Source organism: Balaenoptera acutorostrata, chromosome 1, assembly GCF_949987535.1.
Source record: "Balaenoptera acutorostrata chromosome 1, mBalAcu1.1, whole genome shotgun sequence".
Classification (NCBI taxonomy): domain Eukaryota; kingdom Metazoa; phylum Chordata; class Mammalia; order Artiodactyla; family Balaenopteridae; genus Balaenoptera; species Balaenoptera acutorostrata.
In genome coordinates, this window is record NC_080064.1 from 90,021,377 (window position 1) to 90,093,465 (window position 72,089).

Genomic DNA, 72,089 nt, shown 5'->3' on the forward strand with positions numbered 1-72,089 from the left:
TGGATATGCAGCAAAGGACCTCCTTAGGGATCTTCATTGAAGTAACTCAGTTTGAAACAGAATATTATATTTGACCCAAACAATACAATACTTCTCAATCATCAGCAACTAAGCCATTAACTAAGTGTATTGGGAAAAAAACACTGGCTTCAGTGGGTCTGGAAACTTGTATTTAAGTCCCAGATCAGGGATTATGAGTTGTGTCAATTTAATCAGGCACTTAATCTCTCTTGAGCCTGTTCTATTCTGAGTTAATATATGTGGTTGCTTATTCTCCGGATTTTCCCCCAGACACATTTCCCCCCCCCCCCCCCGCCTGCTTTCTCTGTGCCCTAAGGATTTGCTGTCTCCTACTAACTCCATTGCCAAGACCCCCTTGCCATCTGGCTTCTGGTTCAGTAGATCAGAAGGTGGGAAGAAGGAGCAAGATAATTCTGCCTTCTCTTACAGCTTCCATACTACATCTGTGGCATCAGCAGGGTGACCCCTCTTCCTTGGCTCTTAACTTTCCATGGGGCTCTGGTAATGCTGTTTTCATCTTTTAGACATTAGGCTCTAGAGGAAGTAACAGCTTTCTGCTCTCGCTAGTCTCTGGTGGCCTCAACATCCCTTGTTTGCTCTATAACCTCTCTACAACCTCTGTAAGTAGACCCTTCATTAAACTCTTTTCATTGAATCTTCTGAGCAAATTATGTTTTTTTCCTCAGAACCTCATGGGTACAGTATTCAAAAATATTTGAAAACTATAAAACGCTATCTATAAAAATATGTCATCAGGGACTTCCCTGGTGGTCCAGTGGGTCAGACTCTGCGCTCCCAATGAAGGGGGCCCGGGTTCGGGGAACTAGATCTCACAGCAACTAAGAAGTCCGCATGACGCAACTAAGAGCCCGCATGCCGCAACTAAGAGCCCGCATGCCACAATTAAGATCCTGCATGTTGCAGCTAAAAGATCCCACATGCCGCACCTAAGAGCCGGTGCAGCCAAAATTAGAAAGAAAAAAAAAAAGTCATCAAATTAGTGGTACTTTTTATTATTTGTCCACATTTTCACAATCAACACTATATTCTGAAGTTTGCAAAACTTACCTGATTCATCTAAACATTGTGCCAGCCAGAAATTAAAAAATGAGAAGCCAGTGAGCAAGGTTATGTTGATTAAGGTGCACCTGGATCTGATTTGCTTCCTCTTTATAAATTAGGAAATGGTGACAAAGCTGAGTAATTATCAGAATGGAAAGATTTCCAATCATAATTAAACTCTACATCCTCAAGGAATGGGTGCCTAAAAGTAGAATAAGTAGATATTGTTTTTGTACAGATGTAAATATATGTGTGTCTATACACACATATATACATATATGGCCTTTTTTAGTGAAGGGACTATGGCAGTAGCTCCCAAAGGCAGCTATTGCAGTGATTCATTTTATTTCTGCTCTAAGAATCTCATTTTGGAAGCTGGAGTTTACATGCATTGCAGAATTGATTTGAATATTAACAGTTTTACATTAAAAGGCCAGTATATTTATAATTCCTTTTTTAAAATAATGGGTTTTAAAAAATAAATAAATAAAATAATGTGTTTTTTTAAGAATACAGTTTTTCTCAATACATTAAGAAAATTTATGCTGTTTGAGTATATATTTAAACTGTGTTTTTGTGCCCTGGGGAGTGAACTTTTGGATGACTCAAGGAAAAACAAAATTAATTCTCATCTTTGTCAGTCTCAACAAATGCATTTTTAAAGGTCTGATAATTATTTATTACATTCTCCAATCTATTTATATGGGTAAGTATATTAGGATTCTTTGGGCACAAGCAACAGCAGTCAATGTAGGCATATTTAAGTAAAAGGGAATTTTACTGGAAGGATATATGGGGTAGTTCAGTTAAGCTTGGTGATCTAGATGGCAGGAAAGAAGGGATGATTTCTTCAGGGCTCCACCATCAGAAAGTCCTGGCTACAAATATTTTCTGACCTTGAGTCACCCTGCTCAAGATTCAAATCCCAGGAGAATCAGCCTGGCCTGGCTCAGGTCCCAGGCACACTGGTTGGCCAAAGGAGTTGGGTCGGTTGATTGGCAGTCCTGGCATGTGGAATGAAGTGGGTGGTTTGCCAGAGGAAAAGTGGGGTGCTAAGATCGGGAGAAGGGGGAAGCAAAAAGAACAGATTCTACCACAAAAATCTTTGGAGCATTTTATAGCATATTAAGATATTGGATATGGTACATTTTCTTCCTTAAAATAACTTCTCTAATTTGGACATTGGAACATTAAGATTGTGACATGAACCTAGGGTTGAAAGGAGGCCACAGAGGTGGTTCTTGAAATTCTCGTAGAAACTACAGTTTCTTCGCCCGGGTTGCCTGCCTGAGGAGTGTGCAGGAAGGAACAGCTTTCCCTGCACCTTCCTCAATGATTCAGTTAACACATCTTCCATAAAGGGTAGCAAAGGTTTCCTTGTCACAGTGAAAATGAAATAATATTGGCAGCAGTAAAGACTGTTACCTATATCCAGCCCTCCAGTTAGAAACAATGTTTTGGATTTCAGGAGCTTTTCAATTGACAAAACAAACAGGAGAGAAGTAGTTATTAACTTTAGGGTAAATGTGCTATGCAGACTCATGCTTTTGCAGATCCATGCCTTCTCCATGAAATTCTGGTATGAATATAAAATATTTGCCCATGAGGACAGGGATTGTGTCTATATTGTTGCTGCCATCTTCTGTACCAAATAAGCCCTTGATACATAATTTTGAAATAAATGGACCAATGACTGAATGAATATACCTGTTATTAATAAAAGACATCTTATTACTACATACATTTTTGCAGAAAATTTCTTTAAAAAGTGAATGGTTTTTGCTTTCATAGTATGCAGAAGCTTTGAAATTTTTGGAAGGAAAGAAAATATATTTCAGGACTTCCCTGGTGGCGCAGTGATTAACAATCCACCTGCCATTGCGGGGGACACGGGTTCGATCCTTTGTCGGGAAAGAGCCCGCATGCCGCGGAGCAAGTAAGCCCATGCGCCACAACTACCAAGCCTGTACTCTAGAGCCCGTGAGCCACAACTACTGAACCTGCATGCCACAACTACTGAAGCCTGCGCACCTAGAGCCCTTGCTCCACAGCAAGAGAAGCCACCGCAATGAGAAGCCCGTGCATTGAAACGAAGAGTATCACCCCACTCGCCACAACTAGCGAAAGCCCGTGTGCAGCAATGAAGACCCAATGCAGCCAAAAATAAATAAATAAAGTAAATAAATTTATTTTTAAAAAAAGAAAATATATTTCAACCATTTCCTCTGTTTTGGATTTAGATTTATTAGTTTTAACTATTTCTAATGTGCTATATAACTTACTTATTTATTATGTTTGCTGTCCATCTCCCCTTGTTAGAAAGTGGAACGCACAGGGATAGAGATCTTTGTCTGGTTTGTTTACTGCTAGGCTTCTAAATATTCAATAAATATTTTTAATGGATTAATACTACATAATTTACTTATTATATTGACGGTTAATTGGATGTCTCCCTTATTAGAATATAATCTCCACAAGGGCAAGAATCTTTTTCTGCTTTATTCGTGAGGTATATCCCAAGTACCTTGAACTGGATGTGGTGCTTTTTTTTTTTTTTTGGCCACATCACACGTCTTGTGGGATCTTAGTTCACCAACCAGGGATTGAACTCAGGCCCATAGCAGTGAAAGCACCACGTCCTAACCACTGGCCACCAGGGAATTCTCAGACATGGTTCATTTTTGGTTTTAAACAAATATTTGATGAATGGACTAAAGAATGAATACAATCTCTTAATAAAAGTCATTCTATCTCTAACCACGCCTCAATTATAGAAACATTTTTAGAAGTTATTTAAAATGCTGCTAAATTGAAGCTTTAACATAATATTTCCTTATTGAAGATAGCGTTTTTTTAAAAAAATAAGACATAATTGACATTTAACACTTTGTAAGTTTAAGGTGTACAGTGTGTTGGTTTCCTACATTTGTATATTGCAACATATATTGCTTACCACAGTAGAGTTAGCTAACACCTCTCTCACGTCACATAATTATCATTTCTTTTTTTTGTGGTGAGAACATTTAAGATCTAGTCTCTAAGCAACTCTGAGGTTTATAATACAGTATTGTTAACTATAATCACTACGCTGCGCATTAGATCTCCAGGACTTATTCATCTTCAGGTTGCCAGTTTGTATCCCTTAACAACATCTCCCCATTCCCCCAAGTTCTGGTAACCACAATTTTACTCTCCATGTCCATGAGTTCAGCTAAAGATAGCCTTTAAAAAGAACATATACTACAGGACCACATTCTCTGCTATTTGTAGAATTCGCACAAGATTTGAGCCCTACTGGAACCTATTCCCACCTCCATTTGAAGAACAATTCCAAGAGGCTGGCTGAGCCTCTCCTTTCTCAGTTCATAGTTCGAAAAGTCATTTACAATATTTAATAAAACTTAAAAGTTTCCTCTAAAACTTCTTTTTAATATAATACCTACTTAAGTTTAATCCTTATTAAAAATAAAAGTCAGTGGTGCCCACATTCCAAAGATCAGTTAACTTGTTGAGGATTATACGTTTATTTGTCTGAGGAAAATACAGAAGGTATTAAAGAGTCAGAACAAAGAAAATCATTCTCCACCAACTAGTTTCTTTTTCTGTCTCCATAGGCAAAAATATCACCTAAGTAGCAGCTGGAGTCCTGCTTCTTATATAATTAACAAAAGGCTTGCTGGTGGGCTCTTCATGAACTGTTTCCTAGGAGGCCCAAGAGGTCTAATGATAGCATGAGAATTGGGAATAATTTTCTTCTTTGCAGAATATCTACTTGAGAGAAAAAAGAAAGGAATATTATCATACTTTTTGTTATAGCTGTAGTCATTTTACACACAAGAAAGCCAGAATAAATTTTTTTATGTTACCTAATTACAAGAATATTATATATCCTTGTGAATGAATTCTAGTATTGAAAAGATTGACAGATCTCATCTGAAACATACTTGTATTGTTCCGATGTATATGTGATTATGTACATATGGGCTAGAGGTTTTACTCACTTGCACAACTAGCAGTTATTCACACCTTGCTGTGCACCAGGCATTGTGCCAGCGAGACCACAATAAACAGCATGACAAAATCCCTGGCCTCATAGAGATTACAATCTAATAAGAATATCCCCATTATGCAGACCAACTACACAAAGATTCAATCAATTGTGACTTAATATGTGCCAAAACTGAGAATACAAGTGAAATGCCAGCATGTAACATGGGGGCTTGACCCAGTTAAGAGGGTCAGGGAAGGCTTCCCTGAGAAGTGATGTTTAAATTGGCACACAAAGGACATGAAGAAGGAGTTAGCCTAGTGCAGAGAGGGTGGTGGGGCTGGTGTCAGGTTGGAAAGAATATTTCTTACAACAGATACAGCATGTGCGAAGGCCTTGAGGTGTTCAGGAGCAGGCATGTGTAGAGAAGCAAAGAAGTCCCCTATGACTGCAGAATAAAAAGCAAGGAGGGAGAAAAGATAGAAATGGAGAGGTTGGCAGAGGGTCTTGGAAGCCTTGTTAAATATCTGGACTTCATTCTAAGGACAAGAAGAAGCCTTTGTAGGATTTGTTTTTAAAACACAATAAAGTTTTTAAAAACTTCTTCTGTTGAAGGATTGACACTGCCCAACTTTAAGTCTTACTATAAAGCTATAGCAATCAAGATAGTGTGGTATTGGTGAAAGAATAGACAGAAAACAGGCCCACATAATTACATTCAACTGATATTTGACAAAGAAGTAAAGGCAACACAATGGAGCAAAGATAGTCTTTTTAGCAAATGGTGTTGAAACAACCAGACGTCAAACATGCAAAATAATGAATCTAGACACAGACCATACTCCCTTCACAACAATTAACTCAAAATGGATCATAGACCTAAGTGTAAAGTTCAAAACTATAAAACTCCTAGAAGATAACATAGAGGAAATCTAGGTGACCTTGGGTATAACAATGCCTTTTTAGATACAACACCAAAGGCAGGATCTACAAGAGAAAACATGGAGAAACTGGACTTCATTAAAATTAAAAACTTCTTGACACTGTCAAGGGAATGAGGAGATAAGCCACAGACTAAGAGAAAATATTTTCAAAAGACAAATCTGATAAAGCACTGTTATCCAAAATATACAAAAACACTTAGGCTGGGACGAAGTGAGGGAGTAGCGTGGACATATATACACTACCAAATGTAAAATAGATAGCTAGTGGGAAGCAACCGCATAGCACAGGGAGATCAGTTCGGTGCTTTGTGACCACCTAGAGGGCTGGGATAGGGAGGGTGGGAGGGAGGGAGACGCAAGAAGGAGGAGATATGGGGATATACGTATATGTATAGCTGATTCACTTTGTTATAAAGCAGAAACTAACACACCATTGTAAAGCAATTATACTCCAATAAAGATGTTAAAAAACAAAACAAAACAAAACTTAATGATAAGAAAATGAACAACTCAATTAAAAAATGGGCCAAAGCCCTGAACAGACACCTCACCAGAAAAGACATACAGATGGCAAATAAGCATGTGAAAATATATTTAACATCATATATCATTAGGGAATTACAAAACAACAGTGAGGTACCTCTGTACACTTATTAGAATGACCAAAATCCAAAACACTGACAACAAATGTTGATGAGGAAGTGAAGCAATAGGAACTCTCATTCATTGCTGGTGGGAATGCAAAAACGACACTTTGGAAAACAATTTGATAGTTTCTTACAAAACTAAACATGTGATCTAAAAATTGTGCTCCTTGGTACTTACCCAAATGAATTGTTATATCCACACGAAAGTCTGCACACAGATGTCTATAGCAGCTTTATTTATAATTGCCAAAACTTGAAAGCAACCTGGATGTCCTTTAGGTGGTGAATGGATAAATAACTGTGGTACATCCAAATTACGGAATATTATTCAGTGCTAAAAGTAACTGAGCTGTCAAGCCATTAAAAGACATGACAGAACCTAAAACTCATATTACTAAGTGAAAGAAGCCAATCTGAAATGGTTCTATACTGTATGATCCCAACTCTATGACATTCTGGAAAAGGCAAGCTATGGAGACAGTCAAAAGACTAGCAGTGGTTGTCAGAGGTTAGTAGGGAGGGGATGATGAATAGGAGGAACACAGAGGACTTTTAGGGCAGTGTAACTATCCTATATGATACTATCATGGTGGATATATCTTTATATAGTTGTCAAAACCAGAGAATGTACAACACCAAGAGTGAATCTTAATGTAAACTGTGGACTTGGGTGATTATGATGTGTCAATGTTGGTTCATCGATTGTAACAAATGTCCCATTCCGGTGGGAGATGTTGGCAGTGGGGGGGTTGTGTGTGTGCAGGTATAAGGGGTATATGGGGACTCCTTGTACCACCCATTCAACTTTGCTGCGAACTTAGAACTGCTCTAAAAAATAAAGTTCATTAATTTAAAAAAAATGGAATTACCTAGCAAAAGATGAAAAGAAGCTCCTTCTGGTTCCTGAGTGGAGAATAGACTGGAGATGAACATGAGTGGAAGCTGAAGAAGCTACTGCAGTAATACAGTGAGAGGTGATGGCAGGTTGGACACAAGGGGGACAGTGGAACAAGAAAGAAGTGGACAGATTCCAGATGTGTTTTGATGATTGGATGCCAGAACTTGCTGAGGGATTGGATCTGTTGGTAAAGGAAAGGAGCAACCAAGGGTGACCCTGGGTGAGAACTGGAAGATGGGAGGGAGCTGGGGGTGGCTGTGGAGCACAGGGGGTTTTGGGGAAGGAGAAACCAAGCGTTCCATTGTAGTTGTGCTGAGTCTGAGGTATTCAATTGGAGATACTAAGTAGGTTTTTTTTGTTTGTTCTTACTTTGTGGCAATAGAAGTTTCACTCTCTAATGGCGAAGTTTCTCAAAAGTGACCTTTCCTGATTTGGATTTTTAACTTTTCATTTACATAACTGTTGGGCCCATTTTGATGGTTTTTCAATAAAAGAAAAATCTGACTCAGATACATATTGAGTGTCAAATTCTCCAGAAAATTGCTTGCAGTTTTGAAATGAGTCTTTCCATCTCTCTTTCCATCCTTGCCGAGGTTTCAGTGACTCGAGGCCAAGTTTTAGACAGCTCAGGCCCTAGTAGTCTCTACAAGAAGGAAAACTCTCAGAGCCTGGGTGCATAGGAACACAAGCTCAGCTGGGGACGCAGAACCACACACTGATGACAAGACTTACGATGCTGGACGGTACATATTTTTTCTCAGTCATCCCTACTAGACTGTGAGCATACTAAGGCCACGGATTTTATATCCTTAGCATTAGCATATACGCAATATTGGATATTTGTGTATTGGATTAACATATAAGCCAACTCTGAGCCACTGGGTTTTTCATTTAGAGATTCAATGCTGTCTTACTTGAAGTCAGGTCAATGATTAAAAACTATAACCAAGCAACCTGTTGTTTTCTCTATGCAATGACAACCAGTTAAGACTGATTTCTTTCACTGGATTAACTAAATTTAGTAATTTAGTAGTAATTTAGCGGAAACTCCCTCTTGTAAAGTTGATACAATGTCAGTGCTAGGTGTGGTTTGAGGCTGTCCATAAACACTGTTATGAAAGCTCTGGATTTTAGTTTAAAGATTTAGACGTTCTGATTCTTTCTTTTTGGCCTTTCATGAGAACTGGTTTTTTTCAATCAGAGAATATTCACTTTCCAAAAAAAAAATCATTTGGTGTTTAAGGAGAAATATCACTAATTTTTTGTGATTTTTCATTCATTCACTCAACAAATATCTGAGTGACTGCTGTCTCAGAGACTTTTCTGGGCCACCAACAAAACAGTTCACTTCTAGAGTTTACGCTCTGGTGGGAGAAGACAAACAAATTACGAACAAATGATGCGTTGGGTGTTAATTTAAGTACTATAAAGAAAAATTAAGTAGGTATAAGAAGATGGAGTGTAGAGAAAATTGTGCATTTTTAGATAGGGGTCAGGGCCGACTTCTCTGAGGAGATGACATTTGATCTAAGATCTGAATGAAGTAAGGATGGGAGTTATTTGAGGATAATAAGAACATTCCAGAAAGAATAGCAAGTGCAAAAGCCTAGAGTTGAGGGATTTGCACACAATTTCTAGTGTATTTAAATAACAAGCTTTAATTATTTCCTTTTCATTACTTAAATTAGCTTATTTTTATATGTAATATAAGTATAAATATACACATACTTATGTATATATAATATAGACATATATATAATAACATATTAGTATTTATATTACTTAAAGTAGTACACTTTTATTTCGAATAAGCAGGACATCAGGGGAGTAATTATCATATAACCTTCCAAAATTCCTCAGTTTTCAGCAATTTGAATTTAACCATCGAGAGAAAACTCCAGTGGTTGAAAATCTTTGACTGAATTGTGGGAACATAGACAAGTCACTTTATCTGTTTATCCTTTTGTCTTTCTGTTCAATTATCAACTTCTCCCCTGACACAGAAAAGAGATTTTAAACGTTATAAACAATGCAACATATAAGAGTCAGGATGGACTGAGGGCAAAATAACCTGTGAAGACAAAGTTTACTAAGCTGTTTGAGTCTAAACAATACTTAAGGGCTCTGAGTAAACATGTTAAGATCCCTTAAGCCCTTGAGAGGCATTTGTTTATCTCACATATATGAGAGCTGGTTTTGACCCATTCTTTTCATTCAGTCAAAGCCACCTCCTGGGACTTCCCTGGTGGCGCAGTGGTTAAGAATCCACCTGCCAATGCAGGGCACACAGGTTCAAGCCCTGCTCCAGGAAGATCCCACATGCCGCGGAGCAACTAAGCCCGTGCACCACAACTACTGAGCCGGCACTCTAGAGCCCGCGAGCCACAACTACTGAGCCTGTATGCCACAACTGCTGAACCCCGTGCGCCTAGAGCCTGTGCTCCACAACAAGAGAAGCCACCGCAATGAGAAGCACACGTACGGCAATGAAGAGTAGCCCCTGCTCGTGGCAACTAGAGAAAGCCCACGTGCAGCAACAAAGACCCAATGCAGCCAAAAATAAATAAATAAAATTAAAAAAAAAAAGCCACCTCCTAAACAATACTTGGTTACCCTCATTCTTGTAATTCAGGGAATTTTAATGGAATTAGGCTGAATTTACTTTAAAAAAATTTTTTTTTTCTTTTCTGGCCACACAGCACAGCACGCGGGATCTTAGTTCCCAACCAGAGATCAAACCCACGCCCCCTGCAGTGGAAGCGTGGAGTCTTAACCACTGGACCGCCAGGGAAGTCCCAATACTTTCTATTTCGATGTCTCACTAATCTAATTCGGCCTTTTCTACGTAACAAGGATTAATGTGGTTTTGCCATGCTGATATTAACAAATTTGCAGGAACTGTATTATTTGTAAGTTATGTAAATAAAATTTACATCATCATGCAAAACTTGCTGGACAGACTTTTCTCAAAATGAGAGGGTGTAATTAAGATGGTTTGACTTAAAATATATAGATAAAAACTTGGAGTGTCGCAGGATACCCCAGAAAGACTGGGTTAACATTCTTCAGTGCAGTTGGAACAATGGAACAAAGAGAGATTAAAGTTATTGTCTCTAGGAACATGAACAGAGGCAACAAAATTATGAAATTCTTCAATTAAAAAAATTTTAATAAACTGTATTTTATTTTATTTTATTATTTTTTTAACATCTTTATTGGAGTATAATTGCTTTACAGTGGTGTGTTAGTTTCTGCTTTATAACAAAGTGAATCAGTTATACATATACATATGTCCCCATATGTCTTCCCTTTTGCATCTCCCTCCCTCCCACCCTCCCTATCCCAGCCCTCTAGGTGGTCGCAAAGCACCGAGCTGATCTCCCTGTGCTATACGGCTGCTTCCCACTAGCTATTTATTTTACGTTTGGTAGTGTATATAAGTCCATGCCACTGTCTCACTTTGTCCCAGCTTACCCTTCCCCCTCCCCGTATCCTCAAGTCCATTCTCTAGTAGGTCTGCGTCTTTATTCTTTTTTTTTTTAGATTCCATATATATGTGTTAGCATATGGTATTTGCTTTTCTCTTTCTGACTTACTTCACTCTGTATGACAGACTCTAACTCATCCACCTCACTACAAATAACTCAGTTTCATTCCTTTTTATGGCTGAGTAATATTCCATTGTATATATGTGCCACATCTTCTTTATCCATTCATCCTATGATGGACACTTAGGTTGATTCCATGTCCTGGCTATTGTAAATAGAGCTGCAATGAACATTGTGGTACATGACTCTTTTTGAATTATGGTTTTCTCAGGGTATATGCCCAGTAGTGGGATTGCTGGGTCACATGGTAATTCTATTTTTAGTTTTTTAAGGAACCTCCATACTGTTCTCCATAGTGGCTGTATCAATTTACATTCCCACCAACAGTGCAAGAGGGTACCCTTTTCTCCACACCCTCTCCAGCATTTATTGTTTGTAGATTTTTTGATGATGGCCATTCTGACTGGTGTGAGATGATATCTCATTGTAGAATAAACTGTATTTTAGATCAGAATTGAGTGGAAGGTACAGAGATCTCCCATACACCATCTACCTCCACATCACAGCCTCCCCCATTATCAGCATCCCCCACTAGAGTTTTGCTACAACTGCTGAACCTACACTGACACATCAGTGTCCCCCACAGTCCAGAGTTTACAGTAGGGTTCACTTTTGATGTTGCACATTCTGTGGGTTTGGACAATTGTACAATAAGTGACATGTATTCATCATTATAGTGTCATACAGAATAGTTTCACTGCCTTAAAAATCCTCTGTGGGGCTTCCCTGGTGGTGCAGTGGTTGAGAATCTGCCTGCCAATGCAGGGGACACGGGTTCGAGCCCGTGTCTGGGAAGATCCCACATGCTACGGAACAACTAGGCCCGTGAGCCACAACTACTGAGCCTGCACGTCTGGAGCCTGTGCCCTGCAACAAGAGAGGCCGTGATAGTGAGAGGCCCGTGCACCTCAATGAAGAGTGGCCCCCGCTTGCCGCAACTAGAGAAAGCCCTCACACAGAAACGAAGACCCAACACAGCCAAAAATAAAATAAAATCAATTAATTAATTTTAAAAAAAAATCCTCTGTGCCCTGCCTGTCCATCTCTCCCACCCCCCTAACCCTTGGTAACCACTGATCTTTTGACTGTCTCCATAACTTTCCAGAATGTCATGTAGCTGGAATGGTACAGTGATTCTATTCACTATTCTATTTACTATTCACTTAGTAATAGTGCATCTTAGCTCCCTCCACGTCTTTTCATGGATCAATAGCTCCATATCTCTGTAATTAGAAACTAAAATAAAAAATCAAAATAACACTCCGATTTATAATCTAGCTGCTTTCAAACAGTTCATCCCATTTGACATAATCCAGGATGAATCACAGACACTTTTAATTTATTCATTCACTCATCATCAATATTTATTGAGTATCTCTATGTGCCAGGCACTATGCTAGGTACTAATATATAATACACGGCAGTAAAAGACATAGACAAAATGTTGGTCTTTATGGAACTTACACTCCAATAGGAGAGTCAGACAATAAACAAATAAGTAAGCAATATAGAATAGCAAATACTAGTTGAGTATTTCTCTTTTTCCCTCCTTTCGTTTCTTTCTTATCTCCTTCATCCCTTCAACATTTTCATTTAACTCTTCTTCAAGCACTGTTAAGGAGCCAGGAGTCTATCATTTCTTATCTGGCTCTGCTACAGACTCTGTAAGACCTTGGGCAGCTCACTTTCCTTCCTAGGCATTTTCCTTGGCCTGTAAAATGAGGATGACAATCCCTGCTTACTACTTAGTAGGGAGGTACAAACAAATGAAAAGTTGTGAACTTGTTTTTTTTTTTTTTTTTTTAAATGTTTCCTCATATTGTCTTTTTTTTTTTTTTAATTTATTTATTTATTTATTTTTGGCTGTGTTGGGTCTTCGTTTCTGTGTGAGGGCTTTCTCTAGTTGTGGCAAGTGGGGGCCACGCTTCATCGCGGTGCGCGGGCCTCTCACTATCGCGGCCTCTCCCGTTGCGGAGCACAGGCTCCAGACGCGCAGGCTCAGCAGTTGTGGCTCACGGGCCCAGTTGCTCCGTGGCATGTGGGATCCTCCCAGACCAGGGCTCGAACCCGTGTCCCCTGCATTGGCAGGCAGATTCTTAACCACTGCGCCACCAGGGAAGCCCTGTGAACTTGTTTTAAAAGCATAATAATACCTTCAATTTGTGAGATTAAAATGCCTTTGGATTTCTTATGAATTTAAAATTCATATTTATGTACACACAATTCAGTTCAATCTCCTTAAACACACAAATGTGGCAGCAATCACTGTTTCTTCCTCCTCGTGGCCTGCTCTGCTGGGCAGTGCAGAGCAAGGTGTTCTCTTTAGGTTTTATCTCAACACTGCACAACTGGGAAAGAAAATTACAGCCCAGAGTGCCCTTAATTACCTCTGCAATTCATGTGAATAATAAGATTTTTTTGAGGCTTGTGAAAATGACATAATAAAAGAAAATACAAATGTAAAAGACAGCTAATTTCAAACCTATAAGGCACATTTGGAAACTTTAAAAACAGAGTTACATAATGTAAAATTTGTTGGAGAATCTGTCTTCATTTTGTTTCTAAAATAGTTGGAGAAATGATTCAAGAGAAAGATCATCTACTGAGTGGATTTTCAAAGCCGATGACTTCTTTATTTAGTTTATATGAAGCAAAATTCCTTCCAAAATTTTTATTCACTGTAAATTTATATATATTTATATAAATTTTTATATATAATATGAATTTATATATATAAATTACATATATAAATTTATGTGTGTAATTTATATATAAAAATATAAAAATATATGAGAGTCATTTTTATTGTTTTTCTTTATTTAATAAATTCATCTTGAATACGTAGATTATTTATTTATTTATTTATTGTTTATTTGGTTGCAGCAGGCAGGCTCCTTAGTTGCAGCTTGCTGGCTCCTTAGTTGTGGCATGCGAACTCTTAGTTGCGGCATGCTTGTGGGATCTAGTTTCCTTACCAGGGATGGAACCCGGGCCCCCTGCATTAGGAGTGTGGAGTCAACCACTGCACCACCAGGGAAGTCCCTTGAATACTTAGATTTTGCTAACATGTTACTTACAGATGTGTAATCCTTCAATTGGACAGAGATTACTTTCCCTCAGGAGAAAATTTTCCTCAGGAGAAGGTGATCTTTCTTTTCTTTTTTTTGGGGGGTGTGGCATGCTGCGTTGAGGCTTTGCTGCTGTGCAACAAAGGGCTTTCTCTAGTTGCCGCAAGCAGGGGCTTCTCATTGTGGTGGCTTCTCCTGTTGCGGAGCACTGGCTCTAGGCGCGTGGGCTTCAGTAGTTGTGGCACGCAGCCTCAGTAGTTGTGGCGCACGGGCTTAGTTGCTTCCCAGCATGCGGGATCTTCCCGGACCAGGGCTTTAACCCGTGTCCCCTGTATTGGCAGGCGAATTCTTAACCTCTGTACCATCAGGGAAGTCCTGAGAAGGTGGTCTTATTGAATGTTAGAGAGGATTTTCTGCGGTTCCGATGCTCCTCAAGACCCTCCAGCCTGGTAGAGTTAAGGGACCCACCAGTCACGTGTTTGCTGAGAGCTGCTCCCGGCATTTACCACCCTACGCTCTGGCTGCCTGATGCTCTCCTCACCACTGGCCAAGCAAGGTTCCATGGCAAATGGAGCAGAGGCCCAGCCAGGCCTTGCAGTTGAAGTCCTAAACTGGAGAAAAAGAGGTAGCAGTTGTAGAAGATTGTTTTGGGGGACCCAGGACCCTAGAAAGCAAGTAATGAAGAGCTGGGGGTAGAAAGGACCGTAGGGGTCCAGAGAGAGGTGGAGAGTTGTCTTAGGCCACTGAGTGAGTCCCCTGGGTTGGTCCCATGGCGCCCACTTCAGAGCTCCCCTCACTGGGCCTGCTGCTCTCAGGACAGAGTTCTTCTCAGGCCTTCCCGATGTCGTTCCAGGGAGCCCCGAGCCTGCCATGGTGCACTGGTATCCAATGCCAGCCACTCAGAGAGGCCAACCCTGGCCACCCAGAGCAGCAACTCAAGGCCACATCGTCCTGCCTTCATGCTCAGCATCGTTCTCATTACTTTCTGATATCTTCTTATTTACCTATTTCTTTAGTATTAGCCTTCAGTATAGGAATGTAAACTCCATGGTATCAGGGAGCTTATCTGTCTTTTTCAAGGCTGCAGTGCCGGTTCCTAGAAGAATGCCTGTTGGTTCACAGTAGGTGCTCAATGACAAATTATTGAATAAATAAATGAAGGTCCATTTTTATCTCTATGATTCCAGAATTGCTTTAGCTTAGTTTCTTTTTTTTTTTTATTAATTAATTTATTTATTTTTGGCTGTGTTGGGTCTTCGCTTCTGTGCGAGGGCTTTCTCCAGTTGTGGCAAGTGGGGGCCACTCTTCATCGTGGTGCGTGGGCCTCTCACTATCGCGGCCTCTCTTGTTGCGGAGCACAGGCTCCAGACGCGCAGGCTCAGTAGTTGTGGCTCACGGGCCCAGTTGCGCCGCGGCATGTGGGATCTTCCCAGACCAGGGCTCGAACCCGTGTCCCCTGCATTGGCAAACAGATTCTCAACCACTGCGCCACCAGGGAAGCCCTAGCTTAGTTTCTGATTAGTACTTAATCATCAATGGTTTGGAACATTACAGCTTTTAGTTTCTCTTGGTATGTGTCTATTGATCTGTAAAACACACACATGTGGTGTTTCTTGAAGGGATCTTGCTATCCTTTTGTTATGTAAGGAACCCTCCCTCCCATGGAGATTACCCGTCCTCCCTCAATAAGCAGAAAAAACAGATCTTAGGCATTTAGAAAAGCAACTCTGATGGTGGTCAGGCCAGTTAGGAGGAAGACGTTATAAACAGGGGGTAAGGACCTAACAATGACACTGGAAGGATGATGAGGAAATGAATTCAGAAGCCCCTTCAGAGGACAACAGTCTTGGCAGCAAATTTCACATAGAGGGTGAGACAGAAGGAGCAGTCAGAATGGACTCAATGTTCTAGCTCGTCTGATGAGGTGAATGGATGCCATTAACTGATATGTATGACACAGAGTAGGTTGAGTTGTTCTGAAAAGTGAATGGTGAAAATGACATGGCTAGGCCTTGGATATTTTTATCTTTAGGTGGGTGTGAGACACGCAAAAGGAGGCTTCCAATAAATATTTGGGAATTGAGTCTGTAGCTTAGGAGAAAGGGGGCCTAGAGATGTACAGTTCAGAGTTGTCTACATGTGATAGACAAAGTCCTAGAAGTAGATGAGAAAAGCCAAGAAAGGGTAAATGAATCAGAGGGTAGACCAAGGATACAGCATTTGAAGAGGCAATATTCACAGTGGGAAAAAGCTGGGAATTGGGACAAATTACTTAAGCTTTCTGTGCCTCAGTTTCTTCATCTGTAAAATGGGTTGTTTAATAGTATCTCGCTTGTAGAGTTGTTGAGGGGACAAACTTATTACAAAATGCTTATTTAGTACAGTGACTGGAACATAATACAGGTTATATAATTATTTCCTATTATTGGAGTAAGGATATTTAAGATAATATAGAAAAGGAGAAGGCAGTTAAGAGTTCTGGGAAAGAGCAATCTGAGTCAGAAGATAAAGAGAGAGAGCAGCGCTACAGAAGAGCCCAGTGGAGAGTTTCAACAAGGGGAAAGTCAATGGTGCTAAATGTTACAGTAAGTTCCCCTAAGTGAGGATTCACTAGAGGCCTTTGTCTCTGTCGATTAAAGAGTCATTTGTGTCCTTAGAAAGGGCAAGCTCAGGAGAACGGCTGCAGCAGAAGCCAGACTGCCAGGGTTTAAGAGAAAATGGAAATGACCTCTCTTTAGAGGTGGTAAATTGAACACTTTCACTTCCTTCTACTCCTACACTACACGGACATAATAGTAAAGGGCTTTTTTTTTTCTTTTTATTTGCATAAACAAACGAAGAGAAGGAAAAGACAAGTGATGACAGCAAAAAAATTCTAGAAACTGGAAAGCAGAGGATGGATGCTAATTTACTTAGTACAATTAAGAAAGCTGAAAACTAAGCCTGCCATAGACCAAAAACCAGCTGAGTTATGCTATAGAACCCCAGAAAAGCCCAGAATTGGGAATTTAAGTATCTCTGAAAGCAGTGTTGAAAGTTAAGATGAAAACAGAAAGTCTGCTTTAGAAGAAGTTAAACTCTTGTAAATCAGCTTTACATATATGTGTGTGTGTGTGTGTGTGTGTAACAACCACATAAAAATTTTTTTAAATTAAAAGCTGAAAAAAACTTTAAAAAAAATAAAAGTGAAGCAGTTAGACTCATCTTCATCCCCTCATACTGTGACCTTCCCTAACCCTGCATAGCCAGAGTGAATGTCTCTTTCCCCTTGGGGCAGAAGCTGTGGGGTAGAACAGAATGAATTTTTAAAAAATATTTTATTGGAGTATAGTTGATTTTCAATGTTGTGTTAGTTTCAGGTGTGCAGCAAAGTGATTCAGTTATACATATACATATTCATTCTTTTTCAGATTCTCTTCTCATGTAGGTTATTACAGAATATTAAGTAGAGTTCCCTGTGCTATACAGTAGGCCCTTGTTGGTCATCTATCTTATATATAGTAGCGTGTATACGTAGAACAGAACAACTTTGACTGTGGAACACTACAGTAGAAACAGGTGGATTAAGTGGAAGTCTGTACGCTGAACGGTTATATATGCCCAAATGAGGAGCCTGTAATTTCTCTCATATTTTATTGAAATAATCCTAAACTTATTTCCAAATTGCAGTAGTTATACCCTACAAATATTGGACATATACACAAATTCTGATCAATCTTTTTTGTGTGAACTCCATCAAAAATGGAAAAAAGTATATGATGTGTTTAATAATTATATATGCTAAGTTATCAAATATATTCTGGAAAGAAGAGAACTTCTGTTTTAACTAGGTATTAGTGAGAATCAAATGCTCCAATTACAATTTACACACGACATCTTTGGAAGAATTTCCCCAGACGAGCTTCTGGCTCAGAGTCATGTGACACTGGCCTTGCATTTTATATCGTGATAGCATGAGTAGCCATGGAGGGCAGTACAAGTCCTGAAAATCAGTTCTACACTAGCAGGACTAGTAATAACATGGAAGTAACTGTGAATCTCACTCACATATCCTTCTAAACTCAATCTAAATATAGTCCCCTCCTTCCCTTACTCAATCTAAATGCAGCTCAACTTCCCTTCAGCCAGATCCCAAAAATGCCTACAGCAACTCCAAAACCACCCCTACACAGAAGAAAATGAAATAGAGAAGACTTTCTAATAGAAAGAGACAATAAACTTAGCCAGTTATGGTTAAAATGTCTTATTTTTATTATTTATATAACCATGGGGACATATTGCTAGGACTCTTTCCAGGACCTTGGAAGCAGGACCCTAAAGTTTGAGCTACATTAGCTTCAAGGTAAACTACCTCTGACAAAAGCAGTAAAATTTTGGAAAACAAATTAATGTGTGTAAATGGCTTGTCAGACTAGAGAAAGTTGAAACTTGAGCTAGAGGCAGGGGAATCCTAGAAGCAAGTTAAATTCCCACTACAGATCCTCAGCTAGGGTCAGGAAATGGAAGCTCCAGGTATTTCTGAAAAGTGGTGTAAATGCTGATCTGAAAATAAGAGGACTGAGTGTGAAACATTTACTAGAGAGAAGATGCTCTATACACCACCTCCTACCTGCCTCTCTCCAACCCTACTAGACTCATTGCTTTCAACATCTTACTTCTCATTCATTTTCCTTTTTGATTTTTAAATAAAATTTTTTTTAATCAAAGTAAAATTAGCAGCCAAATCTCCAGCCCACCATTTCCAACTTGTACAACAGGACAAGTACCAATACCCCCATTTCAGCAGAAGACTGGAGGTTTCCTGGAGGCTAAAATCAGAGGGGTCTTTGGGACACCTGGTTGAGCTAAGAGTATGTGTGTGGGGATCCCCATTATTCTGATTCAGTCAAATCTAAATACTGAGTGGTAAGATTCTCCCTACTTCTCTTCCCTGCTCTTCCTTGATTCACTTGGGAAAATACTAGAAGGTGGACAAGAGATTTTGGAATTCCCGTCTAGTGAAATTGACCAGTCTAGGAATAGAGATCTCCAGATATTGACATTTTGGGTCCTCCAACAAAAGAACACAGCCTGATCACCCAGCACCCTTCCACTGACAAGCTCCCCACAGAGTTTTAATTAGCTTTCAGTGTCGTCTGAAATATGAATAGAAAGTGGGAAAGCCTCTGACACAAAGGACTGGGACCAAAACAAACAGGAAAATGAGAAATAAAGAAAATAGGAGAAAATGTCAGCAACAGCACAGAGTTCTGTAAAAATGAAATAGTCATAAAAGAAAAAGAGAGCATTTAGAATTAAAACTATGATAAGAGCAAGGGAAATATTAGCTGAAGAGTTAAAAGATAAAGCTGAGAAAACTCCCAGAAATTAGAAAAAAAATAAAGATGTAAAAAATAGAAAATAAATATGAGGAAATTAAAAGATCAGTCCAGATGGGTCATCGTCTGAAGAGTGGAAGTTCTAGAAAGAGAAAATAAAGTTATCAATAAAATGATTTCAGATAACTTCCTAGGAAAAAGCTTGGAAAATCAAGGTATATTATTGTATAATTCTGGAACACTGTGGAGAAAGAGAAGATTCTAAAAACATCCAAAGATGACAAAATGTAGTCATGTGAGGTTTTGATCAGAATAGCTTTAGGCTTTTTATCATTAGTACTAGAAATTAAAAGACAAGGGATTAATGCCTTCAAAATTCTCAGGGAAAATTACTTACAACCTCTAATTCTATATTCAGCCAAAATATTAGTCAAGTGTAAAAACAGAATTTTTAAAATTTCAGACACTCAAGAATTTAGAAAGTTTATAGCACAAGCATGTTTCTTAAGGGTAAGTGAATTAATACTCCTTCAACATAGCAGAAAACCTATAGATATTGTCTAAAATTGATAATCAGGAAATGGAGGTATAAAATAGTGGATTTAGAGAGTTCAAATAGCCACTAGAAGAAACATCAACAAGGGCTTCCCTGGTGGCGAAGTGGTTAAGAATCTGCCTGCCAATGCAGGGCACACGGGTTCGAGCCCTGGCCCGGGAAGATCCCACATGCCTTGGAGCAACTAAGCCCGTGCGCCACAACTACTGAGCCTGCGTGCTGCAACTACTGAAGCCTGTGTTCCTAGAGTCTGTGCTCCACAACACGAGTAAGCCACCACAATGAGAAGCCTGCACACCGCAACGAAGTGTAGCCCCTGCTTGCTGCAACTAGAGAAAGCCCGCACGCAGCAACGAAGACCCAGTGCAGCCATAAATAAATAAAGAAAGAAAAAAGAAAAGGAACACCAGTAAGATTTCAAAGTGGTTGGGAGGACTAGAGGGTCAGGGAGCTTCGGAGGACTGATGCTCTTCCCTGCGAGTTTTCTACTGTTTGATTTTTTTAAACCATATGCATGTATTAATTTTATTAAAAATAATTTTATTTTACAATCAAAAAGGAACGTGAATGGTAAGATGGAAAGTGAGATAATAAAAGCAATGAAGGCGGAGCGCAGGCAGCCGGGCTGGCGGCGGGTCCGCAGCGGTGCGACGTCCGGGCTCCGCGACGGGCTGAGGGCCACGGCCGCCTCTCCGGGCCCGGCCGGCGGTGCCGCCGCCGGGGCAGTGCACGGCTCCGGCCCGTTTGGCCTCGCCTTCGACTCCGGACTCGAGATCAAAACTCGCTCGGTGGAGCAGACGCTGCTCCCACTGGTTTCTCAGATCACCACACTTATTAATCATAAAGATAATACCAAAAAGTCTGATAAAACTCTGCAAGCAATTCAGCGTGTAGGACAAGCCGTCAACTTGGCAGTTGGAAGATTTGTTAAAGTAGGGGAAGCTATAGCCAATGAAAACTGGGACTTGAAAGAAGAAATAAATATTGCCTGTACTGAAGCTAAACAGCAGGAAAAACAATTGCTGCACTTACAGATATGAGCAGCTTGAATCGTCCAGAATCTGATGGCCAGATCACAATTTTTACAGATAAAACAGGAGTTATAAAGGTTGCAAGATTACTTCTTTCTTCAGTGACAAAAGTGTTATTGCTGGCAGACCGAGCAGTCATGAAGCAGATAATAAGGTCAAGAAATAAGGTTCTTGCAACTATGGAAAGACTGGAGAAAGTGAACAGCTTTCAAGAGTTTGTCCAAATAGTCAGTCAGTTTGGAAATGAAATGGTGGAGTTTGCACATCTTACTGGAGATAGACAAAATGATTTGAAAGATGAAAAGAAAAAGGCAAAAATGGCAGCAGCTAGGAAAGTTCTTGAAAAGTGTACAATGATGCTTCTCACAGCTTCAAAGACGTGTCTCAGGCATCCCAACTGTAAATCAGCCCATAAAAACAAAGAAGGAGTATTTGACAGAATGAAAGTGGCGTTGGATAAGGTAATTGAAATTGTGACGGAATGCAAACCAAATGGAGAGACTGACATTTCATCTATCAGTATTTTTACTGGAATTAAGGAATTCAAGATGAATATTGAAACTCTTCGGGAGAATCTTTATTTTCAGTCAAAAGAGACTCTCTCTGCGATGCTGGACGCCCTCTTGGAGCGCACAGAGGACTTTACTGATTGTGCCTATACCAGCCACGAGCACAGGGAACGCATCTTGGGACTGTCAGCTCAGGCCAGGATGGAACTGCAGCAGTTAATTTCTGTGTGGATTGAAGCTCAAAGCAAGAAAACAAAGAGCATCGATGAAGAACTGGAACTCGCTGTATTGAAAATCAGCCACAGCCTCAATGAACTTAAGAAAGAACTTCATAGTACAGCAGCTCAGCTGGCAGCAGATCTGGTAAAATACCACGCTGATCATGTGGTTCTCAAAGCATTAAAACTTACTGGAGTAGAAGGAAATTTAGAAGGTTTGGCTGAATATGCCTGCAAACTCTCTGAACAGAAAGAGCGGCTTGTTGAGACCTGTCGATTGTTGAGACATGTGTCTGGGACAGAACCTCTTGAAATAACCTGTATACATGCAGAGGAGACATTTCAGGTGACTGGCCAGCAGATAATTTCTGCTGCTGAAACTTTGACTTTGCATCCATCTAGTAAAATTGCTAAAGAAAATCTAGATGTATTCTGTGAAGCCTGGGAATCCCAAATTAGTGACATGTTAACACTGCTGAGAGAAATCAATGATGTATTGAAGGAAGACGAGGAGAGAAGTATGGCTACCTTTCACTTCCAAAGCCAATGAAGAATAACGCAAACCTGAAATCATTAAAGCCAGACAAGCCTGACTCTGAGGAGCAAGCCAAGATAGCAAAGCGTGGACTCAAGCTGGGTTTGCTCACCTCTGATGCCAACTGTGAGATTGAGAAGTGGGAGGATCAGGAGGATGAGATTGTTCGATACGGACGGAACATGTCCAGTATGGCCTATTCTCTGTATTTATTTACTAGGGGAGAGGGACCAATAAAAACTTCCCAGGATTTAATTCATCAACTAGAGGTTTTTGTTGAAGATGGTTTGAAGCTTGCTTCAAGTGTGCAAGCTTTCTCAAAACACCTGAAAGATGATGATAAGCTTATGCTTCTCCTGGAAATAAACAAGCTTGTTCCTCTATGCCACCAGCTCCAGGCAGTAACTAAGACACCTTTGCAGAATCAAGTGTTTCTAAAGGTTGATAAGAGTATTACAAAGACAAGATGCATAATGGCTACTTTGGTCCAACTTCTCTCACTTTGCTATAAACTGCTGAAGAAGCTTCAAATGGAAAACAACAGATGGGTCTCAGTTACAAATAAAGATTCTGTGGATGGTAAAACTTGAGAAGCTTTTGAGGTCAGATCTCTGGAACACCATGTGGCAAAGCTGACATTTTTAGAAAGCAAATGATCCTTTATATTTCAGAAACTGAACAATTTTGTAAAGAAAACAAACTGAAATCTTGCTTTATTTTCTGATCATGAAACCGACTGTGAAGCTTTCTGACAACTAATAAATGCCATGGTAGTTGCTATAAAAAAAAAAGCAATGAATATAATAGAGTTAAAGATAGAGGTGGTGGGAGAGTGAAGCATTTACCATAATACTTTAAAAAAATGTATATATATTTATTTATTTATTTATTTTGTTTCATGGGGTTTTAGTTGCCACAGGTGGGCCCCTTTGTTGCAACAGGTGGGCTCCTTAGTTGCAGCTCACGGGTTCCTTAGTTGCAGCATGTATGTGGGATCTAGTTACCTAACCAGGGATCGAACCCATGCCCCCTGCATTCGGAGTGTGGAGTCTTATCCACTGTGCCACCAGGGAAGTCCCTTACTGTAATACTCTTTACACACATGAAGCTCTTTAATCCTCCCAGTGACTGAAAGAAATATCAGTATACCATTTTAGAGATGAAGAAGCTGAGGCCCCAGGAAGTTAAAGGAACTTGCCCAAAGTCACACAGCTAGGAACTGGCAGAATTAAGGCTGAACCCAAGTCTGTCTGGTTCCAAAGCTCAATCATGTTCCATTACATAGTTTTGAATGTTGGCAAACAAGAGAAGAGAGAGATCCTGGGACCTAGTATGAGGGGAAGACAGTGAGTTTTTGGTAGAGGAAACACATAAATATTAAGGTAAGTTTCAAGTGAAGAGTCATCAGAGGGAAAGAACTGAAAATACAAAAGAGAGAAAGAATAATTGTCTTAGAAAATTTGGGGGAAGCAGCATGGTGATACAGGCAAGAGAAGGAGCAGAGCTGTGGGAAGGAGGTTAGGGTGGGTGAAGTTATTATGAAGCTGGAATTTATAAGTGGTGATACTCTTTTCTCCATGAAGTCAAAGGCTAGTTATTCTCCTATGAACAAATGAGTAAGGAGAGAGTTGGATCTTTACAGGGTACTAGGGAGAGGAGAGGGAGTTCGAAAGTGAATGGAGCCTTTAGGAAAGAGAGTAGGGTTGCCAGATTTAGTGAACAAAAATACAGCTCACTCAGTTAAATCTGAATTGCAGATTAAAACGACAATTTTTTCAGTATATGTCCCAAATATTGCATGGTATTTTATCCGGCAGCCCTTAAAGAGAGACACTAAATCATGCATAAAGAACAGCAAAGCTGCTTTGAAATCAGAAATTTGGAATGGATCAACCTCAATGTGATGGGCATCAGATGGTAACCTCAGCATGCCAGGAAGTAAGGGAGGAACACTGGACTTGCAGCAGAAAGGAAGCTGGGCTAACAGCTTTTTGAGGATGCAGTTCTTGGGGGGTTCTCATGAGAGTAATGGGAAGAGACATGTGTAGGAACCAGAGACTCGAAACTGGCAGGGAAGTCATTGTGGCAAATCACTTTGCTTACTTTCTAATTTTGCCTGAGTGGTCATCTATATTTTATATCTCATAGCTGTGCACTAAGGATGAATATTGCTAAGTAATCATCTGCAAAGTGTTTGAGCTCTTCTAAATGTTGAATCAATATTGAATGTTGTCCTCACCAACATTATTCACCAGAAAAGGACTGACTTCCCTCACACAATTCTTTGACATCGTTGAGGTTTATCGCGGTGGTTTAGAGCAGCAGTTAAGAATCTGCAGCTTGGGCTTCCCTGGTGGCGCAGTGGTTGAGAATCTGCCTGCTAATGCAGGGAACACAGGTTCGAGCCCTGGTCTGGGAAGATCCCACATGCCGTGTAGCAACTGGGCCCGTGAGCCACAGCTACTGAGCCTGCGCGTCTGGAGCCTGTGCTCCGCAACAAGAGAGGCCGCGATAATGAGAGGCCCGCGCACCGCGATGAAGAGTGGTCCCCACTTGCCGCAATTAGAGAAAGCCCTCGCACAGAAACGAAGACCCAACACAGCCATACATAAATAAGTAAATAAATAAAAAAATTAAAAAAAAAAAAAAAAAAGAATCTGCAGCTTGTCTACGGTCAAAGCCCACGCTAACCAAGTTGCTTAATATGTTTGGGACTCAGTTGCCTTGTTTGTAGAATTAGGATATTAACAGTACCTAACCTGCAGGGTCATGGTAAGGATTAAATGTGTTAATATGTGTAACACTTGCATAGTCAGGATAGAAGTGGTTTTAAAGGACTTCATTTGTCAAACCGGTGTATACATACAGAACACCTTAACTGTTTACTGAAGGCATTTGACGTGGCATCTGCAGTATTTGAGTTTTGGAACCTAGCTCAACCACCCATTAGCTGGGACATCTAGTGGCTTAAACTGCCTGACGTTTCCTTCATCAACAAAATGACCAACAATGTTTGCTTCATAGAGTAGTAGTGTTAAATTAGATAATCTACCACATGCCTGATATAGTCTGGGTGTGCAATTTACTTTAATTCCTTTCCCTTTAAAGAACTCATAAATTAGTGGATGAGGTGAAGTTTGCCAAGTCCACACATTTTGTTGTGCTGAGTAGACACAACATATCTTCCCTTTTAAGTGAAATACATTCTCAGACCCAATCAAAGTCTATTCTAGAGTATAGAGGACAGTTATCTTAGTTTCTATGTCGTTCGCACTTACTGTTGTTAAATTTGTGGGTGTGTGCTGGGTGCAAGGCTGCTGATGAGAGCTTTCGGGCAACTGTGCATTAACTGTCATTTGATTTTTTTCCTTTGCAAAGTCGTAAGATCCCAGAAGCCAGGAGTCTGTTGTTTACTCATTCAGCCTCCTTCTGAGTCATTCAGGTACAGGGTGTGTCTGTACTGTGTTAATTGAAACTGCACAACGGAGAAGTTTTGCGTTCACATCTGCCAGGATGGGAAGCCAGTGCGACCAGGAACTGGGTGGAAACCAACTTTGCAGCAGGAGGGCCGTCACAAGTGCCCTCATTTTATCATTTAGGCGGAGCTGACCAAGGCCGCCTCACAGTCTCACGTTCTGAAGTAGCATCCAAGGGAAAGGAAAGAGTGGGCGAGTTGTGAGCACTGAGGCTTGGGGACCTCTCAAGTAGAGAGGGAGAGAAGCGCGCTGGCCCCGAGCTGGGCAGCTGCAGGCCCTAGGCTGATCGGGCCGGCAGCTCTTCCCCTTTGGAAATTCCTGAGCTGCCCAAGCTGTTTAAGTCTCTCGGGCCCCGGCAGCTGCCCACCTCCTCAAAGACCTCACCACTGGCAAGAATCTAGGGCACAAGGCCTGATTTTGCGCCCAGTTGAGTGAGGGGAACCCCCGCCCAACACCTCGCCCGGAGCTGGCCCATTTCACTGCGCGCCCCGAGAAAGCCACTTTCTGCCCCTCAGACCGCAAGTTTCGAGGCAGCAGCGGGATGGGGGTGAGAGATGGAGGCGGGCAGAAGTGGAGGAACCTCCCGGGCCATTCTCCCTCCCAGGCTGCTCGCCTCCTCCATACCTCTGGCAGCCCCTTCCCAGCCTCTCCTCCCCCAGAACGCGGCCGGGACTCGCGGGGTCGCGGCGCCTGTTTCCCCTGCCTCCGCAGACGCGGCCGGGGCCGGAGAGGAGGGCGGAGCCCGGCCACAATCACCGGACTCCAATCCGACAAGGGCTGCGGGGCTGGGGGACCAGAGAGATGCACTACAGACGCCAGGCCGTCCTCTGTCCCTTAAGACTTTTCTGGAGAAAAGCTTCCAACAGCTCTTCGCCTCCCCCCCTTTTCTAAGGCGCGGGAGAACTGTCTCCACCGCCCGGGAGCGGCGGATTGCAGGGCGAGGGCCGAGATTTATACATTAAGAGTCCTGGGGGCACCAGGCTCCACCCCTTTTCTGGGTTTTTTTTTTTTTTTTTCCCCTTTTTTTGGTTGCCTGTGGGGAAGGAGGGGTTCTTTTTGTGTGTGTGTTTCTGCCGCAGATCGTTCCCGGACGGTGAGTCTCAGCAGCACTGATCCTGAGGTCCCCAGCCGCGGGCGGAGGGCGTGGGGGGTTTGAGGCACTCACTCCTCCCTGTCTCTTCCTAAAGAAGCCACTCAGCCTCAGCGGGGCGCTCGGCGACTTCAGCTGACCGGTCGGCCGGGCCGCGGCGAGCGCGCTGGCCATTGGAGTGCGCGGCTGCGGAGGGAGGGGACCCCGACTCGAGTAAGTTGAGAACGCGGCGCGCTCAGTCGGGGGCAGCAGCAAGATGCCGAGCGCGCCGTGCAGACCCGGAGCTCCCCGAACGCAGCTTCGTCCAGCCTGAGCCAGGTAGGGTGTGCGCGTGGAGGAGCATCGAGGCGGGAGGTCTTCAGAGGCAGAAACAAACATTTTAAACCGGAATGAAGCAAAACGAACACTTTTAAAACATCTGTCTCTGGGTGCTGAAAACAAGCATCTCTGGGCTACTAAGGAGACCAACCGGATCGGATTGTTCTTGGCGCACTTGTGACTTAAAAAGTTTGGAAAAGGGTTAAGTTCCCATTGTAGAACCGTCTGGGGCTGGGGGATAGCGGAAGCTGTGGTGGGTCGGAGGAGAGGCGCTTATTCTGGGAAATCCTATAGACAAAGACTGGGGGAGGTGGGGTAAGGGCTTAAACTTGCACTGCGAGAGAGCAGGGTGTGGAATTAGATGAGGGAAACGCGGAGCTACTGGGCGCGAGCTGCCTCTGCTGTCCTGGGAATTGCTGGAATTGCTGTCGCCTCGATGACTCCACTTTTATCGCATTTGCTACGTTACCTTGAAACATTTAAACAACTCTCGGGTAGACTTCTGATCACCAGTGCCACGTTTCATTCCCCCCACACTTTCTAGTTCTATGAGAGGAGGCAACGTATTGGGGAAGAGCAGTGAATAAAACTGCCCGCGCTAGCTTAGCAACGCACCGGCAGACTTCTGCTTGTGTGAGTTTCTGGAGAGTAATTTGGCATTTGGAATTTGGAATGCAGTGGCATGTATTTTTATAATTTGTAGTTTAACGTCTCTTTTTGTGTGCGCGTTTTGGCTATATCCACAGTAACTAAAAATACTCCTTTTGCAATCAACGAATGTACGAAACTTCTGGGATTTATTGCAATAGCTTATGAATGATTTTCACTGAGTACCTTTATATTTTCTTGCACTGGCTTGCAAGAAAAAAAAAAAAGAAGAAGAAGAAAGAAAAGGCTGTTGCTTCACGGAGGCGCTAAGCTTTCCTGTTTACCGCAAGGCCAGGGCGGGCTTGGCTGCCCACACCATGCTGCGCCTTTGGACCCCAAGCACACCTGCTCCTAGAGAGTTATTAATAGAGCCCAAAAAGTGACTTACGCTGTCAAATGGTTTTCGTGCAAACCTAATTTCTTGCATGGCAATTAGGAGGTGGTTTTAGCTGGGTGGTGGTGGAGGGCAGAGGTGTGCGTCTCCGCCCTCACATTGGCGGTTGAGGCTCTTCGAAGGAGCGACCAGGAGCTGGTGGTGAGCCCGCCGCTGAGCGGGTGAACGCTTCAGAGACTCTTTCGGCTGCGGCTGGAAACCTTGTGGGGTGGGAGCAGCGTTGGGCGGGGGTGAGGGGGGGGGTTGAGGAGGCAAGAGTGGGAATAAATGGGGTTCACTTCTCCAGTTTTCCCATTTCCATTTGACTGGATGTAACCCTAGGGAGCGATTTTCGTCTTGTCGAGTCGGAGTTTTGAGTTTGGGTACATTTTTGTTTTTTTCTCCCTTTCTTCCCCTTCTTCCTTTTTTTTTTTTTTTTTTTTCTTTGCAAGAAATGAGAGTTTGATTTTTTTGTTTGTTTGTTTTTTAATCCTTGTTCCTGCACTCTCCCCAAGTTTCTTTAAAACAAATCAGCACCAAGAAAACTGGAGCAATACCTTCGCTAGAATGAATTACGCCAGTGTGCTGTGGTTTTTCCCCTGACTCTCTCCTCTTTGTGATTTGTTTAAGGCTGCGGTTTCTGAGGCCCTCTCCAGCCACGGAAAAGCTACACAAAAAGCCTGGATCTCTCTCGCTCAACCACCCCCGCTGCCAGTGAAGGCTCTCTCCGCCTCGCCCTCTAGCGTTCATCTGGAGAAGTACCGCCCCGGGCTCCTGGGGACAGTGCGCATCATGGGGTCCACCAACATCCCGCTGGTCAAGGCCCTCCGCAGCTCTGTCTCCGACTATGTCAACTACGACATCATCGTCCGGCATTATAACTACACGGGAAAGCTGAATATCGGCGCGGACAAGGAAAACGGCATTAAACTGATCTCAGTGGTGTTCATTCTCATCTGCTGCTTTATCATCCTAGAGAACATCTTTGTTTTGCTGACCATTTGGAAAACCAAGAAGTTCCACCGACCCATGTACTATTTTATTGGCAACCTCGCCCTCTCAGACCTGTTGGCAGGAGTGGCCTATACGGCCAACCTGCTTCTGTCTGGGGCCACCACCTACAAGCTAACCCCTGCCCAGTGGTTTCTGCGGGAAGGGAGTATGTTTGTGGCCCTGTCTGCCTCCGTGTTCAGCCTCCTGGCCATCGCCATTGAGCGCTATATCACCATGCTGAAGATGAAACTCCACAATGGGAGCAACAGGTTCCGCTCCTTCCTGCTCATCAGTGCCTGCTGGGTTATCTCCCTCATCCTGGGGGGCCTGCCCATCATGGGCTGGAACTGCATCAGCGCGCTGCCCAGCTGCTCCACAGTGCTGCCGCTCTACCACAAGCACTATATCCTCTTCTGCACCACGGTCTTCACTCTGCTCCTACTCTCCATCGTCATCCTGTACTGCAGGATCTACTCCTTGGTCAGGACTCGGAGCCGCCGTCTGACTTTCCGCAAGAACATTTCGAAGGCCAGCCGCAGCTCTGAGAAGTCGCTGGCGCTGCTTAAGACCGTGATTATCGTCCTGGGCGTCTTCATCGCCTGCTGGGCGCCCCTCTTCATCCTGCTCCTGCTGGACGTGGGCTGCAAGGTGAAGACCTGCGACATCCTCTTCAGAACGGAGTACTTCCTGGTGTTGGCTGTGCTCAACTCTGGCACCAACCCCATCATTTACACTTTGTCCAACAAGGAGATGCGTCGGGCCTTCGTCCGGATCATGTCCTGCTGCAAGTGCCCCAGCGGAGACTCCGCCGGCAAATTCACACGACCCATCATCGCCGGCATGGAATTCAGCCGCAGTAAGTCAGACAACTCCTCCCACCCTCAGAAGGATGATGGGGATAACCCAGAGACCATTATGTCTTCTGGAAACGTCAACTCTTCTTCCTAAAAGTGAAAACTGCTGACCCATGGGGAGCTTGCATGGTTGCCCACCACCCCAGTATTTGTTTGGAAAAAAAAACTCTGTGCCTCCACTGCTGCCAGGCAGGAGCTGTCGCAAGCCAGAGGGAGGGAGGGGAAGCGTAAGAACAGCCTGGAGGTGCCTGGTGTTGGTGGGTAGACTTAGTTCCTGTGAACAATGCACTGGGAAGGGTGGAGATCAGGTCCTCGCCTGGAATCTATTTCCTCCCCTCGCTGGAGCTTTGATTTTGCACTGAGCCAAAGGTCTAGCATTGTCAAGCTCCTGAAGGGTTCATCTGGCCCCTCCTCAAAGACTAATGTCCCCGTGTGAAAGCGTCTCTGTCGGGAGCTTTGAGGAGATGTTTTCTTTCACTTTAGTTTCCAGCCCAAGTGAGTGTGTGCACTTCTGCTTTGCTAGGTATGCTCTGCATATCCTACCCTCCCTTCTCCTTCACACCCCTCCTCAGAATTCCTTTACTTTATATTTTAACTACCTGGCATTCAGAGTTGAGAGTGTGGCACGGTCCATTTCTTGATGATGTGTAGCAGGTAGGCTATGTCCAGCAGGTAGACTGTGGTGGAGATGGTTTGGAGATGTAAAGCAATTTCACTTGCTGAAGCCAAAGTTTCCACGTAAGCTGGATGAGTGTTTTTGAATTTAGTTGCAGTCACTTTAAAAAAAAAAAAAACTTTGCAATGAAATGTATTACAGTATCATATCCATCATGGCTGAAATCTGCATGAGGAAGTCCCAATTTATATAAATGACATCAGCCAGGATCCTTAGTGTCATAGGAGAAACAAACAAGCAAAACAAGGTGAAAACTGACTGGAGGGTGACTTTGTAAACCAAGAAAGATTTCTTAATGAATTTGTCTAACAAATACAGCATCTGTCTTTGGCACTTTTGTTGATGTTTCTTTCGGAGTGTTGTGTGAATCATTTCAACCAACAGGATGGCTGTATTTTGTTGTGTTAAAAGTACTTTTTTAATAATTTTTGAATGTATTTGTTTCAACATTTTATTGGATTTTCCTAACCTGTGTTAACACCATTGAATGTGTATTTCTTCAGAAAATACCATCCTCTTGTGCCCTTAAAGCATTACTTTAACTGATAGGGAACATAAGAAGTTTTTCAGTACATTAAATAGTTAATTGAAGATGTGTATAAATGTCACAAAGAATAAAAATATATTGGTGTCTGTTTAGTGTGGTTTCCAGTGCAATTAAACTGAGAAATGTCTTTTTTTTAAAAAATAGTATTTAATAGGTTTCTGACAATGTGGATCATTTTGCACATAGCTTTATCAACTTTTAAACATTAATAAACTGATTTTTTTTAAAGATTCCGTTGTGAAGAGCATTTTTAAAAAAATAATTATTAAGACATTCTATTTGACTATGTGCCTCTTTAGAATCAGTTAAAGGCAAATTTCTGTTATTCTTTAGAGGATTTTACCCTGATAAACTAGGGTGTGAAAAAAGAATGTGGTTTGTTTAGAAACCACTCTTTTTTTTTCAGGAAGAGAAACTTCAATAAGTTAACATTGAAGAGTAGTAAAGAATGAGATGAAAACCACCAGCTTCTAAATACCACATTGGCAAGTAAATGTAATTGTTTGAGTTTTAAATGACATTCAAGCCAAACTAAATTAAGTACAATAATTCTGTCTTAAAACATGAGTTTTAAATGAAATAATGTACAACAATGTGGTTGTAAATCAAAGTTAAATTATGACACTCACTGGTCAGTTCACACCCATCTCTAGAAGCTTACATTCTTGGCTTGCCATCAACATACTGGGGAAGTGGGGATATGGCTGTGGGAGATTATATTAAATTACTTAATTCTTTCAGGACATTGTTTTGGCTTCTCCCAGTCTACCCGCTGAACAATATAAAACTACACATTAGCAACAAAGTAACAAGTTGTAGAATGTTGGCTGAATAGCATACATCTTTTATCTGAAAATTTTTGATTCATAGTATCTGAAAGCTTTAACATCCCTAGTCAATTTCTCCAACTATAAAATGGCAAGCCTCACAGAATTTTTAATTCTTGTTTTGATATTATCATCTTCACTGGGGATTACATCGAAGTATTTTGGTGTGTTTGCCTCTTCAGTGCTATTGTTAACTTTCAGAATTTGTGCTTTCAAGTGTCATTGAATATGCACAGGACACAGTTGGGACACGAAGATAAACCTCACCTAATAGAGTAGATGTCATTTCTGGGTAAAGTTAACTGTGGGAAACAGAAGCATGTTCACTAAGGAAACCTTAGGTCACAACCTCCAGTTTCCTGAAGGAAATGCCAAAAATGCTCCGAAGACAAAAGACTGGAAACAAACTGGAATGTCTCTATCCATCTGTCTGCTGAGGCGGAAGGAATGAGTTCATGTTACACTCACTTCCTAGACCTTTCGTTACAGAATCAAGCATAATGGAAAAGCGTGTCCATTTTGTGTTTCTATGGAAGATAAAGTGGTTGTAGTCTTGGACTTATCTTTGTAAGCACAGCAGTGACTCACACGATGTGGGGAAGAATGAGGTGGGACAGCTGACCTTGGGGGGGACTGGGGAGCTCATCAGTGATAAGGGAGCACAGCCTCGCTTGCCTACCTGTGAGCACATTATCCAATGATTAAATGTGTTTTCTTCCTGGAAATTCCAGACAGCACATTTCATTCCAAGACAACTGGACAGTCATGGACTGTGGTTTCCCTGGGTAGATGCGGGTCAGAGCCCTAGATCTGGCCAAGAGCAATGGCTAAGATGAAGGAATCCTTGGCCGTATCCCAACATGAGTATCTGGTTTTAATTCAGTATATTTTGAGAATTGAGGATGAAAAAAAAAAAAAAGCCCTCAGTACCTATGTGTTTATACTAAAATAAACTCCCTAAAGTTTTGATTAAAAAAGATGTAGAATGCCACAGAGCAACTAAACTTGTGCACCACAACTACTGAGCCTGCACTCTAGAGCCCACGAAGCACAACTACTGAGCCCGTGGGCCACAACTACTGAAGCCCTCGTGCCTAGAGCCTGTGCTCTGCAACAAGAGAAGCCACCACAATGAGAAGCCCCCGTGCAGCAATGAAGACCCAATGCAGCCATAAATTAATTAATTAATTAATTAATTAATTAAAAATTTTAAAAGATGTAGAGCTTTTTTTAAGAGGAGGAAAACAGACAACCAGAGCAATACTTTATGGCTTATAAATATTCAGGAAAATTACAAAATGACATCAAATAATACTTTCTTCCCAACAACATTAAATGTGATTATAATTGTCAGAGCATTCAAATAAAAATCTTATACAAGACAACGCTTGTTCTTCCTTTTTAGTCTCTTAATAAGTAGAAAAAATTAATTCTTTAAAAAAGTTGATTTAGTGATATTATAAATTCAAAAATGTACAGGAATAGGAGTTTTGCATTCATGCTAATTAGATACTTTATTTTATTTTAGTAATATCAGTAGTATCAGCACTACAGTTGTGATTTATGGCATCTTCAATTTTTTCCCAATGTAAAAAGACATAAAGATTTTAATGGTTCTTACTTTCAAATTGGATTAATTTCTCCTCTGGACATGAGCTATGTTAAATATATGTCTGGTCCAATACTCTTTATAGTACTTTTAACCTTGACTATAGTTTTTGCATGATTTTGACCATTCATGCCTCCATTCAATATATCAATATATCACCTGTCAGGTTTTCTAGGCAACTACAAATGAACTCTTTCTGGGAGCTACTACTCTGAAATAGCACCTTCAGAAAGATGATGGACTATGTTGGGGAAATCCTACAAAGTGAGGACTTGAATTTCAAGTAATTCTGAATATTAAAAATCCCTTTTTCAACTGAGAAGGGATAATACTTGAGTGACACATTAAAAAAAATTCTACCTACAGAACTGTTAAAGATTTGATTCTGTAAATAGCCACTGGCTTAAAATTAATCTCTAATTAGGAACCATTATTTATCCACAGTATTTGCAATAATGAGTTTCTATAATCTCAGTATAATGCTCAGTTATTCTTTTTTTTTTTTTTTTTTAATGTTGGTTGCTCCATTCTCATCTGGAATGATGTTTCCTGCGGACACCTAACTAATTAGATCAAATTAGATTGATCTCATTTGTTTTCTAACAAATGAGATCAACCTAGATTTGTCTATGCTTTCTCAAAATTTGTTTTAAAGTTCTTGAGGGAGGAATCACAAATAACCAAAAGAAACCTTTATAGGGACTATTATTCTTTCCCCGTGGACACAAGTTCTTGATGATGAGAAATCATAATAAATTGCATAATTTCCTCCAACTTTCCTTCCTGCTTTTTTGATGTGTGCTTGGTCACAAGGAAAGGAACTCAAAATACATTTCTATATACACCATTGCCTTCACTGCCATCCTAACTGAAACTACAGACTACCCAAGCAAGCAAGGCTTTTTTGAATAGGTGAAAGTCTTTAGATTGTCTATAGAGAAAAATAATTTTTAACCAGTGGTCAAAAGAGCTAGGAAGGGGCTTCCCTGGTGGCGCAGTGGTTGAGAATCTGCCTGCTAATGCAGGGGACACGGGTTCGAGCCCTGGTCTGGGAAGATCCCACATGCCACGGAGCAGCTGGGCCCGTGAGCCACAATTGCTGAGCCTGCGCGTCTGGAGCCTGTGCCCCGCGACGGGAGGGGCCGCGATAGAGAAAGGCCCGCGCACCGCGATGAAGGGCGGTCCCCGCACCGCGATGAAGAGTGGCCCCCGCTTGCCGCAACTGGAGAAAGCCCTCGCACGAACCGAAGACCCAACACAGCCAAAAATAAATAAAATAAATAAATAAATAAATAAGAAAATCCTTTAAAAAAAAAAAAAAAAGAGCTAGGAAGGATAAGAGGAAGATAACACTGAGAGAGGGTTAGGGTTAGACCTGCATTTAATTCAGTCTTTTCACAATCCTTGACAAGAGCCAGGACCTAGAGCAAATTTGGTTCATGTTGAAGATATCTCCCTGAATACCTCCTATCTCTTACTCCTGCTTTCTGCTCAGATTCTTCAGACTCTCAAGAAGTTTTTCCCATGCTCTCTTTGAGGACTGAAGGATTAAAAATCAGCTTTGGATCTGGATATAGTCATTAGCAAAAGCCAAGTATAAACTGCAGATTTGAAAGAACAGGAATTGCTACATTTGTTTTATTGAAGCACCAGCATGTGCCCATCCAGCTTCTGTGTTAATTAATAATGGATAAACACACTGTAGTAAGCTCATAGAATGGAATATTATTCAGCAATTTAAAAAGGAACTGCTACTGTTACTTGCAACAATCAGCGTAAATCTCAAAACCATTACGTTGAGCCAAAGAAGCCAGCCACAAAAGGGAACATACTGCATGATTCCATTTATGTGAAATTTAAGAATAGACAAAACTAATCTATGGAGATAGAAGTCATCAGAATAGTGGTTGCCTGGGGGAGGAGGATAAACTGAAAAGGAACATGAAGGAGCTTTCTAGGTTGTTAACAATGTTCCCTATCTTAATTTTTTAAGGTGTTTGTTACTCAGTGTATGCATTTGTCTAAACTTATCCAACCATATTCTTAAGACCTGTGAAATTAAAAAAAAAAAAAAAAGATTCAATATGGTAAACTTCTACTTCTGAGTATGAGGGCTATATGGGACTTTGTGAAATTACAGAACAAGTTTTCAGAGTTCAGTAGAATGTGGCAAAAGCCCCAGAGTGTTCCATAGAAGGGACACATGCTCTTTTATTATTCTCCTAAGCCCCAGAACCAAAACATTAAAATGCTAAATAACTGTGACCTGATGATATATCTTTGCTTCTATAGGATGAAAATTTGGCCAGGTATTGGTATTTGTAATCTCTGAAGAATTTCCATGTCTTGAAAGAGTCTAGGGTTATAATTGAAATTCTCACAATGAAAGTTTATTAACAAATTTCAGTCTTAGGTGTATATGGTGCCTTGTAAATCACCTAATGAAGAATGGACTTTTACACACTGGCAAGGGTACTGAAACGTATTAGTATTGGTGACACAAACTGGAGTGTGCCAAACCACCTGACCAAACAGATAAAAGGTATTCAGTCACATAATTACACTTGTCTCAGTGTAAGATCTGCATTGTTAGAAGTAGTAGGCAGAGACACAAAAGAAATGGATGATAAGCTCATGCTTGCTCTCTGTCCCTCTCTCTCTCTCTCTCATACATTCTTTTTTTAATATTCTTTTCCATTATGGTTTATCTCAGGATATTGAATATAGTACCCTGTGCTATACAATAGGACCTAGTTGTTTATCCATTAAGCTCATGCTTTTGAGGGCTTTATAAGCTGTTGCAGCTAGATAGCTTGTTGGCCTGTGCTCAGCCCTGTTTAAGGATTCCTTCCTTCAGCCAGCTCTAGGAGTGGCCGGGCAGAGGTGAAGTGCTTCAGGTGCTGCGGTGGTCTTGGGACAGGCTGATTTGATACAAGGAGGAATGGGAACCGGAAAGAAGAGACATCGCTTCCAGTGTTGACCGGAATGGGGAAAGGTAGATAATTGCTTACCTACTTCCCTAGAGCTCTAATCCTATTATTGCTCCACTTTTCTGCTGCTTTGTTGAAACCAGGGCAAAAAGAACAACCCCAGAGGAAGCACTGATGTGGCTCGTGCTTCCTGCTCCCACCCCTCCTAATGGGTGCACCCACCCATGCACCCATCCCTTCAACAAGAATGCTTGCCCTCGGCTGTGTGCCATGGATACCAGGCGAACGATAAACAAGGTCCCTGCCTTCATAGAGCTTATAGGATCCATTCCACCAGCTCTAGTGCTTCAATGGCTCCTTCTGTTTGGGGCCCAGGAAGCCTGATACAGCAAGAAACAGTGCTTCTTTCCAAGAGTTTGTCCAATGTTGTACACTTCCCGGAATATATTCACTTCTCAAGCAGTGTAAAATAATTTCACTTAATAAATATGATCCACGTTGGCAGCTTTTAATCTTTGGCTTTTATTTAACCAATATCTCTAAATGACTTAAAGTTAAATAATGGTGAATTAACTTTTTAGATTCGGAATGAAGTCCTTTATGGTATTGGACTCTGTGGTAAATATCAGTATTGGTTTTCAATTTTTTTCTTCCAGTTTTACTGAGATATAATTGACATACGGCACTGTATAAATTTAAGGTGTACAACATAATGATTTGACTCACATACATCATGAAATGATTACCACAATAAGTTTAGTGACCATCCATCATCTTGTATAGATACAAAATTAAAGAAACAGAAAAAAAATGTCCTTGTGATGAGAGCTCTCAGGACCCACTCCCTTCACAACTTTCATATGTAACATACAGCAGAGTTCATTATACCTATCATGTTGTAACTTACATCCCTTGTATTTGGTTTTTCAAGTTGTCCTAGGCCCCGTGTGAAATCAAAGCATTCAACTTTTTAGTTTATATCTCATTTCACTTTGTGCTTTTCTCTCTAGAGCACTGCTGTGAACTCTGTTGGGTGGAGCCACTTGGGTGAAATGGGCAAATGAAGTCTGCATTTGAATAAGTCTTAGGCGGTGTCCTTATTTAACCTGGATGCAAAAAAAAGGAGACAAAAATGCGCAACTCAAGAAGAAACATGACACACATCCTTCATTATTAACATCATGAAAAAACTCATCTAAAGGTGAGCAATCACAAATCCTCTGGAGGACCAGAGAAAGAAGCCTAGGTAGGTCTTTTGTGTGTTGTATGTTTCAGTGACTTCTGATGCCAGGGAGTTGGAACTAGATCCCAAGCAGCCCAAGGACTCTGCATCGTAGTCTTACATAACAATTGCACTGAACCTGCCAATAGCTCAGATGCCCACTCACCATGACCAGATCCACCCCTCAAAGGTCTACTGGTGGGAGGGCTGGGTGGTTTCATTCTTTGGTATAAAGGAAAGCATACTTCTTTCTAATTTCAGGGTTTCTTTTATGCCTATCTAGACACTTCAGGGAAAAACAAATTTAAGTCACCAGAAAGTTATGTTCTAAAATAAGAGAAGACTTGTGCTAAATCACCTCGAAAGGCATTAACTAGCATATGCCTGGAGATTCTTCACTCACCAAGCTTCTGCAGATTTTTGCGGCACCAGAAATAGTGGTTAGGTCTCACATGCTGTTCTGCTTCAGCTAGCTTCAGTGGCCACCTGCAGAAGTAGTTTTTGGTTTCTCTTCCTTGTCTAGATGCTGGTCAGGGCAGCATTTAGAAAAACATGGATTTTCATATTCCCATTCACACATGCAAAGTGAATTAGGGTATTAAAGAATTACCTACATTATTCAATATATAAAATCCTTTGCCTCAATTATCTAAATATTTTATGTCAATACTTTCCCCAGCTGAATTATTATACTATCATAAGCACCATAGTAGGAGTTGCAAAATTACAGGGAATTTAGAAGACATACCCACAAGGACCTCCTAATTTAAAGGGGAAAAATGACCCCTATAACAACACAGTTTGAAAAGCAGTTTTATATACATTACCTCATTTTATATATTCATTGTATTAGTTTTTCTTTTAAAACTTATGCTTATAGAGAGCTTTTTTTTTTCATAATCAGTTATTTTTGAATTGTGGCCCTACGTAGCAAAAGTTGAAATGGGTTGAAGTAATTTAAACATCTGTAAGTGATATGTGCCAAATAGATTTCCATCCTCTGCTCACTTTCTAGAACATTCAATACAAGCAGTTTAGTTACTGAACTTGTTAAAGTAAAGAGCTATCTGGATGACACTATCTTTCCCTTAAAGAGGTACTCTAGGAACAGGGGTTGTGCTAAAGTGTATGTGGCCTACAAGATAAGGAGACTTGGATTTCTGGGATTGTTTATTTGGTATCTTTCTTTACTCATCTGGGCTTTCTATGAGATCTGTAAAAAGGCCATTGTTATTCTCACAAATTCTAGGCTAAATACTGATCAAGGCACTAGAGTACAAATTTGAAGTGTGTGTTAATACTGAACACACCTAGCAGCTAATTGCTAGCAGTGTGGGATCTTGGATGCCTAAATACACATCAGATTTCCACTAGAGGGAAAATAATTTGTTCAACCTTCTGTCTTTTCAAAAAAGGAGTGAATTAACTAATTCCTCCCTAAAGTAAAAATTTAGAATGTATTAATTCAACACAATGTTCCAACGTTGGAAACCTAAAGTACTTTAAAATTAAGGAATGGACAGTTACTTTCCCTTGTGTGTTTTTTTTTTTTTTTTTAACTTTGGGTTTATTTATTTATTTTATTTATGGCTGTGTTGGGTCTTCGTTTCTGTGCGAGGGCTTTCTCTAGTTGCGGCAAGTGGGGGCCACTCTTCATCGCGGTGCGCGGGCCTCTCACTATCGCGGCCTCCCTTGTTGCGGAGCACAAGCCCCAGATGCGCAGGCTCAGTAGTTGTGGCTCACGGGCCTAGTTGCTCCGCGGCATGTGGGATCTTCCCAGACCAGGGCTCGAACCCGTGTCCCCTGCATTGGCAGGCAGATTCTCAACCACTGCGCCACCAGGGAAGCCCTTCCCTTGTGTTTTAAAATAGATTTTCTTGATTTATAGAAAGGTGGCTTTTTGGAAGTGCTATATGATTTTATCAGAGTCTTAAAGAAAATTATTTACACATAATTTTTGCCTAATGGATAGAATAAGCCTATGGAGAATTTGGAGGAATTAAATAAACACTGGAAAAAAAAAAAAAAGCACAGAAGAGATGAGTTTCACTGAAAAACCACAAAATGATTGAATGTTGATTCCTTCCCTGGTGAGGACAGTTTTCAGGCCACCAAAACTGCCTTGTGTCATGTCAGGGTTGAGTCTGGCACCGCGTGTGATATTATTAGGTGGTTTGCAGAATTTTGATTCATACGAAATTGTGTGCCTGTGTTACCACAGTAAGTTTACTTTAGACTTTGCATTTCATTATCAATTAAGACTGCACTGGTAACTGGCAGGAAACGTCCATTTGGAGCAAAGTGATCGGAACATTTTCTCTTTGTTGAAAGCACTTTAACTTCCTCCCTACTTCCATTTAAATCTATCTGAAGGAAAAAGAGCAATTTGTATTCCATACAAAAGAAGTCTTAAACATCAGGGATTACTATAGTTTCTTTGCATTATAAACTCTCTACATTCTTTATATGTCATTCCATGAACTATTCTGTAATTTAGAGGAAATCCACAGCACTAACTCTTACTTTAGAGGCTGTAACCCACTGCCTAAAGCAAATAAAAGATAGCAGCGTCGTTTCCCTTGCTGAATTCTTTTTTCAGTAAACTTAAGGAGGGGTATAAATTGAGGGCTTAACTTTGTTTCCTGTATTTTTGAACCGGCAGGGTATCCCTGGGATTGATGGCTGCCTACTTGAATAATCTCTTCGATGAATACTATTCACATCTCATGGCTCTCACTAGGAAGCACTAGCAGCCCAGCACAGAGTTCTGCTTTCACTTAACTTGTAAGAGAGTGAAGAGGCCTTGCCAAGGTTCAGAAAAGGATAACAAAGCATAAGCTCTTTAATGGGGTGTAATAACATAAAAGTCTAAGTGCACCGAAGCCCTTTCCCACAAGCAAGACCTGATTGCGGGGCTGGCATTCGGGCTGACGACGACCATCACACATGGGGAAACAGCACTACGGAGAAACAAAAGTAATTCCACTGAAATGAGCCAAGTATGGGCTTTGGGGAAAATAAGGATCTGCCTGTTAAGCTTTGCTAAGATCAGGATCTCTGTGATTTATAGTATTTTCCATGGAACTGGGTTTATTTTTATGGAAGAAAATTGTAGGATCTAGAAAACATTTAGTTTAGTGAAGCCCTGTTTGAATTCTTTAAGCAAGCTGAAATACTCTTTTATATGGTGAAATGCCTCCATATATTCGCTGGCTAATTAACATGATATCTTATAAAATGACATTTTATATACCATGCATGGCAGAGCAGAGCGGTCGAAACGCAATAATAATGCTAAAACAGTATTTCTGGCCTGGCCTTCATTCTTTGTCAGTGTTGTAAGGACTTCCAGGCCTGCTTGTCAGCTCTGAGCTAGCCAGCCTCCTTCCATCATTTGGTTTTCAGGGGTCCCTAGCACAGGGGTCTTGTTAGATCAGCTTTATGATTAGATGCCAGAGTAGCCACTTAGATCCAGAGGTGGTTGCCTTCTGGCAGTTGAGGGGCCTTCAGAAGGTTTCCTATTCTATTTAGATCTTCGAGTCAGTGGTTGCCCTCAAATGCCTCTGGGAACCAGGCAGAGAACTTATTGGAGTGAAGTGAGTCAGGTAGGATTGTGACGAACTTGAGAGGAAAGTCCATCTCAGTGGAGAAGTCCTTACCTCCTCCAGTCCTTTGTTGCCAGCTGAGAACGGGAGCCCAGTGTTTTTAGGTGTTCCAAGGGAAGCTGGAACTATGGATTTTGATGTGTCATCTCCTGATTTTTAAATGCTAGTAACTGATTCAATTTCAGAATAATCTTTTATAGGCCAAATGTCAAATGATAGTAGCTACAGGTGACCTCAGGGCTCCTATTTGTCACTTGATTTAAATAGGAATAACTGAGCTGCTCAATCTAGGTCCAGCATTGGTGTTAAATCAGTCCCACATTGAAGCGGTCTCCTTCCATTGGCTTGGGGTGTGACAGCCCATGGTGGATTTGGGAAACAGGCTAGATTGGGTTCTGGGACTTAGGGTTAGAAAGGCTTCTTGGTTGGTATGTCTGATCATTGGAGGCTTCCACATATCTGAATGGGATGTTCTAGCTCCTGGATTTCCACTGCGTGGTGATAACGGATATCAAACCACTAGTGTCTCAACCTTTCCAAAATGTGCCAACTCAGATAATGCAGTAGCATAATGAGAACATCAGCCATGCGCATTGGATGCTGCAGTACTTTCTAAATGTTAGTTCCCTTCGTCACCCTCCTTTCTAAAATTACTTTAAAAATTAAAAGCTTTAAAAAGTGTACGAGCAAGTCTGACTTTCCCATTTTTCCACTGGCTATACACAACAATCCTATGAACTGTGTATCCCTACCTGTTCCCTCAAGATGAAGAATCTTAAGCTAATGAGGTTAATCAACCTCCCCCAAGAAGCTGAGCTATGCTTTTCCATTACACAGAGAAGCCAAGAAAACTTCCTCAGGCTTCCCAGACTCATAATCACAGATCCATTGAATTGGAAGGGACCTTAGAGAGTCACATGTCCAACTGTCTCATTGTGACTTGCTCCTGATTCCTGATCATTTCTTTTTTCCTTTTGCTATTTGGAAATCAGAGTCTTATTAGCAAGACCCATGTTTGAAAGTGAAATATTGTTGTTGCTGGTTGTATTTCCAGTTTTATGCATCCAGCTTTATTTCTTTTAGATTCAGCCAGGTTTTCTTTAGACCCTTAGGCTATTGACCCTTGCTAATTTTTATAACTGGGATAAATGGAGTGCAAGTCTTTGAAATGACAATGATTTTGCTTCTGCAGCATGTGAATGCCTGTTAAATTTAGAGGGAATCTCAGATCAAAGCAGAAGGGTGTGGCAAATGTTAATGTAGATGGTAGTGTTCAACCAAACAACCCACCAGAGGGTAAAACCCCATGCTGTAATTTAAAAAATGGTGGAGCGTTTTGTGGTTTGTAATGTCACTGGAAACCCAAGAAAGGCCTTATTTTATGCAATTTGGCCTATTTTGTTGTTTATTTTGATTACAAAAAGGTCGAGTTATTTTGACGTTTAAAAATGCTTATTTCAGTTAAAGTTCTGACTTCTGTTATGATTTCCCTTTTTTCTTTCTTTTTCTTTTTCTAGGATTGCATTTTGGTTTCCCACACAGCCTTTTCAACTTTCCTGTGTTTCCTTTCTATCCAGATAACTATGAACATTTTAATTTCGACACAGTATCTGCCACAAAATCAGTGTTACTTTCGTAGCAGAAGGATCATTTTTGCAGTAGGGATCATTTTTGCAGGGGTCATGGCATCTGGTCATGGTAGAAAACACCAGGATCTTCCTTGTGATATAAAATGGAAGGTGGAAATATCATTGGAATTTCTTCCATATGAAGAGATTTCCTTCCACAGGAGGAAATACATTGAGAAATTACAGTTGTCAATTTGGCCTGTGCATGAATTCTGTCCACATCACACACTTCTCAGGTGTGTGGCCCTGGAGAAGTTATTCAACCTGTCTGAACCCCTTTATCTATCAAATAATGATGATAATTACAACTTTAAAAATCTGTTGTGAAAATTAAATAAGATCATGTTTACAATGTCTGGCACAAGATAGGTACTCAATTCATGTCTATTTCTTCATTCATTTAACACGTTTATGGAGCACTTATTATGGTCCAGGCACTGCCAACACATCTGAGAAAAAACAGACAAAATCTTTACCCATAGACCGCATTCCCTTTCCTCCCTCCGTCCTTCTCAGTCACTTGATCCTCCCCACTAAAGCCAGACCACTTAGGATGAATAACCCTGTTTTTTTTTCAAAGAATTCATTCCTTTGGAAGTCCTACCAGTCAACAAGTACATTTTGTGCTTAGATTGTCTTTTTACTTGAAACCAAAGAAAGAACGTGTGATGGAATTGCAAAATTCAACTTTCTTTAGTCTATACTATTTTGGCTTCCTTCCCAAACTCTTACCTCCTGGTCAGAGGGAGGAATAAAACTTGACTAAATACCTGGTTAAAATGGAGTTCCATTCACCTAGAGATGATCATACTAAGTGAAGTAAGTCAGAGAAAGACAACTATCATATGATATCACATATATGTGGAATCCAAAAAAATGATACAAATGAACTTATTTACAAAACAGAAATAGACTCACAGACATAAAAAACAAACTTAAGGTTACCAAAGAAGAAAGCGGGGGTGCGGGGGGGGGGGGGGCGGGGGATAAATTAGGAGGTTGGGTTTAACATATATACACTACTATATATAAAACAGATAGACAACAAGGACCTACTGAGTAGCACAGGGAACTATACTCAATATCTCGTAATAACCTATAATGGAAAAGAATCTGAAAAAGAATATATATATGCACTGTATGTATATGTGTATATATATATATATATATATATATATATATGTATGTCTATGTATGACTGAATCACTTTGCTATACGCTTGAAACTAGCACAACATTGTAAGTCAACTATACTGCCATAAAAATTTTTCAAAAAATGTAGTCCCATTCAATATTGGATACTCTTCTGCTCCCCTTGGCTAAAAATCCTCGGGCTCACAGGCCACCTCTTCCTCCCCAGCTTGTCTGGAGCAGTGGGAAGGGCTGAGGCTTCTGCAGCCTCGGGTGGTGGGAAGAGACAGTGTCTTCAGGCACAGCTGCCTAACGCCCCCGCCCACCCCTGCCCCAGGCCCTCCAGGCTGTTGTCCTGTCCACTTGGCGCTGCTGGCCCTGTGGGTGTTTGTGGCCAACTTGGGTGGGTGGGACCTGTGGTTGATCTCCCACCCAGTCAAAGTCTGTAGTGGGCTCTGGCTGACCTGCTCTCATTTCAGTATCCCCTGCTGCTTGAGGGCCCTTTGAAGTCTGGCTGGCTTTTGCCTGCCTCTGAGGGGCAGAGGGGCTTGAGGTTTTGGGGTCCTCTCTATCTACATCATTCTATCTGGCCATACTGCACGGACTGGGGCGCGTTGGGTCCCTGGGCTTGTCTGGGGGCGTGCCACATGCAGGGCTACCTCATTTCAGAGTCCATGGGGGTCTCTTGCTCTGCCTTCAGAAGTAACCAACCTTGCTTTCTTAGTGCACCTTTCCCTGCCTGGGCCAAACTCAGGAGAGCTGGGGAAGGGGAGATTAGGACCACCTTCACTATTTCCTTCCTCTCTGTCTCTGTCTCTGTCCCCTTCTCTTTCTAATTCCCACAATTCCTCACATTAACAAAGACGAGATCTTTCCAGTGTATTTTCTTTCCTGACTTCATTCACCTGGCTAAATCTTAGTGACAAACAGGTTCCTTTTTTTTTTTTTTTTAACCTTATTGTGGTAGATCTCTATGATTTGAAGCCTCCATGTATGGTGGTTAAACTACTCAGGCCTCACAAAGGAGTAGAGGGAATTCCTTTTTAAGAGGCTTGCGAAACCCTATTTTTTGAATGACAGAAGCAAAACGTTACTCTTTGTCTTGTTCTCTTTCTATAATAAATTCTAACCTTCCTTCCGGACACATCATTACCTCAGGCAGACCAGTGCAAAGATTTCTACTCAGGAAGACAAAAAAGAGAAAAGCACTTTAAACATGTAAGAATTTACTTCTGTTACAGAATGATGGCTCTTGCCATCAAGGAACTCACTGTTTATTAGCTTTGTGGTCCAGGTGACTGGCCTGCACCCGGATGTTGGTGGTCCTGGGAAGGTGGCTTACTGTCCGTTGATTCGGAGTCGGTGGCAGATTTCATGATTTTAAGTCACACTTCTCCTCCTGCACGCAGTGGAGTCTCCCTTCTTCTTGTTCCTCAGCACCCTCTTCTTGTTTTCGGTTTTCTCTCCTTGATCGCACACTTGTGCTTTGCTCCCACACTGAACTCACATCCAGGAGTGTGGGTGCACAGAAAGGCACACCATCTCTCTCGCCCGTACGTCCGCACTGACAGCCCCTTCACTCCAGCTCTTCTTCCAGATCTTTCTCTTTTGTCCTTCTATATATGTGAACATTGATTCCTTGATGTGCTGATAATCATTGCTATACTTTATCGAGTACATTTTACATAGTAGAGATGAGAAAGGTCCTTTTATTTCGCTCTCTCATTTAATCCTGAGAATCCCCATTGTGTGCAGGAGGAAAGAGAGGCTCAGAGAAGTTAAAACATTTTTGTTCAACACTACAGAACCATCCTTTCCCTAGTTCTCCATTTTATCCAAAACTACCTTCCAGGAAGATTTCAAATAACCTCTGCATTTTGAAAGCTTCGTCAATTTTGGCAGATTTGCTTTCTCTGCTCTTATACAGATGTGCTTGTATCTCTTTTATAGCACGTATTACAGTCTGCCTTGTATGATAGTTAATTATATGAATTTCTCCTCTACTGTATTATAAATCTTTGAAGGCAAGGATTAGCTTTTACTGATACATTCCTTGCTCCCAGAACCTAATAATACAGTAGCATCGAACATAATGGACACTTTAAAAAAATGTCAAATATCTTGCAGTTTGTCGAAAAAGTATTTAATAAATTATTCATTCATTCGTTAAAAATTATTTAGTGTCTACTGTGTCAATTACTATTAAATGACAAGTAAATGATAAGTAAAATTAGAAATTATCTCTGTCCTTGAAGAGACTTCATTTCTTGGGTAAGGCAGACTATCAAATAATCAACTGAATAAATTGAAATTTTAATAAGTAAGAAAAAAGACTACAGAACCAATAATTAGCAGAGCTAGGACTTGAACCCAGGTTTCAATGGCCTCAAAGCCCATTCCACTAAGGCACACTGCTCTGAAAAAAGATTTAGATTTTTGGGTGAAGATTTTATATAAACTGAATTATCCTACAATAACTCTGAATATGGAACTTAAAAATTACCTTATGAAAACTATCTAAAAATCATTATAGCTGGCCCTCCATATCCATGGGATCTGCATCCAACCCACATTCAGTCAACCACAGATGGAAAATATTTGAAAAAAAAAATTCCAGAAAGTTCCAAACACCAAAACTTGAATTTGCTACACACAGGTGACTCTTTATTTACAAAGCATTTACCTTGTATGTACAACTACATAGCATTTACATTGTATTCAGTACTATAAGTTATCCAGAGATGATTTAAAGTATGCTGGAGGACGTGGATTGGTTATATGCAAATACTACACCATTTTCTATAAGGGACCTGAGCATCTGTAGATTTTGGCATCTGTGGATTTTGGGCCTGGAACCAATCCCCCGTGGATACCGAGGGGCAACTGTACTTTGAAGGGAAGAATGGGGAACTCCTTTTCAGAGATGATTAATCCGTGATGCAATTCTGTTAGAAGTGCTGACTAACGGTCTGATGACTGCTTATTTTGATCCTGGTGTTGGTAAAGAGGGCAGTACAAGTCAGGAAATGAAAAGAAACTCACAGATTTCGGACGCTCAAAATTGCTAACAGTGGAGGTCTTCATATTATTTTGGTTCCAGCTTTTTTTTTTCTGGGCCAATTTAACCACTTCCTCTTCCATTCTTCTGTTTTGTCCTTGAAGGCCAAATTGTTTTTCCCTTTTCTGTTTAGGTTATTATTAATTTTTAAAATCATATTTAATTTCCCATTTTTTAGCATCTTTTACCACCCACTCTTATTTCTTCCCTTTCTTTATATTTTCCTTCTTATTCTCTTGTTTCATTTCTTGTATCCTCGCTCACATGCTCTACCCCACTGTTACTGAAAATCAAATATACTGGAATCCTAATCTCTAAAATCCTGGCCATCACAGGTAAGGCCCTTTGAAGTTTGCTTTCAGGCTCTGTTCATGGATGGTCAACTCACTCACCAATTACAATTGTGCTATTGCAGCATTTGGAGGTGGTATGTGGAGCCCTGCCGGTATACTTTTTTATTCTGTGAGGTTTTGCTAAAAATAATGGGTGGCTCGATAAAAAAAAAAACAAACCTGATTGGGCATTCACTCTATTCACTCTAGAAAAAAAAAGTGAGTGGGTGGGGCTTCCCTGGTGGCGCAGCAGGTTGAGAATCTGCCTGCCAATGTAGGGGACACGGGTTCGGGCCCTAGTCTGGGAAGATCCCACATGCCGCAGAGCAACTAGGCCCGTGAGCCACAATTACTGAGCCTGCGCGTCTGGAGCTTGTGCTCCGCAACAAGAGAGGCCACGACAGTGAGAGGCCCGCGCACCGCGATGAAGAGTGGCCCCCGCTTGCCGCAACTAGAGAAAGCCCTCGCACAGAAACGAAGACCCAACACAGCCAAAAATAAATATAAATAAATAAAAATTAAAAAAAAAAAAAAAGTGAGTGGGTGTGTGTATGAGTGTGTCTTTGGGAATGAGAAGGAGGATTAATTCTACCTAAAAATGTATAGTTATTTGCTATGAGTTACTTCTCAGCATCCTCTTGAATCGAGGTGGACTTTAGTATCAGACCAAAATGATGATTCAGAGTGGTTAAGTGACTGACATTTTAAGGATTAGGGAAGGGAGAGGGATAAAAGAAGGAGAACTTTCAAAAAGACTATACAAACTAAAACTAAAGCATGTTTAAATCTCTTTCCTCTCCTGTTGCCGTTCCCTTTTCCCCTCCGATTTCCTTGATTGGCTTGTCCTTAAGGGGAGGATTCCTATTGGGCTCCTCTTCTCCGAACAAAGAAAGATCTCCAGGTTCCTGTTTCAGAGGAAGGGGGTAGGGGTGCAGATCCTTTATGTCCTGGAAGAAGTCACGGCTATTTCCTCAAGTTTCTCTGTTATTTTGAGATACATGATTCTTTGTCTGAAGCTGCTGTGACCTTTCAGGAAACTTCACTACTGGTGATATCAGAGGCACTTGGAAGAAATAACTGGTTATTGATGGGCATAAGGTGTTAGTAAAGACCAACTTCAATGTGTAATATTTATTAATTGTTAAATTTTAAGAAGTTTTAAGAAAATTTTAAGAGGGGAAGCTGGGAAGAAAATTTTAAGAGAGAGTAGCATTGACATATATACACTATCAAATGTAAAATGGTTGGCTAGTGGGAAGCAGCTGCATAGCACAGGGAGATCAGCCCAACGCTTTGTGATGACCTAGAGGGGTGGGATAGGGAGGGTGGGAGGGAGACACAAGAGGGAGGGGATATGGGGATATATGTATACTTATAGCTCATTCACTCTGTTTGTTGTACAACAGAAACTAACACAACATTGTAAAGCAAGTATACTCCAATAAAGATATTTAAAAAAAATAAAGGCAACAGAGAAAAAAGACAAATGATTTTTAAAGGAAAAAAAAAAGAAAATTTTAAGAAATGATTTGTATAAACAGGGGTATTGTCGAATCACATAACATCTGTATCCATGAGTTTTATTTGTGTACATGTCATTTAATCCAAGGGTCCCTGCAGAATAACATGTGCATTTAGAGCCACCCACGATGTCCAGCCTGAGGTGACAGACAATGGTGCATATATCCGGCTGAGACTCTTTACTCGTTTTTTTTTAATTGAAGTATAGTTGATGTACAATATAATATAAGTTACCGGTGTACAGTATAGTAAATCACAGTTTTTAAAGGTTATCCTCTCAAGACGCTACTAAGAATTGAGCAGAGAAGTGGTATGTTCAGGGGGATCTGCTTCTGGCACCTTCGCCAAATCCTCTGCTTTACTTTCTTTGGGAGCGATGCCATAACATCCTGCCAGAATTGACAGGGTGGAGAAATGCAGTAAATATGCTGATCTTCACAAAGAAGCAGTCACCAATCCACTTGGAATAGGGTGTGCATTCTGCATCATGTTTCTAGTTGTGACCAGGCCTAGCTTTAAAATTTAGCCTTCTTTACCAGGCCCAGCCCTGTCCTTAACCAGAAAACGGGCTTTTGGATTGAAGTGGAGGAACACTGACTGATAGGGGTAATCAGATCCAGACAAGCCCAGGGGAGTCAGTAATGAGAAACAAACAGGGATGCATAGCAGATACAAGGGAGGAAATAAAAACAACAACAGCAACAACAACAACAATTTAGACTCTCAGTGTGCTTTCTTATACTTTTTCTTTTTAATTCAAATTAGGGTCTTATTCAAAGGACTTAAGGGGTAAGGAGTAGCTTCCCAAAAGAAAAGTTTAGACGTATAAAAAGAGCATTCTTTTCCTATAGGTCAAATAAGCATAATCAGTTCAGGAAAATATTCCCTGGAAACTATGAAAAAATAACATCATATTAGGAAGCCAATAAGATGGTCAGAGAGCCTACTGGACCAATCGGGAAACGTGATTCTAGTGATTCTCTGGGCCTTTCTTTTCTAGCAGGGATTACAAACACTCCCTCTCTTTAAAATGTCACCTTCAGGGATGTGTTGCCAGCCCTTTCAGTTGTAATCCCCAAAGGAAAAAGGGAGACTTAGTAAGAATTGCGGGATGCCAATATTCAGATAAATTTCAACTTCCAGAGAGGAATACAACCAAGATTTCCAGCAATTTTAACAATATGCCTGTCATTATCAGCAGGCTTCACTGAATCATGTGGTTTTCAAAATTCAGGAGGCAGACTAACTCTATAAGAGGAAACTAAATTTATAGAAAACAGAGACTAGAGGTTAAAAGAAAAAAAAAAAATCCCCAAACCCAAAACCTCTGTTATTTGGTTGCCGGGGTAACTTTTCCTGATTGGAATAAGACAGACATGTGATACAAAAACATAGCTGGTTCCTCCGAACACAGTTTTACCATATCTCTTTGTGCTTAAACTTTATGGGAGAGAAGGGACAAAGTTTTCTTTCTCATTGTACAGAGAGAGATGCAATGGAGGTAGAGTGGAAATGAGACAATTTCGAGTGAGGAAGAGGCACTGATCGCCCTCTTTCTGATAAATTGCAAGCCGGCAGTCACGGGATGGAACGCTTCTGGCATTCAAGTAGTTAAGAGAGTCTGAGGTCAAAGCCACAAACACCAGGGAAGGTATGCATAGGCTTTTCAAAACTCAAGAAAGCTTCTTTGAGAGAAGAGCAAGAATTAGAATAAGCTAATGTTGCTTAACTCGTGAAATTGGTTGTTAGTAATTTACCAAGCCCAGGAGATACTCAGCTTCTAGAGGGCATTCCAAACTCAGCCCCATCAAAGCAACGGCACATGTTACAAAGAGCAAAGTCAGACTAGAGTAGAAGAAAGGAAAGAACTCCCAAACCTATGTCTGATACAATTATGAGTTGCAAGCAGAGAGAGGAGGAACCACAAAATTTGTATGTAAATGACAGGGTTTACCAGGGACCTGATACTGGCTCTAAAATGAACTTCTATTATTTTTTTTATTTACAAAAGTAATGCATTTAGAAAAATTAACAACTACTGTTAAAATTTTAAAATGAAAACATCACCTGTATTTTCAATACTCAGAGCTAACTTTATATTTGGATCATAATAATCACTTAAAACATGCTAGCCATTTAAAAAAATAATATATATACTTCCATACATATCTATCTATTGACCTACATTTTTAAAAATCCTCATTTATTGCTAAACAATGTATTAGGACTATTTTCCCATGTTTATAAACATATTTAATAGTTATATTTTATATTCTTTGTCTTACCACAAATATCTGTATGCTTTACAACATAACAAGATAGAATGTAGACCATCTTGGCTGTATCTGGAAACCAACAAACTTTATCTGTAAATGCAACCAAATCCCTCTAGTCAGGAAAGAGATTATAAAAACAACAGAGTCTCAAAGGGAAAAAGTATGTCAGAGATTGAATGTGCCCACATTTATATGAATATATGCAAAGATATGGACTAAAGAAACGAAGATCCAATTTGAGCCCAGACAAGAGAAAGGAGCCCCTCCCTTCCTTGCTACACGAACCCCTCCCTCTTCTCCTTCCCCTCCCTCCCTTCTTTGTCGCTCCAGATGTGCTCTTGCTGGCTGGGGTCACTCCAGGATTTCCTGATTATAATGAGGAAACACAGCTGATCAAGCCAATGAGTTTAGATTGAGATCTATCACCTTTTGACCTTTAGCCCCACCCACCCTCTGTTTACCAGTCTGAGTTGGCACAGATGACTCTAAATGGAAGAAAAAAGAAAGAAGGCAAAAAAGCAAAGTGACATGGGCCAGCGTTGCAAGCCACACCTTGTTCTCTCTTCCTGTGTAATGATGAGAAGCAGAGCCTTGGGCCATTATACTGATAGTTTAGGGTAGGAACAGAGCTGCAATGTAGAAGCAGATTATTTACCTCTCAAAGCAATTATATCTCATTAAGAAAATACAAGGCATCAGTTGGAACCTCTTTATTGTCTCACCTCTGAATCATTAATTCTGCTCATACCTTTCCCCATCTTCTTTTCTCCTGGCCCTGCTCTTACCAAAGGCCAGTCTCTGCAGTTCTGTGCTGGGACCCACTGCCTCTGCCCACTAGACTTCGATTCCATTTCTTCTCTTAACCCTTCTCCAGCATTCGTCCATCTCTTCCCCCAACTTGCAAACATACTTTAGTAGCTATCAAATGAAAAAGCAAGCACAGATTAAAAAGGTGCAAACTCCTCTTTGAACTCTTATCTCCTTCCAGCTACCATCCCCGCCTATGTTTATGTTCCCTTTTACAGTAAAACTCAAAAAAGTTTTGTTAATATGCTGACTCTCCTGCCTGAACTTCATTTTATCCTTCAACACACTCTAATCTGGCCTCTCTCTCTACTAGCCACTAGAAGAGCTTTGGTCAAAGTTAACAATGACCTCCAGGCTGACAAGGCAATGGGCATGCTCTGTCTTATACTTGTCAGCCTCTCAGCATCATTCTATATGGTGAACCAGTCCATCCTTCTTTCTTGATTTTAGTGATACTTTCTGTTTTATTTTTCTCTTTCTTTTTGTCTTATTTATTTATTTATTTTAATTGAAGTATGGTTGATATTCAATATTATGTTAGTTTCAGGTGCGCCAAATAGTGATCTGACATTTGCATATATTATGAAATGATCACCACGATAAGTCTAGTATCCACTTGTACCCACACAGTTATTACAATATTATTGACCATATTCCTTATGCTGTATATCACATCCCCGTGGCTTACTTATTTTATAACTGGAGGTTTGTACCTCTTAATCCCCTTCACCTATTTTGCACCCTCCACCCTATCCCCTGGGTTTTCTTTTACCATAGTGACCGTCCTTTCTCCGTCTCTGTCAGCAGCTCTCTAGCTAGTTTTTAATAGTTTGACTTAGAGCTAGGTTTTGAGACCTTTTTATTTTACTCTCTGCATTTTCTCCCCAGTGAGCCCATCCGTGGCCCAAATTATCATCTACATGCTGATTACGTCTATTATGGAGACTGTGGTTCACCACCCAGATATTCTCTTCAGGACTAAGGCACTCATTTCCCCAGCTGAACTGTTGGCAGCTCGCAGTTTATTCCCTCCTTGAGTATTGTCCTCGGCCCAAGATTACACCCTTTCCCCCAGGACAGCCTGCATCCAATGCTGGTTGAAGCAAGGGTACAAAGTCCATCAGTTCAGGACAACTCTGAAGGGTCATGCCAGTTCCAGAGCTCCTTGTAGAATTGGCAGAGGTCTCTGTTACAACTCACAGTTCAGCTTCTCCTCCTGGCCAGTCATGCTTCCCCTACTTCCTTACAGAAATGGTTTCCAAGAGCATCTCTGTGGTAGACACTGTGATGCACCACCCAAATGCCCATTCAGGAATGGAGGACTAATTACTATGAATTCTGGGAACGCACTGGCAAACATATAAGTCCTCTTCAGGGCAGCTCACATCCAATGACTAATCAACATAGGGACAAAAAGGCTTGATGCTCTCACCCCAGCTTGGGATAGCACTGAAGGGTCATCTTAATTAAGGAGCCCCCTAGGGAAGGGGAAAGGGAATACCTCAACATTGCAAGGAACACAGAGTCTGAGTTGATATCCAGAGATCCAGTGTAATCCTGCTCCTCCCCATTAGAGTAGAGATTTATAAGGGCAGGGAAAAAAGAAAGAAATTCCTGGCTAAGTTCCAGTGACAGGGGATCCACTAGGTCCCCAGACCTATCTGGTGATCATTTCTCAAACTCCCAAGTGCATAACTAGAAATGACATATTTGCAGTTAGAGGAACCCCTGTACTGGATCATTGGCCTGCAGGGAAAGAAATATCAGAGTGAAGAAGACCAAGCGGAAATCTCTGAAACTGCCCCAGCCCTCCCCAGCCAAGATAGCAAACAACGGAAAATTGCATCCTGGGAGAGTAGGGGGATAGCAGAGATTCATGCTACCATTAAAGACCTAAAGGATGCAGGGGTGATAGTCACTACTCACTATCATATCTTCATTTAAGTCACCTGCAAAAACTGGGTGGTTTTGGAGGGTGACTTGTAGAAAACTACAAGCTCAAACAAGTGATATCCCTGATTGTAGCTACTGGGCTGGATGAGGTCTTATTGCTAGATAAATACGACAAAATAGGTTAATAAGGGCTTAGGTACATGGTATATGGTAATTAATTCAGGAAATGTGCTTTTTAAAATTTCAATTAGAAAGAGGATCAGAAACAGTTTTTACTCATGTGACATAAATAATATTCAATTGCAGCTTTAACCCAGGACTATGTTAACTCTCTTCCTTCTGAGTTATATAGTCTGAAGATATTTGCATCATTTTGAAATCCCACTGAAAATGATATGGATTCATTCTATCAAAAACGTCATGCTGATTAAAGAGTATGCTAGAAGACTTCATAAGATACATGCAAGATAAGTACGTACTATGATGATTCAGGGACCTGACACTTCAGTGACATGTTTATGGATCCAGTGATCAGGAGTGTGCTGGGCTATCCCCTCCAGAGTAAAAGACACATCTTGTACCTACTACCACAGAGAAGGAAGCACAGTGCCTTCTTTGGGTTCTAGGGGCACAGTAGGCATGTTTGGGTTCTGGGGACTGTACATTATACACCTAGGAATACCCTTAGCTTTGAGTGGGGCCTAGAGCAGTAAAGAGCTCTGCAGTAGGTCAAAGCTATGGTGCAAGAAGCCCTGTCATTTGGGCTAAATGGCTGACACCTAACTACATTGGAAACATCAGTTGTGGGGCTCACCAAATCATAAATTGGGGCCAGCCCAGCAGCAGTCTGTCAAAATGGTTCATCTGCAATCACACCAGAGTATGACCAGAGGGCATGAGTACACTGCATGTCACTCTCTAGAGCTGCACAAGTGCTCTTCCTTCAGCTCACACCTATTGCCATATTAGGGAGCTCTGATCAGCTGAGGGAGGATGAAAAAGCCTGAGCTTGGTTTGTCAACAATTGGTCTTGGTACATGTGTGCAAGCTAAAAATAAACAACAGTTGCATTATTGCTACAATCAGGGTTGCCCTTGAAAGATAGTGGGGAGGGAAAATTTTCCCAATGGAAAGAGCTGTTAGAGATACACCAAGTAATCCACATTGTATGAAAGAAGAAGTGGCGCAGATAGCTTCAAGGATGAGCTCTGTCATATATTTAAAGTAGAAATAACACATATCTAACACAAACTTCTTTAAAACATAGTTTGATTAACAGATACAGTGAGGACTTCCCTGGTGGTGCAGTGGTTAAGAATCCGCCTGCCAATGCAGGGGACATGGGTTTGAGCCATGGTCCGGGAAGATCCCACATGCCTTGGAGCAACTAAGCCTGTGCACCTCAACTACTGAGCCTGCGCTCTAGAGCCCACGAGCCACAACAACTGAGCCCGCATACCACAACTACTGAAGCCCGCATGCCTAGAGCCCGTGCTCTGCAACAAGAGAAGCCACCGCGATAAGAAGCCCACGCACCGCAATGAAGAGTAGCCCCTGCTCACAGCACCTAGAGAAAGCCCGCACGCAGCAATGAAGACCCAATGCAGCCAAAATTAAAATAAACTAAATAAATTAAAAAAATAAAATAAGGCCCTCCCTGGTGGCGCGGTGGTTGAGAATCTGCCTGCCAATGCAGGGGACACGGGTTCGAGCCCTGGTCTGGGAAGATCCCACATGCCGCGGAGCGACTAGGCCCGTGAGCCACAATTGCTGAGCCTGCGCGTCTGGAGCCTGTGCTCCGCAACAAGAGAGGCCGCAATAGTGAGAGGCCCACGCACCGTGATGAAGAGTGGCCCCCGCTTGCCGCAACTAGAGAAAGCCCTCACACAGAAACGAAGACCCAACACAGCCATAAATAAATAAATAAATAAATACATAAATAAATAAATAAATAAAATTTTAAAAAAAACAGAATCCGAAAAAAATAAATAAATAAATAAAATAAAATAAAATAAAACATATATTTGAGTTTAAAAAAATAGATACAGCGAAATTCCAGTCAAAATCTAAATAGATTTTTTTTGTCAATTTAAAAATTAATATGGAAATGCATGTTGAATAACCAAAAGAAACTTGACAAAGAGAGAACAAATACATTATCTGATGTCAAGACTTATTATACAACTACAATAATAAACACACTGTGATATTGAAACCAGGCAGGGCCTTGTGGGGCTCCCAGGCACATGGAGGTCTCTTTTTGCCCCACTTGCCCCCCTCCCCATTCCTTGTAGGCAAGACTCCCGCCTCCATGACCTTCCCTGAATTCCAAAGGGAAGATTGTTTATCAGGGGAGGAGCAGCCAAGAAACCACCTGAGGCAAGATTAAAGGGACCAGTGAAGCTCAACAAGATTAGGAGACTGACCATGGGAGATGAGATTAAAGGAGTGCAAACCCTGCACACACCTTAATCTTGTCAGAGACCCCACCCTTGAACCACTGCTATAAAACCCTTCATCACATCCTCTGGGGTTGGGACAATTAGTTTTTCAAAGCAGGAGCCTGCTGTGTCCCCCTTTACCTGGCAAAGCAATAAAGCTATTTTTTCTACTTCACCCAAAACTCTTGTCTCTGAGATTCGATTCTGTACCGGTGCAGAGACAGCCGAGCCTTTGGCATCAGTATCAGCATAAGTATAGAAAAACAGATCAGAGGAGTAGAATAGAGTTCAGAAATACTCCTATACATATATGTTTAATAGAATTTAAAAAAAAAAAGCACCAAGGCAATTTTAACGGGAAAAGGAAAGTCTTTCAACAACCATGAGGGAAAAACTAAACATGTGGGGTTGGAAGGGGATGAACTTGATCTCTATCTCACACCACACACAAACATTAATTCAGGGTGAATCAAAGACCTAAAATGTAAAACTAATCAAATCAAAGACCTAAATGTAAAGCTAAAAGTATAATGCTTCCAGAAGTACATAATAAGCATGGTAAGCTTTGTGACTTTGGGGCAGGCAAATATTTGGGCAAAAAGCACTAAACATAAAAGGGAAAACCTCTGTTCATTAAAACACATAAGGAGCTCAGCTTCACTAGTCACCAGGTAGATGCAAACTAAAACCACAAAGAAATATCATTTCACATCCAATAGAGTAGCTAAAAAAAAATGACAATACCAAATGTTGAAGATAACATGGAGCAACTGGAACTCCCATACGTTTGCAGTAAGGGTGCAAATCATTTTGGAAAACTCTTTGCCAGTTTCTCATAAAATTAAACCTACATCTACCCTATGACTTAACAAAGTTAATCCTAGATATTTATCCAGAAGAAATAAAAAATTATATCCACAAAAAGATTGTATAAGAAGGTTTATAGCAATCTTATATATAATATCTAAAAAAGGAGAATCCACACAAATGTTCAGCAACAAGGGAATGGATAAACAAATTCTGACTCATGGAACAGATGGTGATGTATGAAACACTAATCAGCAATACAAAGGAAGAAACCACTGTTTCAACACTGAAACAACAGGAATGAATTAAAATAGGATTATGTTGAGTGACAGAAACCAGATATAAAGAGTAAATACTCTATGATTCTATTTGTATGAAGCTCTAAAACAGGCTTAAGTAGTAAATTTGTAATAGAAACTGGATAAATACTTGCCTCTGAAGGAAATGAGATGGGGTGGGAATCGACGTAAAGGACCAGGAGGGAACTTTCTGGGATTATGAAAATGTTTTGCATGGTGGTAACATGGGAATATACAATTGTCAAAACTCATCTAACTGAACATATAAGACCTATATATTTTATTGTATTTAATTTATATATATATATAAATATTTGCTACTGATACATGCAACAACATGAAAGAATCTCAAAAACATGTTCAGTAAAAGAAGCCAGACACCAAAAAGTACACTTTGCATGAATTTACTCATATGAAGTTTTACCATGTGCAAAACTAATTTATGATGATAGAAATCAAAACAGTAGTTGCTTATGGAGGGTGAGGCTTGGCTGGAAGAGACTTTCAGGGGTGATGGAAAATTTCTATCTCTTGATTGTGGTGTTGGTGACATGGTATAAACATTTATCAGAAATCATCAAATTGTATACTTATGATACATGCATTTATTTTTAAGATTTTTTTTTTTATGTGGACCATTTTTAAAGTCTTTACTGAATTTGTTACAGTATTGCTTCTGTTTTATGTTTTGGTTTTTTGGCCACGAGGCATGCGGGATATTAGCTCCCCGACCAGGAATTGAACCCGTACCCTCCGCATTGGAAGGTGAAGTCTTAACCACTGGACTGCCAGGGAAGTCCCGCATGCATTTTAATACGTGTAAATTTTCACTAAATATAAGAATTTTATTTGCATCCATCCAAACTGACAAAAATGATCTGTTTTTGGCAATGACGTAGGTAAATGAGCAATCACATGCCTTCCTACAGGACATGGAAGAGGTATTAGTCTTTTGAACAAGCAATCTGTCACCTGTATCTATTAGAAAATAACACTATGTCCTCTAGTCTAATGAAACCACTCCTAGGAATCTGTCTCACAGAGATGAAAGCATCAGAATGTAAGGACATGTGAATAGTAATGCTTACTGAGGCAGTGTTAATAATAGCAAAAGGACTGCAAACAAATGAATGTCCATCAATTAGGGAATAGCTGAATGAATTATGGTGCATCTGCCTCCATGGACCATGATATAGTCATTAAAATGATGAATTAGACTTGTACCAGTTATCTTGAAGGGATTTCTACAAGTTAGTGTTGGTTGAGAAAAACATGCATATAATGTGATTTAATTTTTTCAAGACAAAGAGAAAAGCATGCCATATTTATGTATATGTCCATAAATCTAACGTGTACCTCTTTAGGCTGGTATGGTAGGAAGCTCAATTGCTCACATGAGTTACCTTAGCCAGGACAAGTTACTAACGTGAGTGGAGGAGGAGAAAGAAGAAAGAGTCAAGAAGAAAGCAAAAGGACTTCATTAAAAGAAAAGCATGCTTTTGCTATTGCATTTCTGCCTTTATTTGAAGATATATTTGTATTGATATATGAGTAATGACATCTATTAATCTTTGTTTATTCATTTACTTAACATATATTACTACATACCAAGCACTATTTTAAGTGCTTTCAAATAATAACTAATTTAATCCTAATAATAACACTCTGAGGCAGGTATTGTTAGTTTCTGCATTTTAAAGATAAAGAAGCTGAGGCATGGAGAGGTTGCCCACAGTCACATAGCTAGTAAGCAGCAGGTCAGGATTTGAACACAGGCATCCTGGTTTCAGAGTCTATGCTTCTAACTACCACACTGTGCTTCCTCCCTTTTTAATAAAAAGCAAATCAACTATCACTCTACTGCTTGACAATCTCCAATAGCTTGCCATGGCACTTAAGAGACAATTCTAATTCTTTTGATGGCCTTTAAGAACCTTTGTGATCTGGTCCCTGCCAAATTCTCCATAGACACCCAGCACACTAACCCCCGTCTCTTCTTTCATAGGCTGTTCCAGTCATGCTCTTCCCTCACCTCTTCCTCAGGTCACCTCTGGCTGGCTCTGACACACCCTTCAGATCTCAGTGTGTTGTCCCTTCCTTGAGGGGCCTTCTCTGACCACCTATCTATGAGGTCTCCTCTACACTTCTCTCCCATAAAATTCCAAACTCATCTTTCTTATTGCCTCTTTCTAATAACAGGTTATTTTTGTTGATTATTTGCTTACAGTTTATCGGCCTCATCTGTGGAGTGTAAGCTCCAAGGGGGCCTCCATTGTTTCTCCACATAGCACAGTGCTTGGTTAACAGTGAGCCCTCAGGGGCTTCCCTGGTGGCGCAGTGGTTGAGAATCTGCCTGCCAATGCAGGGGACACGGGTTCGAGCCCTGGTCTGGGAAGATCCCACATGCTGCGGAGCAACTGGGCCCGTGAGCCACAATTACTGAGCCTGCGCGTCTGGAGCCTGTGCTCTGCAACAAGAGAGGCCGCGATAATGAGAGGCCCGCACACCGCGATGAAGAGTGGCCCCCGCTTGCCGCAACTAGAGAAAGCCCTCACACAGAAACGAAAACCCAACACAGCCATAAATAAATAAATAAAAATTTTAAAAAAACAACAACAGTGGATCCTCAGACGCATTTGTTAAATAAATAAATAAATAAATAAATGAAAGGCATTCATTTATTTATGTTGAAAGATAAGCATGAGCTTGATTCTAGAATCACATAGACCTGGGTTTGACTTAAACCTCTGATTTTAGGAGACTTGTGAACCTTCATCTGTGAAAAGGAGATGGTAATAGTATCTACCTCAGAGAGTTGTGAGGATTAAAAGAGATAGCCTACCTACCAGGCACATTGTAAACCCTCAAGGCACCAGCGCTGTCATTGTTACCATCATCCTTGTCATCACTCTCAGGCAGCATCACAGGTCATTCTCCAGCCTGTGGGTTGACAGCCCTTGGGTCAGATTCTATCCCTGTTTTAACAGCTCAGGTTGGCAGTGAGGGGAAGCCTGCGGGGAGACCTTCTAGCTGAGCCTGCAGGTGGGCCAGGCGCACAGAGTCAGGCCCACAGTCGTGCTCAAAGCCAGCAGCACTTCCCGTAGAGCCTCTTCCCCCTTATCCCTTGCTTGTCTCAGCCTTTCTCCCAGTCTCTTCCCTTTCCTAGTGCGGCTCTTCATATTGGCTGAACTTAGCCAGTCCTTTGTTTTGTTCCCTTTCTGCCACTGGAAAGCATCTTTGGGAGTTTAATGGATTCTGTCTCCTCAGTGAAGAGGCTATACTTAGCAGAGACAGGTATTTGATGTTGTGCTGAGATAGGTTAACCAGACTTCTAAGGAAACTCATAGTGGCTTAATCATAGCGCAGGGCTGATACCCTCTTGTTTTCTCTTCTTCTTGGGTCACAGGAAACCCTTACTACTCCACCCTTCCCAGCGGTTATCGGCAGCAAACACAGATGTGGATTAATATGTAGGGTAAGTACAGAAGACAGATGGAAAAGAAGATGCAAGTAGGGGTTAAAATTTCTTCATCAGTGGAAAAGCATTGGAAATGGAAAATAAGAGAGGAAGAGTAGGAAGCCTTGGTTGCTTTATGTTTATTCAAAGTGAGAGAGCAGAAGCTATTGCTTCTCTAGGGATCAGATGGAGAAAACTTCCTGGAAAATTACCGAATTATCCAGGCTCATGTCTGCCAACTCCTAAATGACTTCCTGCTTCCAGCCCTCCTGAATTAACTTGTAGTTAACTGAGTATTTTTTCTTGAGTGTGTGATACTGTTCTCTCTTCCTGGAATGGCTTTTTTATTCCCTGTTTCCCTAATGGCTTCAAGTACTCCTGCCCTTTGTAACTGTTCCATCACTAACTTCAGTCCCGAGTACAGTGCCTGACACACTTACTACAGGCATCTCGTAAATGCTTGTTGAATGAATGATGGATATTCAGAAGCTTCTTGATGCATACAGAGATTGTAAACAGGTGAAAAATGTAAACGTTGGCTGCATACAAAGCCTGTCCTACAATGGGGTTGAGTCTTGAGACTTAATTATCCTGAAAGGTGATATAAGCTAAGAAAGGAAATGTGTCAAAGAAAAGGTTAGATGCAGTCTTGGAGCATAGTTGCATCCTGGGTGACAGAAGGGAGCTTGAGCTGGCAGAAGCTTGGACAGGGAGTGTGGTGGGGGGTGGGGGGAGGCAGTGACTGGAGGTTGTGCCTTGCCCAAAAGTCTGGCAGAAGGTAAGAAAGTGGGGCTGACATTCAGCCCCCTCTCAACTAGCCAAGAGGTCAAGCTGTGTACCGTGGAGAGGGGCTGTGACAGCTCTGAGGATGGGACACCTTGTTCTAAATGACCCCTTGGAGTAGCTGAGTTTTTGTGATTTGCACAAAGTCCCAAGCTAGCATTGGCCCTGGAAGGGCCACATTTTGATACTTTTAATGCTGATGTTGTAAAGAAACCCTTGCTCTTTTCTACATAAGTGTCACCACAAGAAACAGTACTGGACCACAGACTCTCCTGGAGTAACAACGTTTCTCTCTCTCTCTCTCTCTCTCTGTTATTGATGTACAGAAGCCTACTTGGTGGGTAAAGGAAAAGGGAAAGATTTTCCATAATGAGCTAGGTAGCTACGCTCCACAAATCCCCTTCTCTCTCATCCTTCCATGATGGTTAAGTGTTAAAAGCATCACCTGAAGAAGTTCTTGGGCTCTCACTGGAGATATTTAAAAGGAGCACAGATTGTCATCTTTTCTGAGATGGTTTCAGTGAGCCTAGGCTTGACTTTAAAGGGATATACTGACCACTTCATATCTCTTACAACCCTGTATTATTATCTGATTCTAGGATTTCAAATTTACATGTATTGAATATTCATATATGCAATCAGCTTTGATTATTCTGGGACAGAGTATGCATATTGACAGGGTTAGTGGCCCATTCACAGTCACTTTTGATTTCAAGTTCTTATTAAGATAATCATGGACTCTGCTTAATTAATCCCTTCTTTGAAATTATTACTATTGGTGTTTATTCCTACATGGGAGTTAATGCAAGCATGCTTTTCTCATGTAAAGCAGTATTTCTCCCCTACCCTTTCCTCTGATTGCCATTTCAGGAAAAAAGAAGGCAAATAAGACCTTTATATATTAGTCTGAAGGGGATGCTGTTTATGACAGGCAAATGATGCAGTGGAAAGAAGACAGTCTAAGTAGGTGTCATTCATTTACCAAATATTTATTGAGTGCAACTATTATAGTACTGGGTTAGGTGCCCTGGGTTCAAATCCTAGCTCAGTCACTTACTAGCTATGTGACCTAGGGTGACTAAGCATCCAGTTTCCTCAGGACTGTCCAGTCCTGCACGTCAGGAAACCTCTTAATCCTCAGCACTCCGGGACAGTTGGTCATCCTGACTGAGTCACTTGCACTTATCTGTAAAATAGGGAAGTTGATTCTTTTCTATATCATGACTTTGGTGTGAGGGTCAAATGAGATAATGTGAAAGATCTTTGTGAGTTGTTAATTGGCATATAAACATAAGGTACTCTTTTACCTCAGGGAACAAGAAAAATCTCAAATAAACAACCTAACCCTACACCTAAAGCAACTAAGGAAAGAAGAACAAACAAAACCCAAAGTTAGTAGAAGGTAAGAAATCATAAAGCAGAAATAAATGAAATAGAGACGAACAATAGAAAAGTTCAATGAAACTGAAAGCTGGTTCTTTGAAAAGATAAGCAAAATTGATAAACCTTTAGCCAGACTCGTCAAGAAAAAAGGGGAGAGGGCTCAAATCAATAAAATTAGAAACGAAAGAGGAGAAGTGACAATGGACACCAGAGAAATACAAAGGATCATACGAGAGTACTATAAGCATACTTTTTTCATCCCAGGTACATGTAGTGATGGGCTTGGATCTAGAATTTGATTGTCACGCTGGAGGTGAGGCAGGTACTGAGGGGTGGGCGGAACCCCAGACTCATCAGTTACTGGGATAAGTTTCCATCTGACCACAAAGTTTGGTGTCCAAGGGGGATGGCAATACTACATCAGAGTCCCGCAGGCAAACGGTAAAGAGGTCCAAACCAAGTGGCAATGGGCTCTGGTTGTTTTCCAGTGCATCTATTTGCAAGTAGGTATCAGGGCAACAGCCATGGGGCAGGGCGTTTGGGAATCTCTGTGGGAGGGGATTGGCCAGAGTGGCCCAGGTGGCCTAGTAGAGGGACCTGGGGTATTGGGTGGGTACCTACAACATGAATGGGACCAAACAGGCACCAAAGCAGAGCCCTGTTATCAGACCAAGACCCAAGGTTGGGGATGGACACAGGATAGCCAAGATGACTCATAGGCTGGGGCCACAGAATGTGGGACCGAGGCTGGAGTAGGAAGGAATATGGGGTAGAAAAGTGGACTTTACAACTCTGCTGGGGACAGAGCTCTTCAGGATTTTACTACCTTTTTACAGAGTTTGATATTCCAGACTAGCCAACCTACATACTTCGAACTCTGTCTTTATTCACACTATTCTTTTTTTTTTTTTTTTACAGCCTTCTCATCACCTTTGAGCATATTTTTTATGATATTCAACACATTTTCAACAAGTGCTTATCCTGTGCCAGATCTTAGGAATGGTTAACAAACGCCTGCTGTATGTTGTGTCATGGGAATCGTGTCCCTCTGAGGCCGGTATTATTCCCTCCGTTTTACTGACAGGGAAATGAGGTTCAGAGAGGTTAGCTAAATAACATAAGTTTATACTGTACATCAGGACGTTTGCATTTGAACTCAGTTCTGCTTTACTCAAAGCCATGGTCAAGTCCACTCTGGGATCCGGCGTCTCAGTTTGAGCCCTCAGAGACTCAATTCATGTACCATTCTTTCAGCACGTCATCCCTTCCACACCTTGGGTTACTGGTTCTTCTTAGAATCATACCTTGTCTCCCTCCCTTTCCTAACCCACCATGACTACAAGCTTCTCACTGACCCAAATCACCATGGGTTCGGAAAGCACTTTGATTCAGTGCCTCTCACATCCCTGGTCTGCGAACTGTTTGTGACGGGTCCACAAAGATAAGGCACTTGGGCCAGAATGTAAATCAACTATGTCACTAGGCACACTTTTTAGTTCAACTGACACTTTCAAAAATTTTTCCTAAAGCAAGACTTTCTTGATGAAGTAAGAACTGCCTTGGGTTTACTTTCTGGCACTCGTTCCTTATCTCATAGTGGATCAGTAAAAACGGTGGCAAGACGGACATTGATCCAGAAGTTGGCCCTGGTCCAAGGACAACAGTTTGAGTAACGCTGCTTAAGTTAACATCACGTCTCCTTTTCCCTCGCCGCTGTCAACTTTGGATTATTGCACCAGCGCCAGGTGGTCTCCCGTTGTTTCCAAATCTGTTCGTGACACTTGCCTACTTAAAACCCTTCAGTGGTTCCCACTGTCTCCTGATTAAGTCCGAATTCCACTCCAAGGGCTCTTTGTGAACTGCCTCGGAGTGCCCCACCAGCTTTCTCTCTCTCTCTTGCTCCTTGCGCTCCTGCCTTACTGGATGGTCTGTAGTCCCCAGATGGGCCGTGTGCTTACCTCACAATATTGTCTATGTCGCTCTGTCTGCCCCTGTTGCCCCCCCTTCCCTTCTTTCCCCTGTCACCCAGGCACAGGTGTGACAATAGCCACAAGGAACTTCAAAGAGAATGTGGGAATAGGGGTGGTATTGGAGACATTTTGTTTCAACTTTAAGATTTCAAGAGGTGGAGAGGGGCAGGGAAGGCAGGCAATGCTGGGCATATGCAGGCTGGATTAAGGAGACATTCTAGAATGCTGTCGTGGAACAGAAGGTGATAATTGCCTGAGAGTTGGGCAAAGAAAATAAGGAAATGGAACAGAGATAGGGCCTCCAAAAAAACTAGATGCTCACTGTGGATACCTCACAGGAAGAGGGATTAAATTTTGTAAAGAGGTAATGCTACGTGGTAAACAAAGACAGTTCCTACAGAGAAACTCCCCTAGGGTGCTCTGAAAGTGGCCAAACAGCTCAGAAGGGGACTTCTCTTCTTTGGCTGTCAAAGTACTCATAACTCTGAAAGGCTTTAAAGCAAGGAATGGCTACCGGCAGCCAGAGGAATGGTGATGGGCTTGGCCAGCTGGTGGAGGAAGCAGTTAAACTGTACCCAGTCCCTCCTCCCACACACCCGGAACGTGCCAGCTGTGGATGGAGGGTTCAGGGGCTGAAGAGACCTGGCTTCTCTCCCTCACCCAGGGCAGGCAGGGCAGGCAGGGCAGGCGAGGGCCACAGTTTTCCCCTGGCCTCTCTTAGCCTCTGATAAGCAAAACCTTCAGTGGGAGGAGATCATTCCCCCTTTTCACTGACTCAGATAGAGTGAAATGTGTGTCCTGTTCCCACTTCCAGGAGGCTAAGATTTATGAAAATCTGCAAATTGCTTCCTTTAAGAAAATGTTATAGAAAGGATTAGCTTCCTAGCAGGTGTTTTAGTCTGATGCTGGTTCTAGAAAGACATGAATAGGAGTTTGCCCATTTTATGTTATCCAAATGCCCCTTAAAGATTAACTCATTCATCTTCACTGCTTGCTTGTGAGGATTGTTATCCTTTTCTCTCAGCTGTGGAATCGAGACAAAGTGTGATGTCGAGGGGCCTTGACCGAGGCTACACAGCTGGTGGATGCAGAAATGGGGGCTCTGCTGGCCCGCTCACGGGCAGGCTTCCTCTCTCAGGGAAGGAGATGCCTTGGGCCTCTGTCAGGGTAGCTGACACAGACTGAAGAGAGCTACTAGAAGCCCTGAGCTTCGGGAAGACAAAAAAATCCAGCAAAACACACCAACTGTGGGTGCCGTTCAGTGAGATTATGTGATAACGCAGACAGCAGCTGGGTTGAAGTTTGCCTTCCAGAGCTCTGTGACAGCCAGGAAACGGCACTTCAATTAACAGTACTAATAACATCATAAGGGAATGCTTAAGCAACTTGTAAGTGAAATGCATAAATGGTTGCAAAGAGTTGCAATGATTTTTGCACTGTTGCTTTGTATCTGTACAGTGCTTTCTAATTCTGAAAGCACTCTCACATGTACAATGATTTTTTTCATGATAGTTCTTTGAAGTAAGTAGGTAGATATTATGGGCTGAATTGCATTCCTTCACAAAATTTGTATGCTGCAACTCTAACTCCAGTACCTCAGAATGCGACAGTATTTGGAGATAAGGGCTTTTCAAGAGGTGATTAAGTTAAGATGAGGCCGTTCGGGTGGGTCCTAAACCAGGGTGGGTTCTAATCCAATCTGACTAGTGTTTGTTTGTTTGTTTGTTTGTTTATTTTGGTTGCGCTGGGTCTTCATCGTGGTGCAGCTTCTCGCTGGGTCTTCATTGCAGTGCGGCTTCTCTTGTTGCGGTGGCGCCTGGACTCTAGAGAGTGCGCAGGCTTAGTTGTGGCACGTGGGATATTAGTTCCTGACCAGGGATAGAACTCGGGTGCCCTGCACTGGGAGTCTTAACTGCTGGACCACCAGGGAAGTCCATGACTAGTGTTCTTATAAGAGGAAATTTGGGCTCAGGAAGAGACACCAGGGGTTTGCACACAGAGGGACGACCATGTGAGGATACAGGGAGAAGGTGGTCATCTGCAAGCCAAGGAGAGATGCCTCAGAAGAAACCAAATCAGCTGTCACCTTGATCTTGGACTTCCAGCCTCCAGAACTGTGAGAAAATAAAATTCTATTGCTTAAGCCACGCAGTGTGTGGTATTTTGTCATGGCATCCTAGCAAACTAATATGCTATACTTTTTTGAAACATCCTTAAACATATTAGAAGTACTTATTCTGAACCAGAAAATGTCTATATTAATCAGAAAACTTTCATATTGTCTCACTAATGACATTAGAAATGGCTCACACTTACTGAGCCTTCGCTGTGTGCCAGGCACTGTTGTAAATGTCTTACTTCATTTCATCTTCATAAAACCCCTCCAAAGAAATAAGTGGCAGGGGCGGGGGGGGAGGAGCACTTCTTCCTTACAGTAGAATTTCAGTTAATACATGTAGAAGGAATGAGAGAAACAGAAGATCTTTGTTGGGCAAACACCGCAGTAATAATCATTGCAGGTAAGAACTATTGACGGTCACTACAATCAGTGGGTGAATGTATGATGAGAAATGGGATATTTGTAGGGTCTCAAAGTATCTTCCCACAAATATTTTTTAATTACAAAGGGAAAAATCGTAACTTTACAGTGGAGACATCCCCCATACACCACTTTATTCAAGTGATTAAGGTTAACCTTCTCAGTAATAAGACAGAGCAACATCACGTATTCCCACATATGATGCGCTGAGAAGAGCACAACATCACATCCTTGCCCAAAAGTGCATCACCTCAATTTACTCATTAGAAAACATGAGACACATATTGTGAATAACTGGCCTGGGCTTTCCAGAAGCATCACAGATTGGAGGAAAGGAAGAAGACATGATACCCAAATGCAATATGGGAACCTAGATTGGATCCTGGGCCAGAAAAGGGAAATCAGTGGGAAAACTGGTGAAATTCAAACAAGGTTGTAGATGTAGTTAATGGTATTGTACCAACATCAGTTTCCTGGTTTTGATCATTGAGCTACATTTATGTAAGATGTTAATAGTAGGGGAAGCTGGGTGAAGGCTGTATAATAGAATCTCTCTACAATTTTTGCAATGTTTCTAAAGTCATTTCAAAGTAAAATATTAATAAAAACAAATCCTCTGAAGTAGGTGCTATCATTATCTTATTGTTAGCAGGTGAAGTAACTCCCTCAGGGTTACCCAGCTTCTCAAGGGTGAGGCAATGATGTGTACCCAGGCTGTCTAAGTCCAGATCTTATACTGAACCCTGTGATACATCCCCTTAGTACCTGGGGGAGACAATGAAGTTGTAGCTTAGTTTTAATTTTTCATATACTTGTGAAACAGGAGGGAAGGAGGCAGGGCACAACCTTTGAAAGAATGACATGGTACGAGGACATGATATAAACTGATTAGAACCAAATGGGTCCAAGACGGCGGACAGGTCAACTTTTTCCACTAGACCTTGAGCCTCAGTATACGCTCACATCAGCAAGCTAAATGACACACCCATAGGCACTATGACAGTTCCAAGACCATAAGGATCGAAAAGTGGGTGGTGGCCCAATTCCTGGAAATTTCCACCCCTTCCTAAAATAGCTGGAATACTCCTCCCACTCATTAGCTTATGAAATTACCCACTCCTATAAAAAGTGACAACCCCATACCCTGGTGCCTTTCTCACCTTCTGAGATGGCCCACACTCTGTCTGTGGAGTGTGCTTCTAAGTAAATCCACTTCTTACCTATCACTTTGTCTCACTGAATTCTTTCTGCGATGTGACATCAAGAACCTGAGCTTCATTAAGCCCTGAAAACAAGTGTGTGATCTCAGTTGAAAGACTGTGGGTTTAGGCCAGGTTCGAGTACCAGCTGTGTGGGTTCAAGCCCCAGTCTGTGTTTTGGCTGGGTTCAAGTCCCGGCCATGTGGATTCAAGTCCCAATCTGGGTTTTGGCTGGGTTCAAGTCCTGGCATGTGGGTTCAAGTCCCAATATGAGGTGCATGGTTTTACTTGCATCAATAAATTATTTCTGTCAGGATATTCTAAAAAGACTTTTTTCTAAACCACCGTGTCTCCTATTAGTCCCCATTAAGGAGGTGTTCACATAGCTTTTGAGTTGGAAGAAATCAAAAGCAGGGTAGGGCACTGTACAGGATACCATTACACACACATACACACACACACACACACACATACACACACACACGCACACACACGAAGTGGCAGACCTCTTTGCTTCCCTCAGAGAACTTACAAATAGCTGAGACATATGAAAGACAGCTAATGGAATGGAGCAGAAAATAAGCACAAACTAAGAAGTATAGGCTCTGTATACCCTGGGAGGTCAGAGTAGGGGAAAAATGCACTTCAGCCTGGTATGATTGAGGAAGTTGACATTGAATCTAGGCCTTCAAGAATGAGAAGGATTGCAGGGACTTCCCTGGTGGCGCAGTGGTTGAGAATCTGCCTGCCAATGCAGGGGCCACAGGTTCGATCCCTGGTCCAGGAAGATCCCACATGCCACAGAGCAACTAAGCCCATGTGCCACAACTACTGAAGCCCGCGAGCCTAGAGCCCGTGCTCCATGACAAGAGAAGCCACCGCAATGAGAAGCGCACGCACCGCAAAGAAGAGTAGCCCCCGCTAGCCGCAACTAGAGAAAGCCCGTGTGGAGCAATGAAGGCCCAACACCACCAATAAATAAATTAATTAATTAATTAAAAAGAGAATGAGAAGGATTGCAAAACAATGGACATGCCATGGAGGAGTCATTGTGGAAGAATGACGAGAAAAGATAGATGGAGGTGGGAAAGCCCCAGATAACTGGAGAGATCAGTTCGATTGCAACTGTGGAGTCATTGTGTATTTAAGAAAGACATTTTAGCAGGGATCCCAACCTCATGCCTCAGGGACCATGCAAGTGTGTGGATAAGCCCAAAATAAGACATTAGAGAGTGGTGGGTGTTCTGGGAGGGCCTGCTCCACCTAAAGGCATTTTGGATTAAAACAAAGTAACAAAACCAAACTCTAACCTAGGCAAAAACACACTGCTGCTGACCAGATTCTGCCCAAGGGCAGCTGGTTTGAGCCTGCTTTTTGACGTAAGCTAAAGCGTTGTTGGCTATTACAATAGAGGACATAAGTCATCAAAAGATAGAGGAATTATTTGGAATTTGTACTAATAATTCCGTCTGGGCCTCAAGGCTGTGTGTGTAGCCAGGTGGGTCACTTGTGGGATATTAATTCATGGTTTTACTTTCTAAGAGCCTTAGGCCTGCGGCTTTACTGTTGTTAGGACACTACGCCACCTAGTGGCCACTGGGGCTGTGCCAGCACCAATGAAAAGCAACAGGGCTGCTTTCTATATATGGTGCTTTCATCTCCCAAATGTTTGTCTTGTGACTCATGCTAAAAAATATCCAAATAAGCTACATAATCCTTTAATAGGATGAACTTTCACTAATGGTGAGGGTGCTTATTGCCATATAATCAATACTGTGATAGTGAGGCTTGTGCTTATTTATTTGGTATGTGGTCAATAAGTTTTCTCTGCCACTGATGTGTGCATGTGTGAATGGTATCTCTTAGGCATAGCTATAGAAGTTCAACAAATGTCTGATCTGCTCTGTTGAAGGGATTATATTTGAGGACTCACGGAAAAAACATTGAAGAAATAATGAGGAGATTTAGGTTTATTTGTTAGTTGTGTGACTTTGAGCCAGTCACTTGGCCTCTCTAGGAATCAATTCTGGCTAAAAAATGTGGGGTTAAAAATGTTCAGCAGTCCTCTAACTGGATCCCATGGTAGGGGGGTACCCATCTTCTGAGGAACTTCATGGGATTAGAAGTCCTGATGGGGCTTCGTCTGGGGGTGAGGGTTTAGAGCGAGGGGAAGAGGGGGCAAGGTGAGGTCCAGCCTGCTCCAACTGGAACAGCTCCACTACGAAAAATTAATTGTTAAGAAATTAATTTTGACTAGGTGATCCATGCACATTATTAAAAATCCAAGAGGTACAAAAGCATACGCAGTGAAAAGTCTTCTTACTACCCTGTCCCTAGTTCCCCACCTTGCAGGAAACCAAGGTCACCATCTCCTGTCTATCTTTCTAGAGATTACCCACCCCCACCTCATATTGTCTCACCTCCTTTCTTTTTTTAAGTTTTTTTTAAAAATTTTTTAATTTTATTTTGGCCACACCACGCAGCATGCAGGATCTTATTTCCCAGACCAGTGAAGCTCAGACTTCCCTGGTGGTGCAGTGGTTAAGAATCTGCCTGCCAATACAGGGGACACGAGTTCGAGCCCTGGTCCGGGGAGATCCCACATGCCACGGAGCAACTAAGCCCGTGCACCACAACTACTGAGCCCGTGTGCCTCAACTACTGAAGCCCACGCGCCTAGAGCCTGTGCTCCGCCACAAGAGAAGCCTGCGCACTGCAACGAAGAGCAGCCCCCGCTCGCTGCTACTAGAGAAAGCTCGCCCGCAGCACCGAAGACCCAACGCGGCCAAAAATAAATAAATTAAATAAATAAATTTATTTTTAAAAAAATGTTCTTACCAAAAGGACTTCCAGTCAAGATGGCAAGCTGCCTCACCACCACGCCTTCCCACCCCACTGCACTTACACAGTGCACTTAAAGAAGTGCAAGATAAAATAAAATTGGAGTTTTTATTAAATAAAAAATAAATAAATAAATATTTTTATTTTAAAAATA

General features: G+C 41.5%; 2 protein-coding genes and 1 long non-coding RNA gene across 3 annotated transcripts; all 3 read left to right on the forward strand.

The window, feature by feature from the left end:
• Positions 1-20,685: 20,685 nt before the first annotated feature.
• Positions 20,686-23,068, forward strand: LOC103016648 (alpha-catulin-like). Its single transcript, XM_028163345.2, is given in 3 exon segments — positions 20,686-21,115; positions 21,118-22,362; positions 22,365-23,068. Coding segments are annotated over 3 exon segments (2,304 nt in total). The 3' UTR covers positions 22,994-23,068.
• A 2,973-nt stretch (positions 23,069-26,041) lies between these two features.
• On the forward strand, positions 26,042-31,608 carry S1PR1 (sphingosine-1-phosphate receptor 1). The gene is made up of 3 exons (XM_007169512.2): positions 26,042-26,972; positions 27,067-27,287; positions 28,939-31,608. Exon 3 carries the CDS (start codon positions 29,101-29,103, stop codon positions 30,247-30,249), a length of 1,149 nt encoding a protein of 382 aa, XP_007169574.1. The 5' UTR covers positions 26,042-26,972; positions 27,067-27,287; positions 28,939-29,100; the 3' UTR covers positions 30,250-31,608.
• Positions 31,609-36,677: 5,069 nt separating this feature from the next.
• On the forward strand, positions 36,678-41,148 carry LOC102999207 (uncharacterized). The gene is made up of 3 exons (XR_449933.2): positions 36,678-36,809; positions 37,755-37,945; positions 40,629-41,148. It is a non-coding gene; the product is annotated as an uncharacterized LOC102999207 (long non-coding RNA).
• Positions 41,149-72,089: the final 30,941 nt, after the last annotated feature.

Bases quoted from the DNA above. Each gene is read 5' to 3' on its own strand.
- S1PR1 (XM_007169512.2), top strand. From the start codon at position 29,101: ATGGGGTCCACCAACATCCCGCTGGTCAAGGCCCTCCGCAGCTCTGTC.